Here is a 72,089-nt window from a genome sequence, read left to right on the forward strand (position 1 = left end):
CTACACACATTAGTAGAAACCAAATAATCGACTCGTCGTACAAACTCAGGTTACCATGCATAAGTTACAACACATAAATAAATGTTGCAATAATAAACACAGCAATGACGTCTAAAATGGAAACGGTAACCGGACGGGGTCCCGAGAAAACGTCTCTGGTACTGGGACACACTCTTCTTCTATCGGGGGAAGTGGATTGACCAGTCGATGTATGTGTCTCTCCTGGTCGGGCCTCAGTGGCCTGCCGATGGCGATCTGAGGATTTAAATCCACGAGGCTCTGGAGATAACCCATCACACGTTGGGTTAACTGCTCTTGAGCGATGACGTACTAGACAAGGTTGGCCAGTACTGGGTCTCTCTCAATTCGTCCACCGGGAAAAGATGTTACTTCTACGGGTACTGCACGGCTCGGAAAGTAATAATACCCCCGTTCGTTGGCATAGGGTACCGCGAATCGAAGGCGAGCAAGCGCTTTGTACGCAGCAGCTTCTATGGCCATATGTGGGGTCGGCATAGATTTCCCCACGAACGAGACCTCCGTTGGGTCTTGGTTTGAGTTTACGGGAGGGATGTGCACTGCTGCCCAATATCTCGAGGTGGACTGGGTGATTCTCGATTTGAACAGCTCGTATTGGGGTGGCTGGGTAGAACCCATGGTACTGCAGGTAAAATCCCGCAATATTTTGACAAAACTACCCGGGGTTGCATTTGGGGTTCTCAGATAAATACTAGGGCTCGGCATGGCAAGAAATGGTTGTGAGGATGGTGCACCAGGTGAGGGGTGCTTGGTAAGGTCACGCGGTGGCCTTTTTAAAGCACTGGAGCTGGGTTGCTTTACCATGGTGAAAGGTAATGAATTTGCCAGTTCAGCTCCAAGGGTCGGGGTCAAAGCCACAGATACACACATCTCACTAAAGTGACGTATCACTGTGGGGGTCGTCGGGGTGGTTTTTGGTATCTGTGCCCGGGATAGAAATTTTATACCGCATGCTGACATATCCATGCAAGGCTACTATTTAAAACAAAGGCACGACGATAGGCTGCGTTTATTTACAAGGTCACACGATTACAAAGCGAGGATACACTGGGACTCAACACTACTCGAGCGACTTAGTCTACTTCGTTTATATCCAAGGGGCCGTGCCTTGTGGATGTCGAGGCTTCTCCTTGGGTCTCACTGTCGGGATTAGCTGGAGGGGGTTGAGGGGCTGCAGGCTCGGGGTAGCAATGATGACCATCTCGGGGATTGTTGGCCACAACCCCGTTGGAGTGTGCTCCCAAGAGGCGACGAAGCACTTCTGGGGTCATCAAAGCACCTTGGCCAACGGCTGGGGCAGACCTCAGGGACTCGATCGGGTGTACGAACAGCACGACTGGGTTGTCGGTGTCAGGCTCGTTCTCTTCTCTCGCCGGGGCTCGGCGAACCAGCTCTCCACGAGCTGCGATCAGATCAATGGTGATTTGATCGAATAGTTCCTCTAGTGCACCTACATAGCGCACTAGGTGCAACAATGCAGGATCCGTCTCGTGATCTCCGTTGGCAACTTGGGGTGGTCTACCATACCCTTCACGTCTGGGGTAGTAGTAGAACGAGCGACAGTTAACTCTGGGCGACAACTTCCGGAGTTGAACTATAGCCTCTCGCGCTGCTAGTTGGACGGCTTGTGGCTCAAAGGAAGTTGTCCTTCCGGTGAACCTGTAGGGGCGTTCTGGCGACAGACCCCTACCGTAGATGTGCACAGTGGCCCAGAATTGACGGCTCTCACCACTTATGGGCCCTTGGTACACAACATATTCTGGGGGCTCTTCTAATGCATAGGCACGGCGGGTGAGGTTTGCGAGTATGGTCACAAAGCCTCCGAGGTTGGTTGTTGTGGTCTCATTGTGCACGACGGGGCCAGGCATTATGGCTCGCTTTGGGGTAGCGGTTGTGCTGTGATGGGTTGGGGCTAGCGTGCCCTTTTTATAGGAAAAGGGGACGGAGTCTTCCTTCGCACATTTGCGAATGAGACATCTTGGGTGCTGGTCACTAGTGCGTGATCGACAGGCTAGGTTGATAGGTTGGGCACCGACTGCCCAAAGGTGTCGGGTCACTATGTGGCTATCTTGCACGAGAAGCTTGGCTGGGGTTTGGTTAAGGTATGGTGGGTTGGTTTGCCTATGTTTATTGACCTGGCTAAGATAGGATTAGCCAATGGTCAGCCTGGCTCTGATACCAACTTTGTCACGACCGGTTTTCTGGGTATTAATTTCTAGAAAATGGTCGTTGTGCTCACCAGCCCCAGGATTACTGTTAGCTGATGAGGCACCAACTTGATACAGGAATTCCAAGCAAAATACAAAATATGTAGTACAAGACCATTCTGGCCTGTGAGTACAACAAATGGTTTCTAGTGGTTGATGGCGGAAGCGGTTTGTGGCTCATCGGTGTCTCTGGGACTCCATTTCCCACCGGAACAGCTGACCAGGTTAACTCCTATCTCCGCGAGGCTGCTATCACCGTTGCTTAGTCTCCGGAGCTGTCGTCACAAAGCTCCTCTCCAAGCAAGAAATCTGGCCAAGACAATAGCCAGGGACAAGCCAGTGAGTACTTTGAATGTACTCGCAAACATTTTGAACACGGGTATAATATAAATGATAATCATGCACTGAAATATTCTATGATCACGTCGTCAGTCATAAATAAAAATCTTTTATGCATGCAAGCAGGTTATTTATATGCAACATGGATATGCAATAATGGAGTGGAAATAAAATGCCACAGTCGGGCGTCTCAGCGACACCACATAAAGGGCTTATAAAGTATATAAATGACAAGCAATGCCATAGTCGGGCGTCTCAGCGACACCACATAAAGGGCTTATAAAAATAACAAGCAATGCCACAGTAGGGCGTCTCAGCGACACCACATAAAGGGCTTATAAAGTAAATAAATAACAAGCAATGCCACAGTCGGGCGTCTCAGCGACACCTCATAAAGGGCTTATAAAGTAAATAATCACAATGAATATCCAGGAGGTAGAACCGTCCCAGGGATACTCAATAATTCAAATAATATAATGGGCTAGTCCATAATAAAAATAAACATAATTATCACAAGTCATCAGTCATGATCCACGTTCTGGTTTAGTAGTTTCTCCTCCAAAGACCGACACTAAGACCGACACTTGACCCATCCCAGACTGTAGTCCTTAACCATGGACACGGCTATTAGAATAGATTTAATCTTTGCAGAGGGTGTACTCTTTACCCACGAGTAACGGATTCTTTTAGTCCATCTGGACTAATTCCTTCTACGGTCTTTTAAATGAAAACGCACCTGACTTTCACACACCATCTTAACTTACCGGTGTCTGGAATCACCCATGACACTCATTAAGCAAAACTCTAAGTGGGGAGGCTACAACCTTGATTAGCATGGGATCACAAAATTTATACCGCGCGCAAAACTGGGGAAGCTACCCCCTCGGCTACAACTGAAACACCCATGCCCCTGACCGGATGACTGGCTTTAATCCATGGCCATGGTACCCTCATCCCGGCCCCTCTGTACGGTGTGTGCTAGAAAGGGGTTGACAAATTATTGAACCGTACCCTACCTGTGGCAGGGACAAGTGGTAGCACGAAACATGTGTGGGGGTTACTGGAACAAGACTCAATCTACGGTCGACTCAGGAGGTTTATAATTTCCCAGCATGACATGTATAACAAATATATTTTAACCAACACAATCAACACTCATTATACCTTACTATGCCATACCGGACATAACCGTCCTAACGGAGACCGGCGACAAGCTCACGCCTACCCAAGGCAGAGGCTTTCCCGGATTCCTTTCCGGCATGCATGCAAGGCACATGAGGATGATTACCATCACAAGTATACTCATTTCCAACAGCAAGGAAATCACTAATATGCATTCATGCAAATGATCATATCACCACATAAAATAACGAGTTTTTCTGAAGTAATGTGGTGTTATAACCGCGTCAACTAACACACCAAAAATATTATGCCGGGGTTCAGGATGCTTGCCTTCAAGTTGTGGGGAGGCAGGGTGCACTCCAAAACCTTTGAAGGCTTTCTCTTCTCTCCAAAAATCCTATTTAAAATATTTTGAATCAATCTATAGTTTCAAAAACAGTACCCAAAAGTTGTCTGATTTTTTTTGAAATAAATCTTAAAATAAACTAGACAATATTTGAGAGAGGTAGGAAAAAGAATCAATTCATTTGGAGTTATATTTAAAAAGTTATAGACAGTCAAAGTTTTGGTCAAAATCTGTTATTTAAAAATAAAACAGAAAAAGAAAACGATTTGAATATACGTACACGTCGAAGGCGTATTTCGACTTTACGCCTCCACTTATCCAGCATGGACCGTCCGTGGGTCACTGACAGTGGGCCCGCCTGGCCCACTGGTCAGGTTTGACTAGTCCACCTTCCCTCCTCTTCCTCTGCTCGAGAGGGGGCGGGACTCTGGTGACGCTCGCCAGCGAACGGCGGCACCGTTCGAGAAACAAAGGTCACCCGCGGGCTCAGGGGGTCGAGGCGGTCACTCTGGTGGTCGCTTTGGTCTCTGGGGTGGACGGAGCTGCCGGCGGCGAGCTCCGCAGCTGACGGTGGCCGTCGGGCAGAGTGGGTTTCCGCCCGCAGCGAGTCCTGATCAAAATTGAGTAGGGGGATGGACTCACGAGAGGGAGAGGGGGCTCCTGGTGAAGAGAGTGGAGAGGGGGAGGCTCTGGTGGCGCCGGAATGGCCGGGACAGTGGCGGCGGCTGCGGTTGCCGGAGATGGGAAAGAAGACCTCCCCGGGTCGGTTGGCTGCCACGGGGAAACTAGGGGGGTGATTTGAGGCTGCCTGGGGAACGGGACGTGCTCGGGGGCCTCTTAAATAGGCGGGCAATGGCGGTTCCGGCGACGGCCGTGGATAAGAATGCCGGCGACCGCCATTCTGTAGTTGGGCCGACGTGGCGGCGACGAGCGCTAGGGGATACGCTTGTGGATGAGCTCGCGCTATTCCAGGGGCAGGTGGCGAGCAGGAGAGGCTCGGGCAGTGCCAACCTGAGCAGGGGATGTCGGGCGGCCGTGGCGGCTAGCTCCTGGCTTGTCGGAGACGTGGCGAGGGGCTGCTTGGCGTGTTCTGGTGAGAGGTAGAGTGTGTGGCGCGGCTCTGCAGTGAGGGCAAAACCAGGGGCGCGACATGGCGGCTCGGGCGAGGCACGTGCAAAACGCGTGCTCTGCTCGCGCCCAGAGCACGCACGGGGCATGCTCGACAAAATGCCAGGGCATGCTAGAGGTCTCGGGTGAGGTTGGGGTTTAACAGACCTAGGTTAAGTCATCTAGAGGCTTAGTGGACAGGTTAGTTTTCCCAGAGTTGTAAGGTCACAGTGCAATGACAAAAGTCATGTCAAAGCTGTTCATGCACTCAAGGTGTTTGACAAAATGCCATGGGCACCTAGGCATTTCTTGGAGTGGCCAATTCTTCCAGATTGAGGTCTCTTTGGATGCATAAGAGGGGGTGAGGTTAGTTTGTAAAAAGCACAAACTTGTTAGTGCAAGTTTTGCAAAAACTTCAATTCTGGACAGGAGGTAAATGGCATCATTTCATGAACCAAAAATGATCCAATGGGTGCATGCTCCCGGACTTAGGGGTTTAACAGGGAGGACTACAAGTAGGAAAAGGAATCAAAGGCAAAAGAGCAAGCAACATTATGGTTGATGTACAAACCATCAAGTTGGACTAGAATGAAAGTGAGGTTGATTCACTCAAATTTTTCAAAGAACCTAACTGGGTTTTTGCATAAAGTTGAATAAAATACTCCTATTGACAACTCACAATTTTGGTGGAAGTTTTAAAAAAATATTTAAATAGGTTGTAGTGCAAATTTGCCCACTAGACCAGATTTGAAAATATGGTGTAGAGCTCAAAATTTTCAATGGACAGAAGATATTTTTGCATAAAAGTGGTTTATAAACATCACATGACATCTCCAAATTTTGGTTGGAATATTGAATGAATTTAACAAATGGTTTTAGTTCAAATAGGACCATAAAACCATGGGAAACCATTTTTCAAGAAAATATGAGAAATAAATTATGTAATTAATTCCACTGATAAAAGAAAAGTTTTTCTTGAGAGGGTAAACAAGTCTAATAACATATTTGAAAGGTTTTCACTTTAGGGAAAAACTCCATGATAATAAGGAAGGAAATGTTTCAAAAATCAAAAGGGAGCCCAGAAAATAAAAGTTTTAATTTCCTGGAAAAAATTTAATTAGCAAAACAAGGTTAAAATTTTGGGGTGTCACACACCTCGTCCTTAGCCAATCTTCGCTTAATCCGTAGTCCCTGTTTTGAGTTGCAAATATTAGCAACAGAACCAGTATTAAATACCCAGGTGCTACTGCGAGCATTAGTAAGGTACACATCAATAACATGTATATCACATATACATTTGTTCACTTTGCCATCCTTCTTATCCGCCAAATACTTGGGGCAGTTCCGCTTCTAGTGACCAGTCTGCTTGCAATAGAAGCACTCAGTCTCAGGCTTAGGTCCAGATTTGGGTTTCTTCTCTTGAGCAGCAACTTGTTTGCTGTTCTTCTTGAAGTTCCCCTTCTTCTTCCCTTTACCCTTTTTCTTGAAATTGGTGGTCTTATTGACCATCAACACTTGATGCTCCTTCTTGATTTCTACCTCCGCAGCCTTTAGCATTGTGAAGAGCTCGGGAATAGTCTTGCCCATCCCTTGCATATTATAGTTCATCATGAAGCTCTTGTAGCTTGGTGGCAGTGATTGAAGAATTCTGTCAATGACACTATCATCAGGAAGATTAACTCCCAGTTGAATCAAGTGATTATTATACCCAGACATTTTGAGTATATGTTCACTAACAGAACTATTCTCCTCCATCTTGCAGCTATAGAACTTATTGGAGACTTCATATCTCTCAATCCGAGCATTTGCTTGAAATATTAACTTCAACTCCTGAAACATCTCATATGCTCCATGACGTTCAAAACGTCGTTGAAGTCCCGGTTCTAAGCCGTAAAGCATGGCACACTGAACTATCGAGTAGTCATCAGCTTTGCTCTGCCAAACGTTCTTAACATTGTCAGTTGCATCTGCAGCAGGCCTGGCACCCAGCGGTGCTTCCAGGATGTAATTCTTCTGTGCAGCAATGACGATAATCCTCAAGTTACGGACCCAGTCCGTGTAACTGCTACCATCATATTTTAACTTAGCTTTCTCAAGGAACGCATTAAAATTCAACGGAACAACAGCACAAGCCATCTATCTACAACAAATATAGACAAGCAAAATACTATCAGGTACTAAGTTCATGATAAATTTAAGTTCAATTAATCATATTACTAAAGAACTCCCACTTAGACAGACATCTCTCTAGTCATCCAAGTGATCACGTGATCCAAATCAACTAAACCATGTCCGATCATCACGTGAGATGGAGTAGTTTTCAATGGTGAACATCACTATGTTGATCATATCCACTATATGATTCACGTTCGACCTTTCGGTCTCCGTGTTCCGAGGCCATATCTGTATATGCTAGGCTCGTCAAGTTTAACCTGAGTATTCCACGTGTGCAACTGGTTTGCACCCATTGTATTTGAACGTAGAGCCTATCACACCCGATCATCACGTGGTGTCTCAGCACGAAGAACTTTCGCAATGGTGCATACTCAGGGAGAACACTTCTTGATAATTAGTGAGAGATCGTCTTAAAATGCTACCGTCAATCAAAGCAAGATAAGATGCATAAAGGATAAACATCACATGCAATCAATATAAGTGATATGATATGGCCATCATCATCTTGTGCTTGTGATCTCAATCTCCAAAGCACCGTCATGATCACCATCGTCACCGGCGCGACACCTTGATCTCCATCGTAGCATCGTTATCGTTACGCCATCTATTGCTTCTATGACTATCGCTACCGCTTAGTGATAAAGTAAAGCAATTACAGGGCATTTGCATTTCATACAATAAAGCGACAACCATATGGCTCCTGCCAGTTGCCGATAACTCGGTTAAAAAACATGATCATCTCATACAATAAAATATAGCATCACGTCTTGACCATATCACATCACAACATGCCCTGCAAAAACAAGTTAGACATCCTCTACTTTGTTGTTGCAAATTTTACGTGGCTGCTACGGGCTGAGCAAGAACCGTTCTTACCTACGCATCAAAACCACAACGATAGTTCGTCAAGTTGGTGTTGTTTTAACCTTCACAAGGACCGGGCGTAGCCACACTCAGTTCAACTAAAGTTGGAGAAACTGACACCCGCCAGCCACCTGTGTGCAAAGCACGTCGGTAGAACCAGTCTCGCGTAAGCATACGCGTAATGTCGGTCCGTGCCGCTTCATCCAACAATACCGCCGAACCAAAGTATGACATGCTGGTAAGCAGTATGACTTGTATCACCCGCAATTCACTTGTGTTCTACTCGTGCATATAACATCTACGCATAAAACCTGGCTCGGATGCCACTGTTGGGGAACGTAGTAATTTCAAAAAATTTCCTACACACACACAAGGTCATGGTGATGCATAGCAACGAGAGGGGAGAGTGTCATCCACGTACCCTCATAGACCGAAAGCGGAAGCGTTAGAACAACGCAGTTGATGTAGTTGTATGTCTTCACGGCCCGACCGATCAAGCACCGAAACTACGGCACCTCCGAGTGCTAGCACACGTTCAGCTCGATGACGTCCCTCGAACTCCGATCCAGCCGAGTGTCGAGGGAGAGTTCCGTCAGCACGACGGTGTGGTGACAATCTTGATGTTCTACCGTCGTAGGGCTTCGCCTAAGCACTGCTACAATATTATCGAGGAGGACTATGGTGGAGGGGGGCACCGCACATGGCTAAGAGATCAAGAGATCAATTATTGTGTCTATGGGGTGCCCCCTCCATCGTATATAAAGGAGTGGAGGAGGGGCCGACCAAGGGGGTGGCGCGCCCTAGGGGGGAGTCCAACTCCCACCGGGAGTAGGACTCCCCCCTTTCCTATTAGGAGGGGGAGAGGGAAGGAAGAGGAAGGAGGGAGGAAGAAAAGGGGGGGGGCAGCCCCCCTCCCAATTCGGATTGGGCTTGGGGGCGCGCCCCCTCCCTTGCTCCTTTCCCCTTCTTTCCACTAAGGCCCAATAAGGCCCATATACCTCCCGGGGGGTCGGATAACCTCCCGGAGCTCCGGTATTGTCCCAATCTCACCCAGAACCTTTCCGGTGTCCAAATATAGTCGTCCAATATATCGATCTTTATGTTCGACCATTTCGAGATTCCTCGTCATGTCCATAATCACATCCGGGACTCCGAACAACCTTCAGTACATCAAAACTCATAAACTGATAATAAAACTGTCATCGTAACTTTAAGCGTGCGGACCCTACGGGTTCGAGAACTTTGTAGACATGACCGAGACATGTTTCCGGTCAATAACCAATAGCGGAACCTGGATGCTCATATTGGCTCCTACATATTCTACGAAGATCTTTATCGGTCAAACCGCATAACAACATACGTTATTCCCTTTGTCATCGGTATGTTACTTACCCGAGATTCGATCGTCGGTATCCCAATACCTAGTTCAATCTCGTTATCGGCAAGTCTCTTTACTCATTACGTAATGCATCATTCCGTAACTAACTCATTAGCTACATTGCTTGCAAGGCTTATAGTGATGTGCATTACCGAGAGGGCCCAGAGATACCTCTCTGACAATCGGAGTGACAAAACCTAATCTCGAAATATGCCAACTCAACATGTACCTTTTGAGACACCTGTAGAGCTCCTTTATAATCACCCAGTTATGTTGTGATGTTTGGTAGCACACAAAGTGTTCCTCCGTTAAATGGGAGTTGCATAATCTCATAGTTGTAGGAACATGTATAAGTCATGAAGAAAGCAATAGCAACATACTAAGCGATCAAGTGCTAAGCTAACGGGATGGATCATGTCAATCACATCATTCTCCTAATGATGTGATCCCGTTAATCAAATGACAACTCATGTCTATGGTTAGGAAACATAACCATCTTTGATTAGCGAGCTAGTCAAGTAGAGGCATACTAGTGACACTATGTTCGTCTATGTATTCACACATGTATTATGTTTCCGGTTTAATACTATTCTAGCATGAATAATAAACATTTATCATGATATAAGGAAATAAATAATAACTTTATTATTGCCTCTAGGGCATATTTCCTTCACTCGCAACAACGGATGTGGTTGTCATAGTACGCCTAGTAGTTGAAGAAACATTTGTATCAACAGTTGGAATGTGCACCGTGTGCTTGTTCTCCTTGTGGGCAACATGTCATTTTATTTCCTGTTCAGCTTTACAAGCAAGACGAAACAAATGGTCCATAGGATAACACTCTTCATGAATTAGTATCTCCTGAATATCATGGTTTAATCCTCCCAAAATCTATCCATAAAATCTTCTTCACTTTCTTCTAAAAATGAGTGCAACAAGGTCATCATAATATTTTGTTACAGTGTCACTACCTTGTTTTAAATGTTCTAGTTCTTTAATCATGCCACGAGTATAATAAACATCGACGAATCTATCTCTCATGACATGTTTCAAACCATCCCAAGTCGTTGGTATATAATCATGGTTTAACCGACAATATTCACTCCACCAAACTAAAGCGAAGCTACTGAAAGTAATAACCGCAACTTGGAATTTTCCATGCTCATCAAAAGTGTGGGAAGCAAATATAGCATTTATTTCGTACTCCTATTCAATATATAAATTAGGCCTAAAACGACCAGTAAATGGTGGCATGGAAACATTAACCTCATGTGCATTCTGATGTTGTTGCTCCTCTTGTGACGGTTGTTGTATTTTCTTAGGTGATGGCAAATCTCCCACGATCGATGAAGCCCAAGAACTAACAACTCCGGAACCTGCCATAGTTAGTAGAAAACAAGAAAAAAAATCCGAGAATAATATTCCTATGAACTACTAGGATGTGGTGGTAAAACGCTCACAGTATAGCAAACATCAATATCTTACAAGTTCTTACCATGCAGCAGGTGGTGACAGGCAACCAGCGGTGTCAAATAACTCTGAAGATTGTGTAAAGCGATTGCCAAGGGAACGTGCGTATACATGGTGTAGAAATATGTGGAGCTGGGTTGGCTATATGTGGTAGCAAAAAGTTAGCAATAATCAATTCAAAGATGCAATGTTGAATAAACGCTCAACGATGATACTGTGCTGGTCCTAGGCTAGACCGGACTAGAGACGCGAGCCTAGAACACTAATGAGGTCACGGTGTAGCACAACTAGCATCAATGAAGGATACTAAGTAGCTCCGGACAGCAAGATATAAGTGAAGATCACAACAGCAGTAAAGATAATGATGAAAAACAACTGCCAAGCAGGATATACAACAACTCTCTCTCCAACTTTCCTCTTGAAAAGTTTGAGCCAATTTTCTGATAAATTTTTTCAAAGAATTCTACTAACTCAAGCTTTCCAATGCAAAAAAGAATCACTCAATTCTGAGTTGATATGAGGAGTCAAAAATTCTAAAATTGGCTTGAAAAACTGGAATAAGTTGTGTTCGCGAAAAAGACCTATTTAGAAGGCTATTTTGAGGTGCCAAATATGGAACTAGCTTATGCAACTATTTAGATGCGACTCGTCGCTAGCTTTCATTTCACTACTCGCGGAGCCAAAACGGACTTCGTATGAGAAAGTTATGCCTGTTTTACTAAACAGTGCACAAAACAGATTCCAATCCGAATTCAACTACGAGATTGAGTCTAGATAGATCCGAATTTTGTTTTTTTTCTTCTCTCTTTTTTTTCCTTACACTTTTTTTTCTTACTCTCCTTTTTTTCTTTGACTTTTTTTTACTTTTTTCTCTCTCTTTTCTTCTGTCTTTTTTTGTCCCTCTTTCCAAAACAAACTAGATAAGATGCAGATTGGATAAAGCGAAGATGTGAACGACCTCAACTATGATTATGACCATGAACGATGTGTAGGACGTGATGAAAATTGATGGATGGGTGGTGGACAATGGAAGGGATAACGACGCAGCGGCAGTGTGACTACTGTGAACAGAACTCGAAACTCTAAACGAACTAGACACTAAGACCAGCAACTCGACACGACGATGCAACCGATAATTCAATAATGCATACAATGAAAAGAAAATTGCAAAGGCTCAGACTGGCTTGGACAAAGGATGGATAGATCTAACTTTTTTTGTGGCTTTTTCTTGGACAATAGGTAAGAAAATAAATCTAATCTAGGGATAACTGGAAATTCTCACCGAGCAACCTGAAAACTGATACCACTTGATAGAGGCAGGTGAAGGAAATATGCCCTAGAGGCAATAATAAAGTTATTATTTATTTCCTTATTTCATGATAAATGTTTATTATTCATGCTAGAATTGTATTAACCGGAAACATAATACATGTGTGAATACATAGACAAACATAGTGTCACTAGTATGCCTCTACTTGACTAGCTCGTTTATCAGAGATGGTTATGTTTCCTAGCCATGGACAAAAGAGTTGTCATTTGATTAACGAGATCACATCATTAGGAGAATGATGTGATTGACTTGACCTATTCCGTTAGCTTAGCACTTGATCGTTTAGTATGTTGCTATTGCTTTCTTCATGACTTATACATGTTCCTGTAACTATGAGATTATACAACTCCCGTTTACCGGAGGAACACTTTGGGTACTACCAAACGTCACAACGTAACTGGGTGATTATAAAGGAGTACTACAGGTGTCTCCGAAGGTACATGTTGAGTTGGCGTATTTCGAGATTAGGTTTTATCACTCCGATTGTCGGAGAGGTATCTCTAGGCCCTCTCGGTAATGCACATCATTATAAGCCTTGCAAGCAATGTGACCAATGAGTTGGTTACGGGATGATGCATTACAGAACGAGTAAAGAGACTTGCCGGTGACGAGATTGAACTAGGTATTGGATACCGACGATCGAATCTCGGGCAAGTAACATACCGATGACAAAGGGAACAACGTATGTTGTTATGCAGTTTGACCGATAAAGATCTTCGCAGAATATGTAGGAGCCAATATGGGCATCCAGGTCCCGCTATTGGTTATTGACCGAGAATAGTTCTAGGTCATGTCTACATAGTTCTCGAACCCGTAGGGTCCGCACGCTTAAAGTTTCGATGACAGTTATATTATGAGTTTATGAGTTTTGATGTACCGAAGGAGTTTGGTGTCCCGGATGAGATCGGGGACATGACGAGGAGTCTCAAAATGGTCGAGACGTAAAGATCGATATATTGGACGACTATATTCGGAGTTCGGAAAGGTTCCGAATGATTCGGGTATTTTTCGGAGTACCGGAGAGTTACGGGAATTCGCCGGGGAGAAGTATTGGGCCTTATTGGGCCCTGCGGGAAAGAGAGAGGGGCTGCCTAGGGAAGGCCGCCCGCCCCCCCAAGGCCTAGTCCGAATTGGACTAGGGGGAGGGGCCGCACCCCCTCCTTCCTTCCCTTCTCTCTTCCCCTTCCTTGTCTCCTACTCCTAATACATGGAAGGACTCCTAGTTGGACTAGGAAAGGGGGAATCCTACTCCCGGTGGGAGTAGGACTCCCCATGGCGCGCCCCTCCTAGGGCCGGCCTCCTCCTCCCTCCCTCCTTTATATACGGGGGCAGGGGGCACCCCATGGACACACAAGTTGATCTACGGATCGTTCCTTAGCCGTGTGCGGTGCCCCCTTCCACCATATTCTACCTCGGTCATATCGTCGCGGAGTTTAGGCGAAGCCCTGCGCCGGTAGAACATCATCATCGTCACCACGTCGTCGTGCTGACGGAACTCATCTCCGGAGCTCGGCTGGATCGGAGGCCGGAGATCGTCATCGAGCTGAACGTGTGCTGAACTCGGAGGCTCCGTACGTTCGGTGCTTGGATCGGTCGATCGTGAAGACGTACGACTACATCAACCGCGTTGTGCTAACGCTTCCGCTTACGGTCTACGAGGGTACGTGGACGAACACTCTCCCCTCTCGTTGCTATGCCATCACCATGATCTTGCATGTGCGTAGGAAATTTTTGAAATTACTACGTTCCCCTACAGTGGCATCCGAGCCAGGTTTTATGCGTTGATGTTATATGCACGAGTAGAACACAAATGAGTTGTGGACGATATAAGTCATACTGCCTACCAGCATGTCATACTTTGGTTCGGCGGTATTGTTGGATGAAGCGGCCCGGACCGACATTACGCGTACGCTTACGCGAGACTGGTTCTACCGACGTGCTTTGCACACAGGTGGCTGGCGGGTGTCAGTTTCTCCAACTTTAGTTGAACCGAGTGTGGCTACGCCCGGTCCTTGCGAAGGTTAAAATGGAGTCTATTTGACAAACTATCGTTGTGGTTTTGATGCGTAGGTAAGAACGGTTCTTGCTCAGCCCGTAGCAGCCACGTAAAACTTGCAACAACAAAGTAGAGGACGTCTAACTTGTTTTTGCAGGGCATGTTGTGATGTGATATGGTCAAGACGTGATGAGATATAAGTTGTTGTATGAGATGATCATGTTTTGTTGAAGTTATCGGCAACTGGCAGAAGCTCTATGGTTGTCTCTTTGTTGCATAAGATGCAAGTGCCAAATAATTGCTTTACTTTATCGCTATGCGATAGCAATAGTTGCAAGAGCAATAGTTGGTGAGACGACCATGTGATGACACATTGATATAGATCAAGATGATGAAGATCATGGTGTTGTGCCGGTGACGATAGAGATCATGACAGTACTTTGGAGATGGAGATCAAAGGCGCAAGATGATCATGGCCATATCATGTCACATATTTGATTGCATATGATGTTTATCTGTTATACATCTTATTATGTCTTGTTTGACGGTAGCATTTTAAGATGATCTCTCACTAATTATCAAGAAGTGTTCTCCCTGAGTATGCACCGTTGCCAAAGTTCGTCGTGCCCAGACACCACGTGATGATCGGGTGTGATAAGCTCTACGTCCATCTACAACGGGTGCAAGCCAGTTTTGCACACGCAGAATACTCAGGTTAAACTTGACGAGCCTAGCATATGCAGATATGGCCTCGGAACACGGAGACCGAAAGGTCGAGCGTGAATCATATAGTAGATATGATCAACATAGTGATGTTCACCATTGAAAACTACTCCATCTCACGTGATGATCGGTTATGGTTTAGTTGATTTGGATCACGTGATCACTTAGATGACTAGAGAGATGTCTGTCTAAGTGGGAGTTCTTAAGTAATATGATTAATTGAACTTAAATTTATCATGAACTTAGTCCTGGTAGTATTTTGCAAATTATGTTGTAGATCAATGGCTTGCGTTGTTGCTTTCATATGTTTATTTTGATATGTTCCTAGAGAAAATTGTGTTGAAAATGTTAGTAGCAATGATGCGGATTGGATCCGTCATCTGAGGTTTATCCTCATTGCTGCACAGAAGAATTATGTCCTTAATGCACCGCTAGGTGACAGACCTATTGCAGGAGCAGATGTAGACGTTATGAATGTTTGGCTAGCTCAAAATGATGACTACTTGATAGTTTTGTGCACCATGCTTTATGGCTTAGAATCGGGACTTCAAAGACGTTTTGAACGTCATGGACCATATGAGATGTTCCAGGAGTTGAAGTTAATATTTCCAGCAAATACCCGAGTTGAGAGATATGAAGTCTCCAACAAGTTCTATTGCTAAAAGATGGAGGAGAATCGCTCAACTAGTGAGCATGTGCTCAGATTGTCTGGGTACTTCAATCGCTTGAATCAAGTGGGAGTTAATATTCCAGATAAGATAGTGATTGACAGAATTCTCTAGTCACCATCACTAAGTTACTAGAACTTCGTGATGAACTATAGTATGCAAGGGATGACAAAAAACGATTCCCGAGCTCTTCGTGATGTTGAAATCGACGAAGGTAGAAATCAAGAAAGAGCATCAAGTGTTGATGATTGATAAGACCACTAGTTTCAAGAAAAGGGCAAAGGGAAAGAAAGGGAACTTCAAGTGGAAAGACAAGCAAGTTGTCAGTCCTGCGAAGAAGCCCAAAGCTGGACCATAGCCTGAAACTAAGTGTTTACACTGCAAAGGAAATAGTCACTGGAAGCGGAAATGCCCTGAATATTTGGTGGATAAGAAGGATGGCAAAGTGAACAAGGGTATATTTGATATACAGATTATTGATGTGTGCCTTACTAGTGTTTATAGTAGCCCCTGAGTATTTGATACTTGTTCGGTTGCTAAAGAGTAGTAACTCGAAACGGGAGTTGCAGAATAAACAAAAACTAGTTAAGGGTGAAGTGACGATGTGTGTTGAAAGTAGTTTCAAGATTGATATGATCATCATCGCACACTCCCTATACTTTCGGGATAAGTGTTGAACCTAAATAAATGTTATTTGGTGTTTGCGTTGAGCATGAATATGATTTGATCGTGTTTATTGCAATACGGTTATTCATTTAAGTAAGAGAATAAACTGTTGTTCTGTTTACGTGAATAAAAACTTATATGGTTACACACCCAATGAAAATGGTTCATTGGATCTCGATCGTAGTGATACACATATTCATAATATTGAAACCAAAAGATGCAAAGTTAATAATGATAGTGCAACTTATTTGTGGCACTGCCGTTTAGGTCATATTGGTGTAAAGCGCATGAAGAAACTCCATGCTGATGGGATTTTGGAATCACTTGATTATGAATCACTTGATGCTTGCGAACCATGCCTCATGGGCAAGATGACTAAGACTCCGTTCTCCGGAACAGTGGAGCGAGCAACTGACTTATTGGAAATAATACATACTGATGTATGCAATCCAATGAGTGTTAAGGCTCGCGGCGGGTATCGTTATTTTCTGACCTTCACAGATGATTTGAACAGATGTGGGTATATCTACTTGATGAAACATAAGTCTGAAATAGTTGAAAGGTTCAAAGAATTTCAGAGTGAAGTGGAAAAATCATCGTGACAAGAAAATAAGGTTTCTACGATCTGATCGCGGAGAAAAATATTTGAGTTACGAGTTTGGTCTTCAATTAAAACAATGTGGAATAGTTTCACAAATTCATGCCACCTGGAACACCACAACGTTATGGTGTGTCCGAACGTCATAACCGTACTTTATTGGATATAGTACAATCTATGATGTTTCTTACCGATTTACCAATAATCGTTTTGGGATCATGCATTAGAGACAGCTGCATTCACGTTAAATAGGGCACCATCTAAATCCGTTGAGACGACACTATATGAACTGTGGTTTAGCAAGAAACCAAAGTTGTCGTTTCTTAAAGTTTGGGGCTGCGATGCTTATGTGAAAAAGTTTCATCCTGATAAGCTCAAACCCAAATCGGAGAAGTGCGTCTTCATAGAATACCCAAAGGAAATTGTTGGGTACACCTTCTATCACAGATCCGAAGGCAAAACATTCGTTGATAATAAATGGATCCTTTCTAGAGAAGGAGTTTCTCTCGAAAGAAGTGAGTGGGAGGAAAGTAGAGCTTGATAAGGTAATTTGTACCTTCTCCCTTATTGGAAAGTAGTTCATCACAGAAATCTGTTCCTGTGACTACTACACCAATTAGTGAGGAAGCTAATGATGATGATCATGTAACTTCAGATCAAGTTACTACCGAACCTCGTAGGTAAAACAGAGTGAGATCCGCACCAGAGTGGTACGGTAATCCTGTTCTGGAGGTCATGTTACTTGACCATGACAAACCTATGAACTATGAGGAAGCGATGATGAGCCCAGATTCCGCGAAATGGCTTGAGGCCATAAAATCTGAGATATGATCCATGTATGAGAACAAAGTATGGACTTTGATTGACTTGCTCGATGATCAGCAAGCCATGTTAAATGAATGGATCTTCAAGAGGAAGACGAACACTGATAGTAGTGTTACTATCTACAAAGCTAGACTTGTCGAAAAAGGTTTTTGACAAAGTTCAAGATGTTGAATACAATGAGATTTTCTCACTCGTATCGATGCTTAAGTCTGTCTGAATCATGTTAGCAATTGCCACATTTTATGAAATCTGGCAAATGGATGTCAAAACTGCATTCCTTAATGGATTTATTAAAGAAGAGTTGTATATGATGCAACCAGAAGGTTTTGTCAATCCTAAAGGTGCTAACAAAATGTGCAAGCTCCAGCGATCCATCTATGGACTGGTGCAAGCATCTCGGAGTTGGAATATACGCTTTGATAAGTTGATCAAAGCATATAGTTTTATATGGACTTACGATGAAGCCTGTATTTACAATAAAGTGAATGGGAGCACTACAACCTTTCTGATTAGTATATGTGAGTGACATATTGTTGATCAGAAATGATGTAGAATTTTTCTGCAAAGCATAAAGGAGTGTTTTAAAGGAGTTCTTTAAAAAGCAAAGACCTCAGTAAAAGCTACTTACATATTGAGCATCAAGATCTATTGAGATAGATCAAGACGCTTGATAAGATTTTCAATGAGTACATACCTTGGCAAGATTTTGAAATAGTTCAAAATGGAACAGTCAAAGAAAGAGTTCTTGCCTGTGTTGCAAAGGTATGAAATAGAGTAAGACTCAAATCCCGACCACAGCAGAAAATAGAAAGAGAATGAAAAGTCATTCCCTATGCCTCAGCCATAGGTTCTATAAAGTATGCTATGCTATGTACCAGACCTATTGTATACCTTGCTCTGAATTTGGCAAGGGAGTACAATAGTGATCTAGGAGTAGATCACTGGACATTGGTCAAGAATATCCTTAGTAAGGACTAAGGAGATGTTTCTTGATTATGGAGGTGATAAAAGAGTTTGTTGTAAAAGTTACATCAGTACAAACTTTTACACTGATCCAGATGACTCTAAGTCACAACCTGGATACATATTGAAAGTGGGAGCAATTAGATAGAGTAGCTCCGTGCAGAGCATTGTGGACATAAAATATTTGCAAAATACATACGGATCTGAATGTGACAGACCCGTTGACTAAGCTTCTCTCACGAGCAAAACATGATCACACCTTAGTACTCTTTGGGTGTTAATCACATAGCGATGTGAACTAGATTATTGACTCTAGTAAACCTTTTGGGTGTTGGTCACATGATGATATGAACTATGGGTGTTAATCATATACAGATATGAATATTGGTGTTAAATCACATGACGATGTGAACTAGATTATTGACTCTAGTGCAAGTGGGAGACTAAAGGAAATATGCCCTAGAGGCAATAATAAAGTTATTATTTATTTCCTTATTTCATGATAAATGTTTATTATTCATGCTAGAATTGTATTAACCGGAAACATAATACATGTGTGAATACATAGACAAACATAGTGTCACTAGTATGCCTCTACTTGACTAGCTCGTTTATCAGAGATGGTTATGTTTCCTAGCCATGGACAAAAGAGTTGTCATTTGATTAACGAGATCACATCATTAGGAGAATGATGTGATTGACTTGACCCATTCTGTTAGCTTAGCACTTGATCGTTTAGTATGTTGCTATTGCTTTCTTCATGACTTATACATGTTCCTGTAACTATGAGATTATATAACTCCCGTTTACCGGAGGAACACTTTGGGTACTACCAAACGTCACAACGTAACTGGGTGATTATAAAGGAGTACTACAGGTGTCTCCGAAGGTACATGTTGAGTTGGCGTATTTCGAGATTAGGTTTTGTCACTCCGATTGTCGGAGAGGTATCTCTGGGCCCTCTCGGTAATGCACATCATTATAAGCCTTGCAAGCAATGTGACCAATGAGTTGGTTACGGGATGATGCATTACAGAACGAGTAAAGAGACTTGCCGGTGACGAGATTGAACTAGGTATTGGATACCGACGATCGAATCTCGGGCAAGTAACATACCGATGACAAAGGGAACAACGTATGTTGTTATGCGGTTTGACCGATAAAGATCTTCGCAGAATATGTAGGAGCCAATATGGGCATCCAGGTCCCGCTATTGGTTATTGACCTAGAATAGTTCTAGGTCATGTCTACATAGTTCTCGAACCCGTAGGGTCCGCACGCTTAAAGTTTCGATGACAGTTATATTATGAGTTTATGAGTTTTGATGTACCGAAGGAGTTCGGTGTCCCGGATGAGATCGGGGACATGACGAGGAGTCTCGAAATGGTCGAGACGTAAAGATCGATATATTGGACGACTATATTCGGAGTTCGTAAAGGTTCCGAATGATTCAGGTATTTTTCGGAGTACCGGAGAGTTACGGGAATTCGCCGGGGAGAAGTATTGGGCCTTATTGGGCCCTACGGGAAAGAGAGAGGGACTGCCTAGGGCAGGCCGCGCGCCCCCCAAGGCCTAGTCCGCATTGGACTAGGGGGAGGGGCCGCACCCCCTCCTTCCTTCCCTTCTCTCTTCCCCTTCCTTGTCTCCTACTCCTAATACATGGAAGGACTCCTAGTTGGACTAGGAAAGGGGGAATCCTACTCCCGGTGGGAGTAGGACTCCCCATGGCGCGCCCCTCCTAGGGCCGGCCTCCTCCTCCCTCCCTCCTTTATATACGGGGGCAGGGGGCACCCCATGGACACACAAGTTGATCTACGGATCGTTCCTTAGCCGTGTGCGGTGCCCCCTTCCACCATATTCCACCTCGGTCATATCGTCGCGGAGTTTAGGCGAAGCCCTGCGCCGGTAGAACATGATCATCGTCACCACGCCGTCGTGCTGACGGAACTCATCTCCGAAGCTCGGCTGGATCGGAGGCCGGAGATCGTCATCGAGCTGAACGTGTGCTGAACTCGGAGGCTCCGTACATTCGGTGCTTGGATCGGTCGAATCGTGAAGACGTACGACTACATCAACCGCGTTGTGCTAACGCTTCCGCTTACGGTCTACGAGGGTACGTGGACGAAAACTCTCCCCTCTCGTTGCTATGCCATCACCATGATCTTGCATGTGCGTAGGAAATTTTTGAAATTACTACGTTCTCCTTCAGCGGGGTGTCCCGATCTTTCGATGAGATGATAACTATCGATTTGGTGAAGATGACTTTGACGATCCGACTACAAACATGCAAGACGTTGCGCCTTCGCAATCGCTAAACCAACTCTGAGAGGTTATTGACCACGCCGGAGCACAATCAACCTGACCACGAAGGTCTATTCCTGCAAGCAATCGAAGAACAAGCAAGAATATGATAAAAGCAATCTGAATATTGCGAGTATATATGAAGTATTGATAAATGTGAGGATCCGTAAGCGGTCTTGGTCTGGTCGTTGGACACAAACAAAGTACACGAAGTTGCAATGGCTAACTTTTAACTAAACAAATCCCAAGGCAAAAGATAGTTTTTTTTAGAAAGGAGGATGACCCCCCGCCTCTGCATCTGGGCGATGCATACGGCCACTAAGGGAAAAGATAGTAGATGGATCTAGTTATATAGGAGCAAAAGATAGTAGATGGATCTAGTTATATAGGAGCAAGGGGTGGCGGCCAAGGAGGTGGGAGGACGTCCCAAGGCAGCCTAAAACTAACCCTAGGTCGTACAAGGCCAATGGGCCCAAGTGGAGGTGACGTAACACCTTTGGACTTGTAGTTTGACTCGGATTCTGCTGCGGCATCAGATTGTTTCATCCATAACTCAACGCTCCGGATGAATTTGAAGGTGAATCCAATTGCGTTGGAAAGTGCACGAAATCTAGTTTCCAACAAAAAAAGAATCACCCAATTCGGAGTCAGTATGAAAAAGTTGTTGGCATTTTGAGTCAGGTATGTTTGTGCAGTCCGAATCTGAATCCAGAACGTGAGAGACTTGGACTCTATCTTCTCTTGGCCCAAAAGTGACATGAGAGGACTTTTTGAACAGAACCTAAACTTCTTCTTTTCCCTTATCTTCATATGTGGATTGTACAAATGTCTCATACAACTGCAATTAGACAAAATACAAAAGTGTGTGAAGTATTTTTGTTCTGCATAACATAAATAGATTATTGAATAGTTTGCACTAGAAATCACGTGACAAATATGCATGTATGCAATATTTTTGGTCTTATCCAAGGTAATCATGTCCTCATCACCGATGACCGGGATCGCAGGCCACCAAGTGCAGTGGGAGAGAGCCAATAACAGGGAGGAGATCCACCGGCAACTCACCGCCCACGCGGTCAAGACGTCGTCCATCCACCACCCGCGAGCGCCGTTAGTCGAGGGCACCGTCGCCATGCCTACCGGGACCGCCACCCCAGGTCCAGATACCTTCGCGATGGCCGGAGAGATGAGATCCACCGCCCGCAACCCACGTCGTCGCCCAAGCCTCCATGCTGTCAGAAGACCCACATCCCATGGATCTGGGCGCCCGTGCACCGTTGCAAGCCCGTCATCGTCGGGAATCACCGCGTCGTCGGGAGGGCCGCACCTCGCGGATTTGGGCACCCGCGCCGCCCACGGATCCGGTGGAGGGAGGAGAGGCCCTCTGTCGCCGCTATCGCACGCATGGGCTTTGCCCGACGCCGAACACCGGCAACAGCGGAGGAGGAGGTGAGCGCTAGGAGAGAGCTGCGCGGCGGCTGAGACCTCCCATGTCGCTCGTGAGGGAAGCGAAGCGAGAGGCAGTCGCGAGAGGCAGTCCACAAATGTAGTTCCCATCATGGATCATACAATTTATGTTATGAACCATGTTAACTGATGAGTCCCTTTAGTGGTCCGGTAACGGATAACAGAATGGTTCCCTACCTCTTTTCCAAGATGTGACACTGAGTTATCGAATCCACGAGAGGACGTGTACTTGTGACAACGGTTTCTCACCTTAACTTTACAAGATCTCATAAAACTGGCCATCTCTTCCCGCAGGTTTACGAGAAGGTCATCTTCCATAAAATTTTGGCGGGCTAATAACCACCTGAAACTTTCCCCACCAGAACACCACCACATGCCACCGCCCGCCCTACCGGAGCGCCGCCGCCCTGCCGACATGCAGTGGCGCCGCCCGTCACATCGCCAGGCCGCCGTTGCCACACCAGGGCACCGCCGCCACACCGCGCCACCACCACCGTCCCGCTTCACCACATCGCCTCTCGCTCGCGGCCTCCGCATTGCCTCGCACTGCCCCTCGCCAAAGGCCATCACGTGTGTCACTGACTGGTGGGCACTAGGCCATTATCTAGTTTTGTTTAATACTAAAAAAATAAAAGAAATTTAGACAAACAAGTTTACTCACAAATGACAAAAATTGCTTCGAGACAACTTTCCCTTTAGGGCGGGGGAACTGCTCGAGTTGCTCTGCGGATGCTCTCAGCCAAATCTTGACTTCTTCCCAGCCTTCAGATCTCCGAGGAGCCAAACGGACGGCCCAGGTTTCATGTAAACACTCCTGTCCACGCCCACCCGATGGAAGCCGATCCCCAAAGCTGAAACAGAGAAACCGATCGGAGCAATAATGGATGCCCTCACCCGCTTCCACCGGTCGGTCGCCGGCGGCGACGACGAGGAGTGGCAGGAGGACGACATCCTCGGTGATACCGAAGGCCTCTGCTCTCTGTCCCCTCTCCAGGTAAAACAGACCCCTCCGAGAACCCTCGACCGCAGCAGCTGTTTCTACTTTCTTGGTCCTTGTCGATCTGATGTGTTCTGCTTGTTTTGCCTGGTTCAGCGGCTCTACGCCTTCGCGGCTTGCTTGGTTGCTGGACTCGCCCTCATGATGCTGGTACGTCGCTGTAATTTCCGCCTATGATCTGTCGCACGCACAGCTTTTGCTGTAGTTGACTGCAGGTGAATAATTAGCCATGTTGGCTGCCCGTGCTGACGCTATTTTCAGCAATTGGGTCCTATACATTGAGGGATTAAGAACTAGAGTTAAGAGTTGTGCTTACTGTGTTATTTCCAGCAATGCCTGATGCTATTCCTTCCAAATATTAAATATGTCATTCAGACATTTAGGCTTAACAAAGCTATAAGTCAGAAAGAAATGTATCACATGCGTAAAAATGCCTATTTCAGCATCAAGAACTTTAGTTAACCCAACACTGATTTCTTTGCTGGATTTTCCCTTCCTGGTAAGCTCATGTCACATTTAACCTGTCGGTGCCTGTGAGCCCTTCCCGGTAAGCTCATGTCACATTTAACCTGTCGCCTGTCGGTGCTAGTGAACTACTGAACTGATGCTTTGCCTTCTCTTAGTTGGAGTTTAAGGTTTCAAATGCAATGCTTATGCGAAATTTGTTCTGATTTGGTCTTGGATGACCAAGACAATTGTTAATTCACCTAATTCCATTAGTGTGTAGACATTGGATCATTAGGCTTTAAACTTATAGTACAGTTTACTGGCAACTCAAAACTCTTCAGCAGAAGTTAGTTGCAGCAAGTAAAACTTGTCTAAATGTAAATTCTTCATATGATTTAGTACTTACCTTTTATTTTATTTTGCAGTCACTTATTGTTTTCGCCAGACCTATCAAATTTGCTCTCTTGTTTACATTTGGAAACATAATGGCAGTTGGCAGGTGATTACACAGATTTTAACTCATGGGCTTTCTGTTTACATTTGTAATCCTCCTTATATCGGTGTCTCTTTTTATATAACTGCAGTAAATTTTTCAAGTGAATCATATGATCCTGTCAAATGCCAGTTTGATACATATGTTCAGCTCATGCATTAGCTCTACTTAACTTTCTTCTTGAATATTCACCTGTTGCAATATGTTGATTTCAACCTTTGTTTGGCAGCACAGTCTTTATAATGGGGGTAAATAAACAATTGAGGATGATGCTTGACCCAGTTCGTGTTTATGCAACGGCTATTTATGTTGGATGTGCTGTTTTTGCTCTGATTTTCGCTCTTTTGGTTAGTAATCTCTAAACCCTTAGTTCATGTAATGGCTTTATTCCTGTAAGGAAATAACCTAGTTGAATGAACAGCTATCAAAACCCAACAGATAACCGCGTGTTCTGATGGTGGTCTATGTGCAGATTCATGACAAGCTGCTAACATTGATTGCAATCATATGTGAGATATGTGCGCTCTTCTGGTAAGTTGCCTTTGCTACAAATAGCAGACTTACTGACTTGTTAATCCTTAACTATCACATTGTAATGTCACTTGAAAAGTTGCAAATATGTCTGAATTGAGGCATGATGTACCTCAATTAGACCAAGGGAAGATACAAGACTACGAAAATACTTGCTTGTTTTGCTTGTAGAAAAAGTACATGACACTTGTATTTTGATACTTATTACTGTGCTAAGTGAGGCAACGTCTAGAATGTCGTTCTGCTGCATGCACTAGGATAATCTGAACACTTACCTGTCAATACTTTTCAAGCATATAGCATGGATACAGTTAATTATGTGCAGTCATTTGATCCTTGAGTGCTATCATGCACCGAATGTGTGTTTAGAGGACCATTAGCAAAACTGAGATTAGCTTTATACTTCAAGATGACAGAAAACAGTTATGTCCTCTTGCATTTTTCAGGAATTGGTTTCAGGCTGCCCTCATTTTTGTCGTTTGGTCTTTTGTATCTCTTCACCCAAGTTATTTAAGTCATTGTATATCTGTAGCATGGTCAGTTCCAGCCATGTCAAATTGTCGAAAAAGCAATACCTGGAATTCGAAATAGAGCTACACCTCAAACTTGCTTATTATTTTAGACTGGAGTGGTGGAGCACAAATACACCAGTGGATGATATGCAGTTGGCCCAATCCTTCAATGCACTCTGTTATACATAGGCCTCGACTATGTCTTTTGATAACATACTTTCTTGTACAGTTGGACCTACATAGCTATACAAGTATTAAAGAGCACATACCTAAAAATGCTACGAGTACCAAATAACGATGCTATATTGGAACCCCTAACCATGAGTGGTCATAGCATCATCTCTGTATAAACGGCCGTGGCATGTGCAAACCTGGAGTAAGCATTGACTGGCTATTAGTTGCTCAGGGCTGTCGAAAGTGCTGTGCGCAATGGTCCAGGCAGCAGACAAGAGTGAGTAGTCAGTAGTCAAACCTTTTGTCAGAGAGTAAAAATTAACAAGTAATGCTGCAAGGATCTGAAAGCAAAAAATGTAACTGCTGTTACCAGCTAAACTGGCCTGTATGATAGTGTGGCCGTCGTGTTTTCCTTGCTGAATCATGGCATGCAGTTCTCGTGTGTCCTTGTGCATGTTTCTTCTTATAATAGGATATGGTCCAGCAGCAGTGTGCAGTAGGATATGGTATCTCAGTTTGAATAAGTGGAAAACATGACATAATGCTATATATGAACACAGAGCTTCATTGGACCATTCAATGATGCAGACTTGGATATCACTTAAACATGTGTATATGGCATGCGGTAAACGTTGATGCAGGGTATTTGGACACTGTAAATTCTCCAACCCAGGAAACAATGCGCTGATTGTGTCTCTATTTCCTGTTCTTTCCCCTTTGAAACAACTGCCAGAATTACCTACCTAGTTTCAGAAGAAGGAGGCAGAATTACCTGACCATGCTTCCCTTACTCCACCGCAGGTATAGCTTGAGCTACATCCCTTTCGCTCGACGGATTGTCTCCGACCTGATGGTGAAGCTCTGCGACACTGAGCTATGATCTTCTTACTTGGGCGCCTGATGGATATTGTCAACATGCTCGGGCGCCTAAAATTGGAGACCTGTTCATCTCCACCGGCTCCAGCAGTGCATGTATTCCACTCATTTCCCTTTTTGTTGATGAATGATGAACGGATCAAGCTCCATATATTGTGTATAAATGCTACACGAAACACTGTTTGTGCAGCTCACAACCCCCTTCTGTAACCCTTGATTCCATTTGTTCCTTCAAACCAGATTCTATGTAAATTTGTTGCTGCAAAAACTCAGCCGAATCAGATTCCATTTGTTTACTTGTCCATTTTGACAATATCTTTGCTCTGTGCTTGCATTCTATGGCTGCTAGACACTGCCACTTAATCCTGCATTTTTCATCCCCCTCTTGCAGAAGAAACCAGGCACCCTTCGTTCGTGTCCACTGGCTTGCGGGGCCCACCAGAATGGATGTCGCGGCGGGCCCACCTGAATGGATGTCGCGGCGGGCCCACACGCCAGTGAACCGGTGGGACGGCACGCGTGGACTCTCCAGCTATATGCTTCAGTTCTCCCAACCATTTTCAATTTTCGAAACCCGTGTCGCTCGCCTCCACCTATATATGCGATCGTCGCTGCTAGCTCCTCCTCCCCCCACACGCAGCAGCGCACGGCACCTCGCCTCCGCCTCCCAGTCCCGGGCGCTGCATGGGCAAGGCCTTCTCCCTCCTGCGCCCGCAGCCACAGCCGCAGAGAGAGCCGGGGGAGGGGATGGGGATGGAGCTGAGGAAGCGCCCGCGGCCGCGGCGCCTCGACCCCGACTTCGTCTCGTCGCCGCCGCCCACGCCGCCCAGGAAGCGGCCGCGGAAGCAGGACGCGGAGAGGAAGCGGCCACGGCGGCCGGCGGCGGTGAAGACGCAGCCGCCGGCGCCGAGCAAGAGGGCCAGGTGCGCGCAGCAGGGCATCGGGAGCCCCGTCGCCAGCCTCCAGCCTTCCAGGTGCTGCAGGATCGTGGCGCCGCTGTCGCGCGTCTCCTTCATCCCCCGCTCTCGCGTCCCCTTCAACTGGTAAGCTGTTCCCCGCCCCCTCTCCCTCTCTCTCTCTCTGCTCTCCCGCTGCTCTCTCTGGTGTATGCGTGAGTGCGGGTCTGTCGATTTGAATTTTCCCGTGGTGGCGGGTTTAATTGGGCTGCGCTTCGAATCGATTCGAGTTCCTAGTTTGAATCCTCTGGTCATGACGTGTGTGTGTGTGGTTCTGGAACTTGGTGCTTCGAATCAGAGGGAGGGAATTGAGCTTGAGCATTTGTGTGATGAATCCGTGCAAATTACCTACTGAATTGCGTATTGTAGTGGTTTGAATTCTGCTGCCGTGAATCGAGCTTGGTACTGAAGCGATCGCAACTTAACCCAGTTTGCAGTGTGTGTTGCTGTTTGAATCCTCTGGATTTTGTAGCCTGGAGCTTGGAGATGATTCGAATTTCTGTTGCGTTGGATGTGTTTGGTGTAAGAACTGGTGCGCTGCGCCCTCGAAATTCTGGGCTTAGTGTTTCCAATTAGGAATGCAGAGTCGCTGGGCATAGTTTCCTGTGTTTGAATTGATTCGGGTACTGTTCTGTTGGTGATTTTGAAGCAGCAGGTCTTCGATTCGGTCCAGTGCGCCCTCTGCATTGCCGTCTGCAGTCCCAGTTTAGGTGTACTGCTGTGTCATTTTGTTTTTTTTTGGGTTCGAATTCAAATTCGCTGGAGCGAAGTGTTTGTCGACCAATGTATAATGCCTGACGCATGAACCGATTACTTGTGATTCCGATGCTTCAGGGATTGGAGTACTGGTTTCCTGCTTTGTGCTGTGATTCAGGAATTCGTTATCCATCTGTTCTGTGATTTGTGCTGCAGGTTCGAAATCTGAATGCTCTCGTCGGTTGTTTGGTGCAGGTATGAGCCGGACATCTGGACGGAGGTGGCCAAGCACCTGCACGGCGCCGACCTGCTGAGGCTCTCCGCCACCTGCCTCTGGTTCTTCCGCCTCCTCTACGAGGACTCCATCTGGCGCTACGCCTTCCTCCGCGACCTCTCGCTCCGCACCAACGAGCCCAAGATGCTCAGGCTCCTCCAGGTTCCCCGCCCGTTCCACCGCTCCTGGCGCCTCCTCTATGCCACCGCCTTCGGTACGCACCAAGGCCTCCGTTGAGCTTATTCCTCCCTCCCACTGCCGCCACTCGACACGTACTGACGTGCGTGCTCCTCTGTCCTCTGTTTCCTTCAGACGATACCCATGCGTACTGCTTCCGTCAGCCCGAGAAGCACATTGGTGAGCACAGCGCAGCGACGTCATTTCCCGGCCTGTTCGTTGCTGTTTGCTGTCGTGTGTTTACCTGACGCTTGGTGTGGTGCAGAGTGGTTTCGCATTGGTGGATTCCTGATGGACACCACGAAGCTGCTGCTGACGGCGAAGCTGGCATTGCCACCATGGAGGCCGATCCTGGATGATGGCCCGGAGATCTCCATCGGATTCATGGGAGCCTGCTTGCTCACCAACGTCCGCCCCGGCATCTGGATCGCTGGTACGTGCATACATCATGTGCCCTTCTTCTCGGCCATTCCTGGCTCACTTGCTGGTCTTGTTAAAATGTCTGACATTCTTCATGATGCAGACATGAACATGGTGCGGTGCCCCGTGTGCAACCTCAACAAGTGCGAAGGTGAGGAGCTAGGCTGGACGTTGTTCTTCGTCCTGCCATTGCGGTGCTTGTTTCTGAATTTGGTTTGGATTGGAACAACCTGTGGTACAGGGACGATGCAGGTTCTGGATGCGCGGCACTGCGAGCTGTACCTGGAGAACAAGTTCAGGGATGGGACCTGGGAGTATGAGGACCTCGGCAGTTACTTTAGCAATGGGAAGCTGGATACTGCCGCCGCCGCCATCTTCAACCACGACCACATCGATAGCCCATGTGTCAAAAGTTTGTTCCTGAACTATTCATCCATTCCAGCACTTCATTACTCATACATGATTGCCTGGATATGAGGATGACACTCACGCTGACTGTGGCATCGTTTGTGCAGATATTCTCAATTCCAAGTCTTGGATCCGGGATCGCACCAACCTGCTGCCCAAGGGATGCTTCACCCCGGTCGCTGTCGCCCTCAGCAGCAACCTCAAGCCCAACGAAGGTATGTCTAGTTCTGGCAAGATAATGACCTGAAGTAACGCATTTATCTGGCTGGAGCCTAGTTCTGACATGAGTCTTTGCTATGGCGCGTGCGTGTGTCTCCCATGACAGGGTTGCTGTCGAGGTTCCAGGCGATGCGGGACATGTCGAGGGGCGGGCAGATTGTGTCTGTCAGGATCACGCAGCAGCTCCTGTGATTCGTTCGTGCTTGGTTCATCTCTGGCTGGGTTGCTTGATGCTGCGTTGTCGAAATGTGTTAATGCCTAGTATTTAGTTTGCTCTGATGCTAGCGCTGACAGGGGGATAGTCACAAAGGAAGGGGTACAGTGGGGTAGATAAATTCCATCTAAAAAAGAGAGAGAGAGAGTAGAGTAATTAAATCGGCGTTTAGAAAAGGAAAATAGGAAATTGCACAAATGGAGCGAGCTCTCTGTTGTTGTTTTATCAATCAATGTTTAATGCGGTATGTTTGTACTTCGTCGAAGAGTTGCACAATTTTTTGAGCATATATATAAATATATATAGCACCATGTGGATTATTCGAGCTTACCTTGGTGTTGGTATGTACTGTATTTACTCTGTTTGCTTGGTTGGCTTGCTGCTTCTGTATCTACCGTGTGGATAATGGATAACACGGCATTAGAGTTCTTCAGACATGGGTAACATGGCACTGGTGAACTCTAGATGCTAGTTATTTCTAGCAGTGTTTTTTTTCCCATGCACTATTAGATCATGATTGACACAACTCGAACAATATCTGAAAGAAAAAGAAAAAAAGGAAAACTCTTTTGCTTATGTATTTTGTCCACTCATTGTTGTTTTCGTTCAAATTTCTTGTGTGCCAGATGGGCATAATACTACTAGCTGTGAAACAGATGGGCATTAGTGGTCTGTTTATGGCCAATCGATCTTGTGGGCTTCTTCGTACCCTGAGATCCTTCCCTGTTGGCGAAATGCATTTCCCACAAGACCTAGATTTCTCCTTGGTAGCCTCCTTGCAAGGTGTGTAAATCTAACCAGTAGAATGGAGTTGGTTTGGTATACGGCTACGCAAACGCAATGCAGAACAGATAGCTAGCAACCTGAAAGCAGAAGCAGCGCAGACGTGGTGCAGCAAGGATCACTGGTAATTTTTCTTCCTTGGGAAGGCGCACACTAGAATCAATCTCCTGCCATTCATGCGCAGTGGAGCTTTAAGCTGGTTGTTGTGTTGAGAGCTTCAAGTTCTGAAGTCTGAACTCGCAGCTGCAGACAATTCCGAAAGGCGCTGAAGTCTGAACTGGGTTCTGAACTCTCAACTCTCCATCTGTGCTCTGAACTAGGCTTGGCAATTCCGGAAGATGCAAACTTATCACACCAAATCGGCTCGTTCCCCCGGCCCTCTTCGTCAGCGCCAGGTGCTGCTAATCTGGAGCCCAAAATGCTGCACACATTCCGGTTACCACTCACGTGGTTAGGCAAATCAGCAACAGCACCCACCTCTGTCTGCATGCACCTGGAGCTTAGAGGCCAGGCTCAGCAGAGTAGCTGTAATCTACTTGTTCCGCGACCCAGCCAGCCTATTCCTCTCCAGGGTCTGCTCCAATGGGCTAGTTGGAATCCCGCACATGATGCAATGGACGGCCTACTCCGGTCCAAGCTCAAGTACAAGATAATTATCCTGGTCACGATAAACTGTATTTTTAGTCGCCTTTCCACCCCACGGTGTCTCCTTCCCCCCCGCTTTCCCGTAGAAACGTAGTCATCCACGAACCCTATGCGCATGTCACCGCCCACAGAACTCCATGCGACACCCGCTTTGATGAAGTGCTATCAGCCTATCACACATGTTCCTCTCTTTTGTGAGTAAATAACAAGTGATATGGTAGTACAAATGTTGGCCAAGTTGTGTTACGGTACGCAGCATGTGCCGACTTTTGCTTTGATGTGATTAGTTTTGGTTTGTGCATGCAGTGGTATTAATCTGTGTCTACTTGCCGTGGACAAGTGCTAACTGTTGAAGGCCATTTTGACCCTTAAGCTGTAGCAGCAAATACTGTCCATTGGGCAGTGCAACCTACTCCTCGCGTACTATATTTTAGTTAAGTTTCCTTCCGACCCTTGTCCTCGCGCGGCTGTGCCCGTTCGTTTGAGCATCTCCAACAGCCGCGCTAAACTAGCGCCGCGCCGCAAAATAGGCATTTTTAGCGCGCGCGTCAGGGCGCTCCAGCGGGCGCGCAAAAACGGCGCGCGCGCTAAAACGGGTTGGGCGCGCGGGCAAAAACGCTTACCGCGCGGCGTATTTCGGGCGCCCACTACAGCGCGCGGCACACTCGAGCGCTCGCGCCCGCTCTTCCTCTCGCGCTTCCACCCCCGACCGGCCGCGCCGCCGCCGCCGCCCGCGCACCCCCGGCGACCGTCTCAGGCTTCCCCGGCCTATCCCCGCGCGCCCGCGCTTCCGCCCATCCCCTCCTAGTACCGCCGACGCCCGCGCGCCTCCGTCGTCCGAGGAACAGCGCCCGAGCGCTCGCCGCCGCGCCGCGCCCGCAAGGTGTTTGACAAAACGCCTACAAGGTATGTATTGCTCAAACTTCATGAATTTGGTGCATGTTTTGAATTGTAGTTTTTATAGTATAATATTGAACATTGTAGATGAGTTCGTCGTATGATTCTTCCGAAGAAGAATTTGATATGGAAGAGTAGGAGGATCTTGCAATGATCGTAGCTATGCATATCAATAAAAAACCGAAGCACGGTGTTTCGGTTATGGGTCGGGAGAAAATTTGGAGAGATAGGATTGATGCCCATAACAGATTGATGAAGAACTATTTCGTGGAGAATCCCACGTACCCGGAGTCGTATTTTCGTCGCCGGTTTAGGATGAGCACCGAGTTGTTCAGGCGCATTGCAGAGAAACTAGCGAGCCATGACCGGTTTTTCCAGCAAAGGAGGAATGCCGCCGGAGAGCTCGGGCATAGCACTTTTCTGAAGGTGACAGCCGCTTTGCGTATGTTGGCATACGGTATCCCGGCTGATCTAGTTGATGATCATTTGGCTATGGGTGAGAGCCAAGCCATCATGTGTGTCAAGCGCTTTGCAGTGGGAATTGTGCAAGTGTTTGGCGAGGAGTATTTGAGAGCTCCCACTGCTGAAGACGCCGCAAGGCTATTGGCGATGAACAAAGCGCGCGGCTTTCCTGGCATGCTTGGCTCAATAGATTGCATGCATTGGAGTTGGAAGAATTGTCCAAAGGCATGGCATGGGCAATTCCACGGCCAAAAAAAGGGTTCCACTATAATCCTTGAAGCGGTGGCCGATCAGGAGACTTGGATTTGGCATGCATTCTTTGGAATGCCTGGATCTTTGAATGATATCAATGTTCTCAACCGGTCACCACTGATGAATAAAATTGCAAACGGTGAGTTGCCACCTGTGCAGTTTGTAGCAAATGGCCATACGTACAACTATGGCTATTATCTAGCGGATGGCATCTATCCAAAGTGGCAAACCTTCGTGAAGTCGTTGAAAAAACCGGAAGGTAAGAAAAATCTTGATTTCCACAATGCTCAGGCGGCGGCTAGAAAAGATGTGGAGAGAGCATTTGGGATTTTGCAAGCCCAATTTGCTATTGTGAGAGAACGGCAAGATTTTGGGATCAACAAATGCTTTGGTACATCATGCACAACATGATCATCGAGAATGAGCGTGACCAAGATTTAGACTACTCACAGTATGAGCTCTTGGGACATCCCGTGCGAGTGCGGCGGAGGGCTGAAAGGGTAGCCCGTTTTGTTGCCTCCTATCATGCCATTCGGCGTCCCGCAACGCACAATAAACTTCAGAAAGATCTAATTAAAGAGTGGTGGGCATGGCATGGACGGCAAAGAGCATGAACTTCATGAACTATTTGTTGTGTTGTAACAATTTATTTGAACTATTTGTTGTTGTACTGAACGATAAACTATTTGTTTGTGTTGTAATGATTTATTTTAAACTATTTGTTATTGATTTTTATTTTGTTTGTTTGATCATTTTTGCTCATCTTCTTGCAAATGTATATATGGTTTGTGCGGCGCGCGCTGTATTTTTGCGCCCTGCTGGAGCGGCGCGCGCTGCATTATAGCGCCGCTGCTGGAGCCAGCGCAGGCGGGCGCGCAAAACCAGCCGCAGCGCGCGCTAACGGGTTTTTTACGTGCGGCGCTATAGCGCGACTGTTGGAGATCCTCTTATATAGACGCCATGGCTGTCACCACCAGGCCGCCATCGGCACTGCTCATCTATTCTAGCCCTCTCTCCATCTCTCTCTTTCCCCAGCTCTGCTCACGCACAGCCACAAGTTCACAAGCCAGCACACGGCAAGCAGCACAGAGACGAGAGAAAATGGGCAACGCTCTGCCGTGCTTGGTCGACCACGGCGTGAAGGCTCTGCCGGCGGCGGTGAGGCCCAGGCGGAGGATGTACTCGCTCAAGCTTCTCATGAAGGTCCTCCACAGGATGAAGAGGACGCCGCGCGGCAACAAGATTGGCGGCAAGTCCTCGCCGGAATCCGAAGTAGGTGGGGCGGGTGTGAAGAGCATCAAGGCTTCCCCGAGACGAGCGGCAGCGGCGGCGGGTCGTGGTGGCGGTGGCCAGAGGAAGGGCGTCGTGAGGGTGAAGGTGCTCCTCAGCAAGGAGGAGGCGGCGCGGCTGCTGTCGCTGACCGTGGGAGGCCAGAAGACGGCGGCGCAGATCGTGGCCGAGATCAAGAGGATGGAGGCCCGCCGCGCCGCCGCCAATGCCGCGGCGGCGGCCGGGTGGCGGCCCGCGCTGGCGAGTATCCCCGAGGAGTCGTCGTAGGTGCGCCGTGCACGTACGTGTGTTATCATGTAGTAGCGTCGTGTCCGAGAGATGGAGAGAGCGAGAAGAACAGCGATAACGGAGGGAGATTTGGGCTGAGAGGCGAGCAGGCGACGCCGGAAGCTCCCCCTCCCATGCATCATCCGTATGCTGATGCTGATGCTGGTGTGTGTGTGTGTGTATAGCAGCTTCCCTATTTTGAAGCTTCTCTTCTGCTCCCCCCTGCTGTTCATCCCGATCGCTTGTACTCCTCCACCGATCACCAACCCAAAGAAATGGAATGAAATTTCGTTTTCTTCGTAAATCATTCGTGCTAATCCATGTGTGTTTTCTGGAGTCGGTTTCTTTCTTGCAAGATAATGACGAACATTATTTCAGATAACCAGGTAGCAAATTAACTATCTGGCCTTTCTTTCTCTGTCAGCACGCACTGACAGAATTGGCTACGTACTGGGAACCATTTTTCTAAATGGATGATCGACGCAGACGGTGTCCTGCTCCACGCATCACAACACATACACATTTTGTTCACATCTGCACCCCCGAACTCCCATCGCTCGCTCTACGTGATATTTTTCAGAAAAACAATGTAGAGGAAGCTGGCGATATCGATGGAGGTTGGTTGCTGCTCCGAAGGTGGATCATTTGTTGGTTACGATATGGAAAACTTAATAATGCAGCGGCCGGATGGGTTTTTGTCCTGGAACGTAACTCGTGCGACGGATTGGTTGGAGAGCTTGATTGGCGGGCGCCCCCATGTGCAGTGGTTGTCGTCCTCTCTCTCTCTCTACTAGGCCTAGCTAGCTAGGCGGTACGTAGTGGGTTTGGATGACTGAATCGGTTGCATATAAAACCCAACAAATCATTTTTTTAGAGAGAAATATGAAATAAATAACCACTCCTTTCTTCTTCTTCTTCTTCCTCCAAATTGCAATAAACAATGGCAGGGCGCTCGCGCTAGTGTTGTGGTTGAGTTGTGCTGGACGGCGGTCGCCCCGCGAAAATGTTGTTTATTCAGAGATATTTTCCAAGTTCTGTATTTTTAGCTGATTTTTTTTTGTGCAAAACGAATGTGCATCGCACATTTCGGTGCAAGATCTCATGGTTTATTCAGATCGCGATGAAGTTTCGTCAAGCCATTTTAATGTTGCAAATTGCTTATTACAGAGAAGGAGGGGGCATAGTTGCTGCCGAATCAACACATTTCGTCACTACATACTCTCTATCTTCCTCCAAGTTCAAACTAGACTCACAATAGCTATATGTAAGTCTCCAGACTTTGGAATTTGGATCAGTCGATTTTTGAGCGAAGGAAGGAGCTCGCAGGAGAAAACCCCGGTATCTATCTTAGGGTGGCAGGCTGCCCATCACCCATTATCTATCTTAGGGTGGTAGGCTATCTCATTATCTATCTTAAGGGTGTGGGGGTGGTGCAAGTTTACCCCAACAAATTGGTCATCGCCGGGGTTAGAAGGATAGCCGGGGTGGCAGCAGCACGAAGATGCTTGAGGGAGTGCCGCGGGCCGCATAAGCAGGCAGTTCGGCCGACGGTTGTGGGCGGTTCAGATCGAGATTTCGAACAAGAAAGACGATGAACAATGTTTGTCAGAGATATAAGAAGATTCGACAGTTGCTTTTTCATCCAACGGTTGGGAACAAATCGACTGACCAACTTGTAAATTCATTCGATTGTAGTTGTATCCGAATTTTCGTCACGTAAAATGGAGGATTTTCCTTTTTTTTGGCGGAAAACGTATAATGGGGGATGATGACCTGCTAATCCCAATCGATCGCCAAGTAGTGGTACTAGTATCCTTCTGTTCCTTCTCAACGACAACGGAAACCTTGATCGCTGTCGCAAAAAGAAAAACCTTGATCGAGCAATCATTGTTTGTTTTCGTTCACAACCGTAACCTTGGCCCTTGGGTATTTCAAGTTGACCCCCTGATTGATCGAGTAGTAAACTGTGAACGACGCCGATGGTTCATGCATGAATCACGAACGCGCGCTGATCGTGCACAAGAGGACAACCGGCGCCGGGGAACCCGACGGTGGTTGAGTGCCGCTGCACTATGCTACTCCTACTACTGGCTAGGTATATATTCCGGCCGGGTTCGCGTACTCGGACTAGATTAAGCCGGAAGGATTCGGCGGCCCATGTGCCGGCCGGGGTTCCGCCGCTGGTCGCGTCCCTGTCTCACACGTACGCATGTCCGATCTCGCGTGATCTCGGGGACGGACTCGTGTTCTCCGGAGACGACGACCCCTGCTTCGCAAGTTTCGCATGGAGCAGAATCATGATGCGGGATCGACCGAGGGTATCGAATTTGTTCGTGTGTTGGGTTTGGATGCGGTGCGCGGGGTGGATCCGCGTCGCTGCGTCGTACGTGGCGGCGGTGGTTGCGGTGGCGATCGAGATCTGCACGTCGGCGGTGGGCGGCGGTGGCCCGGGCGGAGGCTGGAGTTTTGTTTTCAGCGTTTGGTCGGATCTCGGGCTCCTAACCCCGGATCGGCCGTCGGGAGAAGGATTTTCTGATGGGTTTTGATTCTCTGCGTTGGCACATGCATGGTGGTGGCGGGAAGGGTGGTTACCGCCCACACGTGTCTTGTTCGCGTGTTTCGGTTGCGCAGCCACGCGAGATACTTGGATGGGCAGGAGTTTCCGTGATCTTTCTCTTTTTAACTAGCACATGAAAAGCAGAATGCATGCAACGTACTCCGTACTACTATATGTTCCCTTTGTCCCATAATATAAGAATGTTTTTGGCACTACACTTGTGTCAAAAACGTTCTTATATTATGAGACGGAGGGAGTATATACAAGAACTTGCATACAACACAGTGAACAAACTTTGCAGCCTATATAAATTTGACCTCTCCAACTGACGTCCATAATCATTGCAACATATTTCTCACATGTACAGAACAAACATCATATACACTTCCGTCGCAAGAAAATTCACCGTATATGCTTCCATCGCAGGAAAAAACATCGTATACGTTTGCAGCGTGTCCGAAACATCTCAACAATGTTCAAAAAATTTCGCCCCCATCAATATGGGCTCATCAACGCAAATTCGTATTGCCCGAGCCTCATCGGAGCCCAATCGGGCAACCTCGGACCCATCCATCCCTCACCAACATCTCCTCAAGCCAACAATTGTCAAAGGACGCCCATTTTGTGCTCAAACTCAAGCTTAGCCGTGAGTCATTCATGGAGGTGAGGCACGCAACCTTCAACTTGGGGGGGAGGTGGGGGGGAGGGGGGATTAGCAATCTTGGAAAATGGGGGTGCAGGTGGAGGAGTTGTTGCATTATGAAGAGAGTGAAGAGGGAGCAGGAGTAGAATAGATGGAAGAGAAAGAGAAGAAGATCAAGCTTGCATGCCATGTAAATCAGAATATGGGGCTAGCCGACCTAATCGATTGAACATTGACTACGTAAATTATTAGCTCTTCCTCCAGCGGGCATCTACTCGGGCGGGAGGGGAGGATCCTAGATCCCAGTCTCCCGGATCGGATGATGACGGAGGCTTTACTGTCATTTTCCTCGTAAGGGCGTTGTTTTGGAGCAGATACTGACTGGAGGCGCCAACAGGTGGAGCGGTGTTACATCTACCGCATCGAAGACGGCGGGTCTCGGCGGCGTGATGCAGTGGAGTCTCAACGTTGGACGCGAGTTGATAGACGTGCATAGGCTGGTGGCGTTATTTGGCGTTGTGGTGATGTCGACGACAGTTGGGCCTGGCAAGGTCAATGCAATGATCCCTCCTAAAGATGAGACGATGAAAAATGACAACAACAGATCCTAAAGCGTGCACATGCGGTGTGCACCGTGGGTCGTCTAGACTAGTTGGTGCTCTCGGCTCACCAAGGGGCGGCTTTTTGAGACCACTGATGGGGAATGAAGCATGAAAGTAAAAAAAAATTGTATGAAACACCCAAGATCCAATATTGGAGATGCATAGCTACAAGAGGGGTGGTGTTTCCAGTGGCGAACGGGTGAGTAACGCGTAAGAACCTGCCCTTGGGAGGGGAACAACAACTGGAAACGGTTGCTAATACCCCGTAGGCTGAGGAGCAAAAGGAGAAATCCGCCCAAGGAGGGGCTCGCGTCTGATTAGCTAGTTGGTGAGGTAATAGCTTACCAAGGCGATGATGAGTAGCTGGTCCGAGAGGATGATCAGCCACACTGGGACTGAGACACGGCCCAGACTCCTACGGGTGTCTACATACGCTTGTAGACCAAAAGCGTTAGCGTCGTAACGCGGTTGAGGTAGTCATACTCTTCACGATCCAATCCGATCTAGTGCCGAACGGACGACACCTCTGAGATTAGCACACGTTCAGCTCGATGGCGTCCTCTCCTTCTTGATCTAGCAAACGAGGGAGATGAGATAGATGAGATCGGAACCAGCATGACGGTATGGTGGTGGTGGCAGCAACGGAATTCCGATAGGGCTTTGCCAAGTGCGTACAGGAGGGACGTGGGAGGAATTGAGAGCGGGAATGCTACTTCTTGAGCTTGCGTTGGTGTTTCCCTTGAATAGGTGTAGCGACTAGACCCCAAACAGTCTGATCTCTGTGCATCAGTGTCATCCCTGGGTCAGTAATGCTGACACGCACAGTACTTGAAGGATTTATAACAGAGTAGCAATCACACACTTATTACATCGAATGTCTCCAAAGAGAACTTATTACAATAAGTATGGCTTAAGGCCATCTAATAACGATAACATCGGAAGGCTTGGAAGATATCTGAGTCCATCAACTCCAACGACATCATTGAGTATAGAACCACGATCCTAAGGCATCATACTCATCGTCTAAAAAGTCTGCAACATGAACGTTGCAGCCCGAAAACGGGTCAGCACATGGAATATGCTGGCAAAGTAACACACAGAGAGTAATGAAATAATAATGCTATACTACATGCATATATGGCTGGTGGAAAGCTCCATGGTTACAGTTTTTGCATAAAGCCAATTTTTCCCTACTGCAAAGGAATAAATTTGATTTAACTACCATGGTGGTTGTTAAACATTGAGAATGGTTGACATCATTCTCAATCCCAATTAAGTAACATCATCATTAAACAAACCCAACAATAGTAATTAAAAGTAACATGATGAGATTCACATGATAATCCAAATACTAGATACTCAAAACGCCCATAATCGGGGACACGGCTAACCATGATTAGTTTATACACTCTGCAGAGGTTTGCGCACTTTTCCCCACAAGACTCGATCTCCTCCGTTGGGATTCTCGCACTACATGGTGTTTGAGAAACGGATGACCGAGACATAGTCTTTCAGAAGCGCTAGCACCTTACGATCGGGTAGACAGTACCAACCTACATCCCCTACATCTGCTAGTCTACCACTGTAAGAGTTCGCACAACTTAGTCAACTATGCTAGAGCCCATAGTAGCTTGTGGCTGCACACGGAAGTTTCTAGCATGAATAATCTCATGATCCCTTTGGGCCTGGGTGGCGGTCCATAAAGAAAACAACATGCAATCCTGGAATACCCAGGTACCTCAATCCACCCAGATGTGTATTAAAGTTGCCACCTTAAATAAACCATTAATTAACAAACTCACATCTGTCGTGCACTCACCCAATCCACGTCTACTAGCATAGCAACGCATAATAAGCAAACGTAGAAGTAACTCCCAAAGGTTTGATATTAAAACAGGTAATAGGTACTACCTCATCTACTTCCCAAAACCCACATATTAATTGGATCCTAATCATGCAATGTTTGAGGTTGATCTAATGCAATAAAACTGGGTAGTAAAGAGATATGATCAAAGTGTTACTTGCCTTGCTGATGATCCGCGAAACTAAGGGATTCGAAGTAGCAAGCGGCGCAATCCGGGTACTCTATCGTAAACAAACAAACAAGCATACAATAAGTACTCATCTAATGCACAGGTAAAACTCAGATAAGAGATCTAACCAGAAAGTTCAACTTAAGAACTCCGGTTTGCAAAAAGAATCAAATCGAACGAAGCAACAAAACTCAAACTGCGAAAGAAACAAGCTTCCTTTACTAATCTGGACCTAAGTCAAATTTTACTGTAGCAAAAACTTGTTTGAGTAGATTATTCGGAAAGAGGGTTTCGAGACGAAACTCTAGGCGCTTGAATCGCCTGATTCCGATAAACGAGCGAAAAGTTATACTAAAACAAAAATCGGATCAGAAATCGCGATCAGAAAAATCGCGGAATAAATCCGAGAAAAAGAAAAACGACGAACAGATTAACGAACGAACGTTCGTTATCTAGATCTAAACGAAAAACGCGTTCATTAAAACGAACGAACGAGCGAACGCTCGCTAATTAACCTAACCGAAAAAAACCGATCTAATAAAAAACGAAAACTAAAAAAAACAATGAAAAACCGATGGAAAAACCGAATGGTTTTTCTAAAAAAAACGGCGGCGGTGGCGAGGTCAACCTCGGGGTGCAGGTCGTCGTCGGCGGCGGCTCTGGGGAGGGCGGCGGCGACGGTGGCGGGGTCCGGCGGGGCGATGGCGGTCGGCGGCGATGGCGGGTGGCGGCGGCGGCGGGCTAGGGTTAGGGTTTGGGGCGGCGTGCAGCTCGGGTGTGCTGGGGCTGGCGGCGGCCCGGCTCGGGTGGGCTGGGGCTGGTGGTGGCCCGGGGCGCTTTATAAAGGCCCCGGCCAGGAGAGTCCTGGCCGATCCCGGCCCGTAGTCGGTTCGGATTTTTTTTAAAATAATTTTCGCGCAGAAAATCAAACGAAAGAAATACTAAACGGACTCCAAAAATCCCGAAATAAATTTTCCCCGACTTCTAAAATCAAGCCGATTTAGATGAAACATTTATTTGGGGCCTAAATGCAATTTTGAAAAATGCGCATTTTTCCTAAATTCAAATAAAATAGCCATAAAATCCAAAATAAAATCTTATTTTTTTATTAAATCCTCAATATTTGTTTATTTTGGGAAAGTCATTTTATTCCCTCTCATATTTTTATAATTGAAATAATTGAAGAAAAAAATAAATAAAATCAAATGATCCTATTTCCAAAATTTGAGAAAACTCAAATATGAAATTTGTGAAATCCCCAACTCTCTCCGTGGGTCCTTCAGTTGCGTAGAATTTCTAGGATCGAGGCAAAATGCAATAAATATGATATGCAATAATGATCTATTTGTATAACATTCCAAATTGAAAATTTGGGATGTTACAAACCTACCCCCTTAAGATGAATCTCGCCCTCGAGATTCGGGTTGGCTAGAAAATAGGTGATGGTGGTCCTTCAGCAGATCCTCCTCTCTATCCCAGGTGGCTTCATCCTCGGTGTGGTGGCTCCACTGAACTTTGCAAAACTTGATAACCTTGCTGCGGGTGACTCGGCTGGCATACTCAAGAGTCTTAACTGGTTTCTTCTCATAGGTCAAATCACTGTCCAACTGAATCGCCTCTAGCGGCACGGTATCTCTCAGTGGTACATCAGCCATCTCTGCGTGGCACTTCTTCAACTGAGAAACGTGGAACACATCGTGAAGTCCTGACAATCCCTCAGGCAATTCCAACTTGTAGGCAACTTCTCCCATACGCTCCAAAACTTTGTACGGTCCCACAAAACATGGTGCTAACTTTCCTTTAACTCCAAAACGCTTAACTCCTCGAAGTGGAGATACACGAAGATAGACTCTATCTCCGACTTCGTAAACTGTCTCCTTGCGTTTTGAATCTGCATAGCTTTTCTGCCTGGACTGGGCTACCTTGAGCCTGTCGCGAATCAACTTCACTTTCCGTTCAGACTCCTTAATCAAATATGGTCCAAACAACTGGCGGTCTCTAACTTCATCCCAAGACAACGGGGTCGTGCACCTCCTTCCATATAGGGCTTCGAAAGGGGCCATCTTCAAGATGGATTGGTAACTGTTGTTGTAAGAGAACTCTGCACATGGCAAATTGTCGTCCCAACTAGATCCGTTATCTAGCGCACAAGTCCTCAGCATATCCTCCAAAATCTGATTGACTCTCTCGGTCTGTCCATCTGTCTGCGGATGAAAAGCTGTACTGAACTCTAGCCTGGTACCCAAGTTTCATGCAACTGATTCCAGAACTTTGAGGTAAACTGGGTTCCTCTATCTGATACAATACTCCTCGGAACTCCATGCAGACATACGATCCTGGTCATATATATCTTGGCCAACTTAGCACTGGTGTAAGTGGTCTTCACTGGAATGAAATGAGCTACCTTCGTCAAACGATCGACTACAACCCAAATCGAGTCATAGCCTGAACGAGTCCTGGGCAGTCCTGTGATAAAATCCATGCCTAGCTTATCCCACTTCCATTCGGGTATCGGAAATGGATGTAACAATCCTGCTGGCTTCTGATGCTCTGCCTTTACTCTCTGACATACATCACAAACTGCTACATACTCCGCAATATCCTTCTTCATTCTGGTCCACCAGAAAGTCTCCTTCAAATTCAAATACATCTTGGTATTTCCTGGGTGAATCGAATACGGCGAATCATGGGCCTCTTGCAAAATCAACTTCCTGATCTCCGGGTTATTAGGCACATAAAAACGGTCTTCAAACCATAAGGTATCGTGCTCATCCTCACGAAATCCCTTAGCTTTACCTTTGCTCATCTTCTCCTTTATCTCGGCAATTTCCATGTCGGTCTTCTGGGCTTCTCTGATCTTATCCATCAAAGTCGACTGAATTTCCAATGTTGCTACATAGCCTCTCAGAACTATCTCCAAGCATAGTTCGCAAAGGTCCTCGGCTAACTCCTTTGGCAACCCTCCGGTCATTAGTGTATGACATGGCTCTTACGGCTCAACGCGTCGGCTACTACGTTAGCCTTTCCGGGGTGGTACTGCAATCTCATATCATAATCTTTGATGAGCTCCAACCATCTCCTTTGCCTGAGATTCAACTCCTTCTACGTGAAAATGTACTTCAAACTCTTGTGATCTATGTACACCTCACAATGGTTTCCGATAAGGAAATGTCTCCACGTCTTCAGTGCATGCACTACAGCTGCTAACTCCAAATCATGCGTGGCATAAATTAACTCATGAGGTTTAAGCTATCGTGAAGCATACGAAACAACTCTCCCCTCCTGCATAAGCACTGCTCCAAGTCCTCGACGTGAAGCATCACAATACACCTCGTAATCCTTGCTCTGATCTGGCAGAATCAACACTGGCGAGGTAACTAGACGTTCCTTCAACTCCTGGAAACTAGCCTCACATTCCTCAGTCCAAATGAACTTGGTATCCTTTTTCAACAATTCCGTCATGGGCTTTGCAATCTTTGAAAAATTCTCAATGAATCTCCGGTAGTATCCTGCCAGTCCAAGAAAACTTCTGATCTCTCCAACTGTCGTTGGTGCTACCCAATTTGTCACGGTGACAAGCTTTGTGGGGTCTACTGCTATTCCTTCTCCGGATATAACATGTCCGAGGAATCCAACTTCCTTCAACCAAAATTCACATTTGCTAAACTTGGCATATAATTGGTGTTCTCTTAGCTTCTCCAATACCAACCGCAAATGCTCCTTATGCTCTTCTTCGTTCTTCGAGTAGACCAAAATATCATCAATGAACACCACGACGAACTTATCCAGAAACTCCATAAACACCTTGTTCATCATGTTCATGAAATAGGCAGGTGCGTTAGTCAGACCAAATGACATAACGGTATACTCGTACAGCCCATACCTGGTGGTAAAAGCCATCTTAGGTATAACCTGCTCTCAAATCTTCAACTGATGGTATCCTGATCGCAAATCGATCTTGGAAAATACCTTGGCTCCTTGCAGTCGGTCAAACAGATCATTGATCATCGGCAGTGGGTACTTGTTCTTGATTGTTACTGCATTCAATCCTCGATAATCAACAACCATCCTCAATGATCCGTCCTTCTTCTCCACTAGAAGTACTGGCGATCCCCAAGGCGAAGAACTTGGGCGAATGTAGCCTTTATCCAGTAACTCCTTAATCTGACTCTTAATCTCCTCCAAATCTTTTGCTGGCATCCTGTATGGTCTCTTGGATATCGGCCCTGTGCCTGGCAAAAGCTCAATCAAAAACTCGATGTCTCTATCCGGTGGCATGCCTGGCAACTCTTCTGGAAATACATCAGGAAAATCCTTCACTACTGGTACTTCCTCCTGCACAACTCCTGATAAGGAATTTACGTGCATCCTCTTTGGCTCATGTCTGGATACATACTTGATCCTCTTCCTTCTGGCGTTGTAAGCAAAATTGTCTTATTGGCGCATTCAATGTTCCCTCCATACTTCGATAACCAATCATGCCTAATATCACGTCCAATCCTTGTGATTCCAATACTATTAGGTCCGAGGGAAACACGTAGTTACCAATCCTTAATGGTAATCGATCACACCATAGTCTAGCCATATACTCTGCTCCAGGCGAGGTTACTAACATGGGTGACCTAAGGGCTTGGGTTGGCAGTTTGTACATATCCACAAATCCCCTTGATATGTATGAATGCGATGCACCAGTATCGAAAAGAACGAGTGCAGTAAATGACTTAACCAAAATTTACCTATTACTGCATCGGGCTGGGCTTCAACCTCCTCCACGCTAACGTGGTTCACCTGTCCTCTGTTGAAAGGGTTTGGCTTCTTCCCAGAGCTTCCATTGCCATTTCCATTCTCGCCTTCAGGACATTCATTGGCGTAATGTCCAGTCTTCTGGCACTTAAAGCAAGTGACTTGACTCAGATCTCTCTTGGTAGGTGTTGAGGGGTTGGTACGGTTCTGGCCATTGCTTCCTCCATTCCCGTTACCATTCTTGGAACCATTATGGTTGTGTGAGCTACCACCTCCATGAGTATGCTGGAACTGTCCTCCCGCCTTCGGGGTAAAACGTGGCTTCTGCTGAGCTCCAGAATTGTACTTCCCCTGTCCATACTTCCTCTTGCGGTTCTCAATCTGCTGTTGCTTCCCTTCAATCATGAGAGCTCTATCTACCAACTCCTGGTAGTTATTGAAACTTGCTACCATCAATTGCATACTCAGCTCATCATTCAGTCCTTCCAGAAACTTCTCTTGCTTAGCTGCATCCGTAGCAACGTCATCTGGGGCATAACGTGCTAGCTTACTAAAGTCATCCACATACTGGCCAACTGTACGTCCTCCCTGGCATAAATTGCGAAACTCACGCTTCTTCATGGCCATAGCTCCTGCTGAAACATGGGCAGTACGGAAAGCATGCTGAAACTGATCCCATGTGACAGTGTCGATAGGATAAGTGGCTGTGAAATTCTCCCACCATGATGTTGCGGGTCCCTCAAGCTGATGTGCGGCAAATGCACCTTCTCCGCATCTGTGCATCCTGTAGTGGTCAACTCCCTGGCTGTCTTGCGAAGCCAATCATCTGCAACAATCGGCTCAGTGCTACTGGAGAACACCGGCGGATTTAGCCTAAGAAAACGGGTTAAGTGATCAACAGGTGGTGGTGGTGGTGGGTTGTTGTTGTTGTTGTTCCCCTGATTCTGATTCTGGACTAGTATCTGCATCAATGCATTCTGCTGCTGGATCAACTGAGTGAGCTCCGGTGGGAAAGCAAATCCATTGTCACGTCTCGGAGGCATCTGAGGGTTTAGAAAAGATGAGAATACAGAATAGAATGAGGTCTAGAGGGAAAACACTACCCATATGCACATGAGACAAATTGCAATCAAAACACTTCATTCAAACAAGCAAGGGCATACAACGGTCTATCTATCGTTACAAAAGTGCTCGGACTATACTAGATACATGGGGGAAATACTACTACTGTTATGGTGGTCTACTAGAAAAACTGCTCCGATGAAGACTCCATGATATCTGCTCCAGCTTCATCAACATAGTCATCATCACTATCGTCCGGGTCCGAGTCGGTGTCGTCGATGATGATGTAGTTCTCTGGACAAGTGCAATCTTCGTCTTCTCCAGTTGCGGGAAATCCCATAAACACTCTTAGCTTCTTCTTCAGATCATCATTCTTCTCGACTAGCGTTGCTATTTCCTCCTCATATCCATCGCGTGTAGACTTGAGTTCTTCCTCCAGTTCCGTGATCTTGGTCATGGCCTTCTTCAGATCCATCATGCCTGCGCACATCTGGTTCTCCTGGCGTCGAATGTGCTGGTTTAACTCCTGGATGAAAGCTGCAATTGATCTGTCCTTCCTGGTGCTGACCATCTCCCATTGCTCATCTCGGCGCCCACAAATCTGGTAGATAGTATCCTTAAGCTCCTTGTGGTAAACTTCTCCAATACGTCCCATGGTGATGTGGGCTGCCATGCTCTTTCCTAGACTCCAGGTTGGTGCATCAAAGGAAAACTCTATGGGCTCAGTGACGGGCATGAACGTCCTTCCTGGAACTTGAACTTGAATCATCCAGCGCTCCTCTTCAGGTAAAGTGGCGTTGTAGGTCCCGGTGAAGCTTGGTACTCCGATGTTCAGGTATCTAGTGACTTCCTTCAGGTGTCGTCCAAAGGGTGTTCTTCATCCGGTTGCGTGAACTTGTTCCTTGCATCCGCCATCCTAAAAGAGATAGAAAAGATGAGGAGTCAGAAATGAGAAGAGAGAGTAGTGATCTAGGGCTTTAGCTTAGTGGTCGTGTCCTACAGTCAGCGTGTGCTCTGATACCATCTTGTAGCGACCAGACCTCAAACAGTCTGATCTCTGTGCATCAGTGTCATCCCTGGATCAGTAATGCTGACACGCACAGTACTTGAAGGATTTATAACAGAGTAGCAATCACACACTTATTACATCGAATGTCTCCAAAGAGAACTTATTACAATAAATATGGCTTAAGGCCATCTAATAACGATAACAGCGGAAGGCTTGGAAGATAAGTGAGTCCATCAACTCCAACGGCATCACTGAGTATAGAACCACGATCCTAAGGCATCTTACTCGTCGTCTGAAAAGTCTGCAACATGAACGTTGCAGCCCGAAAACGGGTCAGCACATGGAATATGCTGGCAATGTAACACATAGAGAGTAATGAAAGAATAATGCTATACTACATGCATATATGGCTGGTGGAAAGCTCTATGGTTACAGTTTTTGCATAAAGCCAATTTTCCCTACTGCAAAGGAATAAATTTATTTAACTATCATGGTGGTTGTTAAACATTGAGAATGGTTGACAGCATTCTCAATCCCAATTAAGTAACATCATCATTAAACAAACCCAACAATATTAATTAAAGTAACATGATGAGATTCACATGATAATCCAAGTACTAGATACTCAAGATGTCCATAACCGGGGACACGGCTAACCATGATTAGTTTATACACTCTGTAGAGGTTTGCGCACTTTTCCCCACAAGACTCGATCTCCTCCATTGGGATTCTCGCACTACATGGTGTTTGAGAAACAGATGACCGAGACATAGTCTTTCAGAAGCGCTAGCACCTTACGATCGGGTAGACAGTACCAACCTACATCCCCTACATCTGCTAGTCTACCACTGTAAGAGTTCGCACGACTTAATCAACTATGCTAGAGCCCATAGTAGCTTGTGGCTGCACACGGAAGTTTCTAGCATGAATAATCTCATGATCCCTTTGGGCCTGGGTGGCGGTCCATAAAGAAAAGAACAGGCAATCCTGGAATACCTAGGTACCTCAATCCACCCAAATGTGTATTAAAGTTGCCACCTTAAATAAACCATTAATTAACAAACTCACATCTGTCATGGATACACTCACCCAATCCACGTCTACTAGCATAGCATGGCATAATAAGCAAACGTAGAGTAACTCCCAAAGGTTTGATAATAAAACAGGTAATAGGTACTACCTCATCTACTTCCCAAAACCCACATATTAATCAGATCCTAATCATGCAATTGTTTGAGGATTGATCTAATGCAATAAAACTGGGTAGTAAAGAGGTATGATCAAAGTGTTACTTGCCTTGCTGATGATCCGCGAAACTAAGGGATTCGAAGTAGCAAGCAGCGCAATCCGGGTACTCTATCGCAAACAAACAAACAAGCATACAATAAGTACTCATCTAATGCACAGGTAAAACTAAGATAAGAGATCTAACCAGAAAGTTCAACTTAAGAACTCTGGTTTGCAAAAAGAATCAAATTGAACGAAGCAACAAAACTCAAACTACGAAAGAGACAAGCTTCGTTTACTAATCTGGACCTAAGTCAAATTTTACAGTAGCAAAAACTTGTTTGAGTAGATTATTCGGAAAGAAGGTTTCGAGATGAAACTCTAGGCGCTTGAATCGCCTGATTCCGATAAACGAGCGAAAAGTTATACTAAAACGAAAATCGGATCAGAAATTGCGGAATCCAAGAAAAAGAAAAACGACGAACAGATTAACGAACGAACGTTCGTTATCGGGATCTAAATGAAAAACGCGTTCGTTAAAACGAACGAACGAGCGAACGCTCGCTAATGAACCTAAAAACCGATCTAGTAAAAAACGGAAAGTAAAAAAAACCGACGAAAAAACCGAATGGTTTTTCTAAAAAAATGGCGGCGGCGGTGAGGTCAACCTTGGGGTGCGGGTCGGCAGCGACAGCGGATCCGGCGAGGGTGACGGTGGTCGGCGGCGACGGCGACGGGGTCCGGCGGGGCGACGGGGGTAGGCGGCGACGGCGGGTGGCGGCGGCGCGCAACGCGGGCGGCGGTGGCGGGCTAGGGTTAGCGTTTGGGGCGGCGGCGCGGCTCGGGTGGGCTAGGGCTGGCGGCGGCCCGGGGCGCTTTATAAAGGCCCCGACCAGGAGAGTCCTAGCTGATCTTGGCCCGTAGTCGGTTCGGATTTTTTTTAAATAATTTTAGCGCAGAAAATCAAACGAAAGAAATACTATACAGACTCCAAAAATCCCGAAATAAAATTTCCCCGACTTATAAAATTAAGCCGGTTTAGATGAACATTTATTTGGGGCCTAAATGCAATTTTGAAAAACACGCATTTTTCCTAAATTCAAATAAAATAGCCATAAAATCCAAAATAAAATCTTATTTGATTTTTTATTAAATCCTCAATGTTTCTTTATTTTGGGAAAGTCATTTTATTCCCTCTCTCATATTTTTATAATTGAAAAAATTGAAAAAAATAAATAAAATCAAATGATCCTATTTCCAAAATTTGAGAAAACTCAAATATGAAATTTGTGAAATCCCCAACTCTCTCCGTGGGTCCTTGAGTTGCGTAGAATTTCTAGATCGAGGCAAAATACAATAAATATGATATGCAATAATGATCTATTTGTATAACATTCCAAATTGAAAATTTGGGATGTTACAATAGGAAAAGGCAATGCAGCAAAGTAGAGATAAGTATTTCCTTCAGTTAGAGAATCAAGGTATCAATCTAGTAGGAGACAACGCACAAATCACCAAGACCTGCACAAACAATCAAACAACTTGCACCCAACGCGATAAAGGGGTTGTCAATCCCTTCACGGTTACTTGCAAAAGTGAGATCTGATAGGGATAGGATAAACTAAACAAAAGATAAAGTAAACATTTTTGGTATTTCTGGTTTATAGATCGGAAAGTAAAAGATTGCAAAATAGTAGATCAGAAACTTATATGATGAAAAATATACCCGGGGGCCATAGGTTTCACCAGTGGCTTCTCTCGAGATAGAAAATAATACGGTGGGTGAACAAATTATTGTCGAGCAATTGATAGAAAAGCGCAAAGTTATGACGATATCTAAGACAATGATTATGAAATATAGGCATCACGTCCGTGTCAAGTTGACCGAAATGATTCTGCATCTACTACTATTACTCCACACATCGACCGACTCCTGCCTGCATCTAGAGTATTAAGTTCATGAAGAACATAGTAACGCATTAACTAAGATGACATGATGTAGAGGAATAAACTCAAGCAATATGGTGTAAACCCCATATTTTTATCCTCGATGACAACAATACAATACATGCCTTGCTGCCCCTACTTTCATTGGGAAACAACACCGCAAGATTGAACCCAAAGCTAAGCACTTCTCCCATTGCAAGAAACATCAATCTAGTTGGCCAAACTAAACCGATAGTTCGAAGAGAATTACAAAGATACCAAATCATGCATATAAGAATTCAGATAAGATTCAAATAATATTCATAGATAAGCTGGTCATAAATCCACAATTCATCGAATCTCGACAAACACACCACAAAAGAAAATTACACCGGATAGATCTCCAAGAACATCGATGAGAACATGGTATTGGGAATCAAAGAGAGAGAAGAAGCCATCTAGCTACTAGCTATGGACCCGTAGGTCTGAGGTAAACTACTCACGCTTCATCTAAAGGGCAATAGAGTTGATGTAGAAGCCCTCCATGATCGAATCCCCCTCTGGTAGGATGCCGGAAAAGGCCCCTAGATGGGATCTCATGGGTACAGAAGGTTTCGGCGGTGGAAAAGTGTTTTCATGGATGCCTCTGGTGGTTTGGGGATATATGTGAATATATAGGGCCAAGGGTTAGGTCAGAGGAGTCTAGAGGAGGCGGCAACGCAGGGGGCATGCCCTACCCCCTAGCACGCCCTCCCCCCTTGCCGCCGCCTCACGGCTCTTCTGATTTCATCTCCAAGTCTCCGGGGTATCTTCTGGTCCAAGAAAAATCATCGCGAAGATTTTATTCCATTTGGTATTCCTTTTCCGCAAAGCTCAAAAACAAGAAAAAAACAGAAACTGACACTGGGCTCTAGGTTAATAGGTTAGTCCCACAATAATATAAAATAGCATATTAATGCATATAAAACATCCAAAACAGATAATATAATAGCATGGAACAATAAAAAATTATAGATACGTTGGAGACGTATCAAGCATCCCCAAGCTTAATTCCTGCTCGTCCTCGAGTAGGTAAATGATAAAAACTTTTTTTTTATTTGGAAAGCTACCTAACATATTTATCCATGTAATTTTTCTTTATTGTAGCATGAATGTTCAGATCCATAAGATTCAAAACAAAAGTTTAATATTGACATAAAAACAATAATACTTCAAGCATACTAACAAGGAAATCATGTCTTCTCAAATAACATGGCCAAAGAAAGTTATCCCTACAAAATCATATAGTCTGGCTATGCTCCATCTTCGTCACACAAAATATTCAAATCATGACAACCCCGATGACAAGCCAAGAAAGTGTTTCATACTTTTGGTGTTCCCAAACCTTTTCAACTTTCACGCAATACATGAGCGTGAGCCATGGACAAAATGAGGGAGATGGTCTCACATCAACTAGGCGTATCGATGGATATGGAGATGCCCATCCATAGATATCAACGTGAGTGAGTAGGGATTGCCATGCAACGAATGCACTAGAGCAATAAGTTTATGAAAGCTCAAAAAGAAAACTAAGTGGGTGTGCATCCAACTTGCTTGCTCATGAAGACCTAGGGCGATTTGAGGAAGCCCATCGTTGAAATATACAAGCCAAGTTCTATAATGAAAAATTCTCACTAGTATATGAAAATGACAAAATAGGAGACTCTCTATCATGAAGATCATGGTGATACTTTGAAGCACAAGTGTGGAAAAGGGATAGTAACATAGCCCCTTCTCTCTTTTTCTCTCATTTTTTCATTTTTTGTTTGGCTTCTTTGGCCACTTTTTTAATTTCCTCACATGGGACAATGCTCTAATAATGATGATCATCACACTTATATTTACTTACAACTCGAGAATTACAACTCGATACTTAAAAAATATGACTCTATATGAATGCCTCTGAAGGTGTACTAGGATGTGCAATGACTCAAGAGTGACATGTATGAAAGAATTATGAAAGGTGGCTTTTCCACAAATACGATGTCAACAACAAGATCATGCAAAGCAATATTACAATGATGAAGCATGTCATAATAAACGGAATGGTGGAAAGTTGCATGGCAATATATCTCGGAATGGCTATGGAAATGCCATAATAGGTAGGTATGGTGGCTGTTTTGAGGAAGGTATATGGTGGGTGTATGGTACCGGCGAAAGTTGCGCGGTACTAAAGAGGCTAGCAATGGTGGAAGGGTGAGAATGCGTATAATCCATGGACTCAACATTAGTCATAACGAACTCACATACTTATTGCAAAATCTATTAGTTATCGAAAGAAGTACTACACGCATGCTCCTAGGGGGATATATTGGTAGGAAAAATCCATCATTCTTCCCCGACCGCCACTCATAAGGAAGACAATCAATAAATAAATCATGCTCCAACTTCATCACATGACGGTTCACCATACGTGCATGCTATGGGAATCACAAACTTTAACACAAGTATTTCTACAATCCACAGTTACTCACTAGCATGACTCTAATATCACCATATTTATATCTCAAAACAATCATAAGGAATCAAACTTCTCATAGTATTCAATGCACTTTATATGAAAGTGTTTATTATATCCCTCTTGGATGCCTATCATATTAGGACTAATTTTATAACCAAATAAAGTTACCATGCTGTTTAATAAGACTCACAAAATAATATAAGTGAAGCATAAGTGTTCAGCAGTTTCTATAAAATAGAACAACCGCCGTGCTCTAAAAAGATATAGGTGAAGCACTAGCGCAATATTGCATAGCTCAAAAGATATAAGTGAAGCACATAGAGTATTCTAATAAATCACGATTCATGTGTATCCCTCTAAAAAGGTGTGTACAACAAGGATGATTGTGGCAAACTAAAAAGCAAAGACTCAAATCATACAAGACGCTCCAAGCAAAACATATATCATGTGGTGAATAAAAATATAGCCTCTAGTAAAGTTACCGATAGACGAAGATGAAAGAGGGGATGCCTTCCGGGGCATCCCCAAGCTTAGGCTCTTGGTTGTCCTTGAATATTACCTTGGGGTGCCTTGGGAATCCCCAAGCTTAGGCTCTTGCCACTCCTTATTCCATAGTCCATCAAATCCTTACCCAAAACTTGAAAACTTCACAACACAAAACTCAATAGAAAATCTCATAAGCTCCGTTAGTATAAGAAAATAAATCACCACTTTTGGTACTGTTGTGAACTCATTCTTTATTTATATCGGTGTAATATCTACTGTATTCCAACTTTTTCATAGTTCATACCCCCTGATACTACCTATAGATTCATCAAAATAAGCAAACAACACATAGAAAACAGAATCTGTCAGAAACAGAACAGTCTGTAGCAATCTGGAAACTTTGAATAATTACGTAACACCAAAAATTCTGAAAAAATTAGGAAGACCTGACAAATTTGTGTACCAATCTTTTGCAAAAATAATCAGATCAAAAGCACGCTTCTGTGAATTATGAAAGTTATTTTCCTGGGCGCAAAAGTTTATGTTTTTCAGCAAGATCAAAACTACTATAACATAAGCCATCCCAAAGGTCTTACTTGGCACAAACACTAATTAAAACACAAAACCACATGTAACCAAAGCCTATATGAATTATTCGAAGTAAAACAGCAAGGAAAAATATTGGGTTGTCTCCCAACAAGCGCTTTTCTTTAAAGCCTTTTAGCTAGGCATTGATAATTTCAATGATGCTCACATAAAAGAGAGCATCATAGAACACGTGACAAATACATCTAAGTCTAACATACTTCCTATGCATAGGCATTTTATAAGTAAAAATTATCAAGGCAAGCATAAACTAGCTCATGCAAGGAAGAAGAAAGAGACGATAGCAATCTCAACATGAAGAGAGGTAATTTAGCAACATGAAAATTTCTACAACCATATTTTCCTCTCTCATAATAATTACATGTAGGATCATAAGCAAATTCAAAAATATAGCTATCACAAAACAGATTCTCAACATGATCCACATGCATGCGAAGTTGACACTCTTCCAAAATAGTGGGATTAACCATAACAAAAGTCATGACATCTCCAAACCCACTTTTATAAAAAAAATCACAAGATTGAACATTCTCCAAATATGTGGGATCTAAAGTTGACACTTGCTACTTCTTGAGCTTGCATCGGGTTTTCCCATGAAGAGCAAAGGGTGATGCAGCAAAGTAGAGTAAGTATTTCCCTTAGTTTGAGAACCAAGGTATCAATCTAGTAGGAGACAACACACAAGTCACCGAATACCCGCACAAACAATCAACAAACTTGCACCCAACGCGATAAAGGGTTGTCAATCCCTTCAAAGTTACATGCAAAAGTGAGATCTGATAGAGATAGATAAACGGTAAAGTAAATATTTTTGGTATTTTTGGTTTATAGATCGGAAAGTAAAAGATTGCAAAATAGTAGATCGGAAACTAGTATGATGGAAAATAGAACTTATATGATGGAAAAGAGACCCGGGGGCCATAGGTTTCACTAGTGGCTTCTCTCAAGATAGCAAATAATACGGTGGGCAAACAAATTATTGCTGAGCAATTGAGAGAAGAGCACATAATTATGACGATATATAAGGCAATGATCATGAACATAGGCATCACGTCTGTGTCAAGTAGACCAAAACGATTCTGCATCTACTACTATTACTCCACACATCGACCGACTCCTACCTGCATCTAGAGTATTAAGTTCATAAAGAACAGAGTAACACATTAAGTAAGATGACATGATGTATAGGAATTAACTCAAGCCATATGATGAAAACCCCATCTTTTTATCCTCGATGGCAACAATACAATGCGTGCCTTGATGCCCTACTATCACTGGGAAAGGACACCGCAATATTGAACCCAAAGCTAAGCACTTCTCCCATTGCAATAAAAACCAATCTAGTAGGCCAAACTAAACCGATAATTCGAAGAGACTTGCAAAGATATCAAATCATGCATATAAGATTCAGAGAAGATTCAAATAATATTCATAGATAATCTAATCATAAATCCATAATTCATCAGATCTCGGCAAACACACCGCAAAAGAGTATTACATCGAATAGATCTCCACAACATCGAGGAGAACATGGTATTGACAATCAAAGAGAGATAAGAAGCCATATAGCTACTACTCCCTCGGTCCGAGTTTATTAGGCCTCTTAGCATCACAAGCATGCCCCTTTTTATAAGGCCTCGCTTTGGATAGGTGCATGCATGCAACCATTTCATTGGTTGCATTGAAAGCCATTGTTGTTGGTGCCATGACTAGGAAATTAGTACACTTCATGCATGCTTTTTTATTGGCTGCATGCATGTGAGAGTGTGCATTGGGGGTGAAATGAAAGAATTAATGTGAGCAAATTACTATGTGCCTTGGTCTAAGAGAAGTTGTCTTTAGGCCTAATAAACTCGGACGGAGGGAGTAGCTATGGACCCGTAGGTCTGTGGTAAACTACTCACGCTTCATCGGAAGGGCAATGGTGTTGATGTAGAAGCCCTCCATGATCGAATCCCCCTCCGGCAGGACACCGGAAAAGGCCCCTAGATGGGATCTCACGGGTACAGAAGCTTGCGGCGGTGGAAAAGTGTTTTCGTGGCTCCCCCTAATGGTTTTGGGGTATAAGAGTATATATGGGTGAAAGAATTAGGTCAGGAGACCTCCAAGGGGCCCACGAGGTAGGGGGTCGCGCCCTTCACCCTCGTGGCTGCCTTTTTGATTTTCCGACTTCATCTCCAAGTCTCCTTTTCTTCTGGTCCAAGAAAGATCATCGCGAAAGTTTTATTCCGTTTGGACACCGTTTGGTATTCCTTTTCTGCGAAACTCTAAAACAAGCAAAAAATAGAAACTGGCACTAGGCTCTAGGTTAATAGGTTAGTCCCAAAAATAATATAAAATAGCATATAAGTGCATATAAAACATCCAAAACAGATAATATAATAGCATGGAACAATAAAAAATTATAGATACGTTGGAGACGTATCAAGCACCCCCAAGCTTAATTCCTGCGCGTCCTCGAGTAGGTAAATAATAAAAACATAATTTTTGATGTGGAATGCTACCTAACATATTTATCGATGTAATTATCTTTATTGTGGCATGAATGTTCAGATCCATAAGATTCAAAACAAAAGTTTAATATTGACATAAAAACAATAATACTTCAAGCATACCACTGGTATGCGTCGGTGCTATACAAATGGTTTTAAACCCCTTTCCGCGACGTCATTTGGAACCGTCGCCAAGTGAGTGTGGGCGATAGGGGGGGTCCTTCCCACACGACCCAGAAATCGTCGGGGATAGGCCCTCGTGGAACACCACATGAGTTCGTGTGTGATCAGGTGACCCATGGAAACCCAATCATTTCTGTAGGTATGTACATCCCACACGGTGAATCCCAGAAAACATTTCCGTAGGTATGTAGATCCCACATGGTGAATCCCAGAAAAACATTTCCGTAGGTATGTATATTATACACAGTCAATCCAAGGAATATGTTTCCGTTCTTATGTACATCCCACACAGTCAATTCAGGGAAAACGTTTCGTTTCGTATGTACATCCCACACAGGTTTATGTATAGGCTCATGTGTGATATATGTAACTATCACACACGCTCTTCCTTGGTTAACCGTTTGCTTTTATCAACTACATCACACACGATTTGATGAAGAAAACTATGTGGCATTGGGCTATCCATCACAAGCGCTTTTACTTCTAGAACCGTTTGCAAAGTTCCATGACCCATTTCGCAGATTTATTAGTTAACAATTAATTATTCCAGTATTATGGAAATTCACATTTCATATCGAACAGTTGTTTGCCAATTTTATATCAGGCACATAGATATATTTTAACATCACAGTACGATAGCTACCGGAAAATAGCACAGTACAACATATAGATAGTTCAGCTTCATAAGAACAATATTATAACAATATATTCATTTCCCTAATCGAGATCATCCAGGCTCTGCTTATCCATCTCTGCTTTCAGTTCAATAAGAACCTGTTTTGCACTGGCCAACTGGGAAAGTGCCTCCTCCTTCGCCAACACCATCTTAGCAAAGTCTTAATTTAAAAAATCTGAGCTCATTCTCCACCTTCCTCTTTTTATCGTGCATCTTCAAATATTCTTCAGCGTTGACAACACTATCTCTAAGCCTACCTCTGTTCTCTTCCTAATACATGCTCCAGAGCTTTGCTAGGCACATCTTCAAAGACTGTGGTCACTCTTGATCAACCTACTCCAAGTAAGAACACTTCCGTTCATCCTATAATATTTAAAACTAGATCAGTAACAATTGTCGGGAAAATGGGTTTATATCAACATAGAAAATCACCAGTACTTATTTTGAAAAACTGAAGAAACGGGTTAATTATGACATATCTTCTCAAAAGGATCAATGTGCAAATGAATTAATTGCTACTGACACAACAACCAAATTCTGAAACATCAGAAGCTATAATTAACTACAACAATGCTGCAAGTTCTTACTCACATACTACGAGTTCGTCAGTTTCTATAAAATAAAGCCACCACCGTGCTCTAAAAAGATTTAAGTGAAGGACTAGAGCAATATTGCCTAGCTCAAGAGATATAAGTGAAGCACATAGAGTATTCTAATAAATCACGATTCATGTGTGTCTCTCCCAAAGGTGTGTACAGCAAGGATGATTGTGGTAACTAAAAGCCAAATACTCAAATCATACAATATGCTCCAAGCAAAACACATATTATGTGGTGAATAAAAATATAGCCTCAAGTAAAGTTACCGATAGACGAAGACGGAAGAGGGGATGCCTTCCGGGGAATCACCAAGCTTAGGATTTTGGTTGTCCTTAAATATTACCTTGGGGGTGCCTTGGGCATCCCCAATCTGAGGCTCTTGCCACTCCTTATTCCATAGTCCATCAAATCCTTACCCAAAACTTGTAAACTTCACAACACATAACTCAACAGAAAACCTCATAAGCTCCGTTAGTATAAGAAAATAAATCACCCTTTAAGGTTGATAACCCACAAGTATAGGGGATCGCAACAGTTTTTTAGGGTAGAGTATTCAACCCAAATTTATTGATTCGACACAAGGGGAGCCAAAGAATATTATCAAGTATTAGCTGTTGAGTTGTCAATTCAACCACACCTGGATAACTTAATATCTGCAGCAAAGTATTTAGTAGCAAAGTAGTATAGAACTAACGATAACAGTGGCAAAAGTAATAGTAGCAGTTGTGTAGTAATTGTAACAGTGGCAACGGTAAAGTAACTAAGCAAAGAGCAATATGTGAAAAGCTTGTAGGCATTGGATCAGTGATGGATAATTATGTCTGATGCGATTCCTCATGCAATAATTATAACATAGGGTGACACAGAACTAGCTCCAGCTCATCAATGTAATGTAGGCATGTATTCCGAATATAGTCATACGTGCTTATGGAAAAGAACTTGCATGACATCTTTTGTCCTACCCTCCTGTGGCAGCGGGGTCCTATTGGAAACTAAGGGATATTAAGGCCTCCTTTTAATAGAGTACCGGGCCAAAGCATTAACACTTAGTGAATACATGAACTCCTCAAACTACGGTCATCACTGGGAGTGGTCCCGATTATTGTCACTTCGGGGTTGCCGGATCATAACACATAGTAGGTGACTATAGACTCGCAAGATAGGATCAAGAACTCACATATATTCATGAAAACATAATAGGTTCAGATATGAAATCATGGCACTCGGGCCCTAGTGACAAGCATTAAGTATAGCAAAGTCATAGAAACATCAATCTCAGAACATAATGGATACTAGGGATCAAACCCTAACAAAACTAACTCGATTACATGGTAAATGTCATCCAACCCATCACCGTCCAACAAGCCTCCGATGGAATTACTCACGCACGGCAGTGAGCATCATGAAATTGGTGATGGAGGATGGTTGATGATGACGATGACGATGGATTCCCCTCTCCAGAGCCCCGAACGGACTCCAGATCAGCCCTCCCAAGAGAGATTAGGGCTTCGCGGTGGCTCCCTATCATAAAACATGATGAATCCTTCTCCCTAATTTTTTCTCCCTGAACATGAATATATGGAGTTGGAGTTGAGGTCGGTGGAGCTCCAGGGGGCCCACGAGGCATGTGGGCATGCCCCTGGGGGTGGGCGCGCCCCCACCCTTGTGGACAGGGTGTGGGCCCCCTGGTGTTGATTCTTTCGCCAATATTTTTATTAATTGCAAGATTTTCAGGTCATTCCGAGAACTTTTATTTCTGCACTAAAATAACCCCATGGCAGTTCCGCTGAAAACATCGTGAGTCCGGTTAGTTCCATTCAAATCATGCAAGTTAGAGTCCAAAACAAGGGCAAAAGTGTTTGGAAAAGTAGATACGATGGAGACATATCAACTCCCCCAAGCTTAAACCTTTGCTTGTCCTCAAGCAATTCAGTCGACAAACTGAAAGTGATAAAGAAAAACTTTTACAAACTCTGTTTGCTCTTGTTGTTGCAAATATGTAAAGCCAGCATTCAACTTTTCAGCAAAGATTATGAACTAACCATATTCACAATAACACTTAGGTCTCATGTTTACTCATATCAATGGCATAATATAATCAACTAGCGAGCAATAATAATAAATCTCGGATGACAACACTTTCTCAAAATAATCATAATATGATATAACAAGATGGTATCTCGCTAGCCCTTTCTGAGACCGCAAAACATAAATGCAGAGCACCCCTGAAGATCAAGGACTGAGTATACATTGTAATTCTTGGTAAAAGAGATCCAGTCATAGTCATACTCAATATAAATTAATAGTAATGCATGCAAATGACAGCGGTGCTCTCCAACTGGTGCTTTTTAATAAGAGGATGATGACTCAACATAAAATTAAATAGATAGGCCCTTCGCAGAGGGAAGCAGGGATTTGTAGAGGTGCCAGAGCTCGATTTTGAAATAGAGATAAATAATCTTTTGAGAGGCATACTTTCATTGTTAACATAATAACCAAGAGATCTCGATATCTTCCATGCTACACACATTATAGGCGGTTCCCAAACGGAGTGGTAAAGTTTATACTCCCCCACCACCAACAAGCATCAATCCATGGCTTGCCCGAAACAACGGGTGCCTCCAACTAATAACAATCCTGGGGGAGTTTTGTTTGCAATTATTTTGATTTGATTTGACCTGGGACTGGGCATCCCGGTGACCAGCCATTTTCTCGTGAGTGAGGAGCTGAGTCCACTCCTCGTGAGAATAACCCACCTAGCATGGAAGATATAGACAACCCTAGTTGATACATGAGCTGTTCGAGCATACAAAACAGAATTCATTTGAAGGTTTCGAGTTTGGCACATACAAATTTACTTGGAACGGCAGGTAGATACCGCATATAGGAAGGTATGGTGGAGTCATATGGAATAACTTTGGGGTTTATGGATTTTGGATGCACAAGCAGTATTCCCGCTTAGTACAAGTGACGGCTAGAAAGAGACTGGGAAGCGACCAACTAGAGAGCGACAACAGTCATGAACATGCATTAAAATTAATCAACACTTAGTGCAAGCATGAGTAGGATATAATCCACCATGAACATAAATATCGTGGAGGCTATGTTGATTTTGTTTCAACTACATGTGTGAACATGTGGCCAAGTCAAGCCACTCGAATCATTCAAAGGAGGATACCACCCTATCATACCACATCACAACCATTCTAATAGCATGTTGGCACGCAAGGTAAACTATTATAAACTCCTAGCTAATTAAGCATGGCATGAGCAACTATAATCTCTAATTGTCATTGCAAACATGTTTATTCATAATAGGCTGAATCAGGAACAATGAACTAATCATATTTACAAAAACAAGATAGGTCGAGTTCATACGAGCTTCTCTCATCTCAATCATTTCATTATATATCGTCATTATTGCCTTTCACTCGCACGGCCGAACGGTGTGGATAATAATAATAGTGCACATGCATTGGACTAAGCTGGAATCTGCAAGCATTCAATTCAAGGGAGAAGACAAGGTAATGTGGGCTCTTGATTAAATCAACAATAATGCATAAAAGAGCCACTTAACATTTTCATCATGGTCTTCTCCTCTCGACCCCCAAAGAAAAGAAAAGAAATAAAACTATTTACACGGGAAAGCTCCCAACAAGCAAAAGAAGAACGAGAAATCTTTTTGAGTTTTCTTTTAATTACTACTACTACAGGCATGGAAAGTAAACTAACTAAAAGCTATAACTAATTTTTTAGTTTTTCTTAAGGTTATTCAAACACACAAGAAGAAAGCTTAGAAAAGAAAATAAACTAGCATTATGGATCTTACAATGAAAAGGTATGAGCACCGACAACTAGAATGAGTGTGTGAACATGAATGTAATGTCGATGAGAAATATGTACTCCCCCAAGCTTAGGCTTTTGGCCTAAGTTGGTCTATGCCCATGGATCAAAGTTGTAGTTGGGGTCGTACTGAAATGCAGAAACTACTGCCTCACGAGCTGCAGCTTGGAGGCGAGCTGCCTCCGTACTCCTCTCGTATTCGTTTGCCTCCTCCCTGGTTATAATATATCTCCTTTTTGCCTGAAAGTCAAAGAAAGTGGGAGCAGGGAGAGCAACATGGACAGTACACCGTCTGTCAAAGATTAGTCGGTACTGGAGGAACTGTTCATTCCTCTCTAGAAACTGATGGTTAACCATGGCATTATAATCTACATAAGCAGGAGGCAACTCCATATCATTTTCTTGTATGGGTATCTCAAGAAAATTAGCCACACAAGTTGCATAAATTCCCCCAAACAAGTCTCCAATTAAATTATTATGATGCAACCTACATGCAACAATGGCCCCAAGTTATATTGTTTATCTCCTAGCACAACACTCTTGAGAACACTAAGATCTGGAACACACATGTGACATGCCTCATCCTTGCCATTTATGCATCTACCTATAAAGAGAGCAAAATAATGGATAGAAGGAAAATGAATGCTCCCTATGGTAGCTTGTGTTATTTCTCTAGATTCCCCCACAGTGATACTAGCAAGAAAATCTTTAAATTCAGATTTGCGAGGTTCACTAGCACTACCCCATTGCAGGAGTTTACAAGCAGTATTAAAATCTTTTAACTCCATGGTATAAGATTTATTATAAAGATCAAATAGGACAAGGCAGCAAGATGAGTTAGAACCTGTGCTTGAGCTAGTTGGTGATTTTTTTTGGGAGGAAGAAGGAGTGTGTGGGTGAAGGAATGAGTTGAGGGGGCCACCAGGGGCCCACGAGGAAGGGTGGCCCGGGGGTGGGCGCGCCCTGGATCCTCGTGCCCAGGTACTTGCCCCCTCTGGTGTATTCCCAGTGCCAGATATTCTCAAATATTCTAGAAAAAATCATATTTCATTTTCAGGGCATTTGGAGAACTTTTATTTTCGAGGTATTTTATTATTGCAAGGATAATCAGAAAACAGACAGAAAAATACTAATTTTGCTTTATTTAATCTAAATAACAGAAAGTAAAAGGAGGGTACAGAGAGTTGTGCTTTCTAGCTTCATCCATCTCATGCTCATCAAAAAGAATCCACTAACAAGGTTGATCAAGTCTTGTTAACAAACTCATTCCGAATCGCATGGAACCGGAGAAATTTCGAATAACACTAGGTTACCTCAACGGGGATATGTACATCCCCTATTATAAGAATATCATATTTCTTCTTGACAATAGGAAGAGGAAATTCAAAACCTCCAATCATAATTGATGGAATTTTTCCAATAGAATTGATACTGTGAACTTGAGGTTGTTTCCTCGGAAAGTGTACCGTATGCTCATTACCATTAACATGAAAAGTGGCATTGCCTTTGTTGCAATCAATAACAGTCCCTGCAATATTCAAAAAGGGTCTACCAAGGATAATCGACATACTATCATCCTCGGGAATATCAAGAATGAGAAAGTATGTTAAAATAGTAACATTTGCAACCACAACAGGCACATCCTCACAAATACCGACAGGTATAACAGTTGATTTATCGGCCATTTGCAAATATATTTCAATAGATGTCAACTTATTCAATTCATGTCTATGATATAAAGAGAGAGGCATAACACTAATACTGGCTCCAAGATCACATAAAGCAGTTTTAACATAGTTTCTTTTAATGGAGCAAGGTATAGTTGGTACTCCTGGATCTCCAAGTTTCTTTGGTATTCCATCCTTAAAATTATAATTAGCAAGCATGGTGGAAATTTCAGCTTCCGGTATCTTTCTTTTATTTGTAACAATATCTTTCGTGTACTTAGCATAAGGATTCATTTTAAGCATAGCAGTCAAACGCATACGCAAAAAGATAGGTCTAATCATTTCAGCAAAGAGCTCAAAATGCTCATCATCCTTTTTCTTGGATGGTTTAGGAGGAAAAGTCATGGGTTTCTGAACCCATGGTTCTCTTTCTTTACCGTGCTTCCTAGCAACGAAGTCTCTCTTATCATAACGTTGATTCTTTGATTGTGGATTATCAAGATCAACAGCAGGTTCAATCTCTACATCATTGTTATTGCTAGGTTGAGCATCAACATGAACATCATCATTAATATTATCAGTAGGTTCATGTTCATCACCAGATTGTGTTTCATCATCAGAAATAGAAATATCATTGGGATTCTCAGGTGTGTCTACAGCAGGTTCACTAGAAGAATGCAAAGTCCTATCATTTTTCTTTTTCTTTTTAGAAGGACTAGGTGCATCAACATTATTTCTCTGAGAATCTTGCTCAATTCTCTTAGGGTGGCCCCCAGGATACAAAGGTTCCCGAGTCATTTTACCACCTCTAGTCATAACTCTAACAGCATTATCATTTCTTTTATTATCTAATTCATTGAGCAAATCATTTTGAGCTTTAAGCACTTGTTCTACTTGAGTGTTAACCATAGAAGCATGTTTACTAATGAGTTTAAGTTCACCTTTAACTCTAGACATATAATCACTCAAGTGTTCAATCATATAAGCATTATGTTTCAATTGTCTACCAACATAAGCATTGAAGTTTTCTTGCTTAGCATAAAGTCATCAAACTCATCCAAGTATTGGCTAGCAAACTTAGTAGACGGGATTTCAACTTTATCATATCCATAGAGAGAATTTACCTTTACTACCTGTGTCGAGTTATCAAAACCATGTATTTCTTCAATGGGTGGTATATTAAGGCCATGTATTTCTTCAACAGGAGGTAAATTCTTAACATCTTCAGCTTTAATACCCTTTTATTTCATAGATTTCTTTGCCTCTTGCATATCTTCAGTACTGAGAAATAGAACACCCCCTTTCTTTGGAGTTGGCTTAGGAGTTGGTTCAGGAAGTGTCCAATTGTTTTCATTAGTCAACATATTATTCAATAGCAATTCAGCTTGATCGACTGTTCTTTCCCTGAAAACACAACCAGCACAACTATTCATGTGGTCTTTGGAAGCATCGGTTAGTCCATTATAAAAGATATCAAGTATTTCATTTTTCTTGAGAGGATGATCAGGCAAAGCATTAAGTAATTGGAGAAGCCTCCCCCAAGCTTGTGGGAGACTCTCTTCTTCAATTTGCACAAAATTATATATTTCCCTTAAGGCAGCTCGTTTCTTATGAGCAGGGAAATATTTAGCAGAGAAGTAATAAATCATATCCTGGGGACTATGCACACAACCAGGATCAAGTGAATTAAATCATGTTTTAGCATCACCCTTTAATGAGAACGGAAATAATTTAAGGATATAGTAGTAACGATTTTTCTCATCATTAGTGAATAGGGTGGCTATGTCATTTAACTTAGTAAGATGTGCCACAACAGTTTCAGATTCATAGCCATAAAAAGGATCAGATTCAACCAAAGTAATTATCTCAGGATCGACAGAGAAATCATAATCCCTATCAGTAACACAGATAGATGAAGTAGCAAAAGCAGGGTCATATTTCATTCTAGCATTCAGAGACTTTTCTTTCAGCTTAGCTAATAATTTCGTAAGATCAGATCTACCATTGCAAGCAAGAAAATCTCTAGCAGTTTCTTCATCCATAACATAACTCTCATGCACAACAGGCAATTCATATCTAGGGGGAGAATCTTCATCATCACTTTCATCAATATTATCAGTTTCAATAATTTCATCTCTCTATCCCTAGCAAGTTGTTCATCAAGAAATTCACCTAATGGCATAGTATTATCAACCATAGAAGTAGTTTCATCATAAGCATCATGCATAGCAAAAGTGGCATCATCAATAACATGCGACATATTAGAATTGATAGCAGAAGCAGGTTTAGGTTTCGCAAGTTTACTCAAAATAGAAGGAGAATCAAGTGCAGAGCTAGATGGCAGTTCCTTACCTCCGCTCGTAGTTGAGGGAAAAATCTTAGTTCTTTTGTCTTTCAAGTTCCTCATAGTGATCAGCAGATATAAATCACAAGTGACTCAAAGAATAGAGCTATGCTCCCCAGCAATGGCGCCAAAAAATAGTCTTGATAACCCACAAGTATAGGGGATCGCAACAGTTTTTGAGGGTAGAGTATTCAACCCAAATTTAATGATTCGACACAAGGGGAGCCAAAGAATATTCTCAAGTATTAGCAGTTGAGTTGTCAATTCAACCACACCTGGATAACTTAATATTTGAAGCAAAGTATTTAGTAGCAAAGTAGTATGGAAGTAACGATAACAGTGGCAAAAGTAATAGTAGCAGTTGTGTAGTAATTGTAACAGTAGCAAAGATAAAGTAACTAAGCAAAGAAGAATATGTGAAAAGCTCGTAGGCATTGGATCAGTGATGGATAGTTATGTCGGATGAGATTTCTCATGCAATAGTTATAACATAGGGTGACACAGAACTAGCTCCAGTTCATCAATGTAATGTAGGCATGTATTCCAAATATAGTCATACGAGCTTATGGAAAAGAACTTGCATGACATCTTTTGTCCTACCCTCCCGTGGCAGCGGGGTCCTATTGGAAACTAAGGGATATTAATGCCTCCTTTTAATAGAGTACCGGACCAAAGCATTAACACTTAGTGAATACATGAACTCCTCAAACTACGGTCATCACCGGGAGTGGTCCCGATTATTCTCACTTCGGGGTTGCCGGATCATAACACATAGTAGGTGACTATAGACTCGCAAGATAGGATCAAGAACTCACATATATTCATGAAAACATAATAGGTTCAGATCTTAAATCATGGCACTCGGGCCCTAGTGACAAGCATTAAGCATAGTAAAGTCATAGCAACATCAATCTCAGAACATAATGGATACTAGGGATCAAACCCTAACAAAACTAACTCGATTACATGGTAAATCTCATCCAACCCATCACCGTCCAGCAAGCCTATGATGGAATTACTCACGCACGACGGTGAGCATCATGAAATTGGTGATGGAGGATGGTTGATGATGACGACGGCGATGGATTCCCCTCTCCGGAGCCCCGAACGAACTCTAGATCAGCCCTCCCGAGAGAGATTAGGGCTTGGCGGCGGCTCTGCATCGTAAAACGTGATGAATCCTTCTCCCTGATTTCTTTCTCCCCGAACATGAATATATGGAGTTGGAGTTGAGGTCGGTGGAGCTCCAGGGGGGCACGAGGCAGGGGCGCGCCCGAGGGGGGTGGGCGCGCCCCCACCCTCGTGGACAGGGTGTGGGCCCCCTGGTGTTGATTCGTTCGCCAGTATTTTTTTATTAATTCCAAAAATATTCTCCTTGGATTTTTAGGTCATTCCAAGAACTTTTATTTCTGCACAAAAATAACACCATGGCACTTCTCCTTGGGTTAGTTCCATTCAAATCATACAAGTTAGAGTCCGAAACAAGGGCAAAAGTGTTTAGAAAAGTAGATACGATGGAGACGTATCAAAGGTACTGCTGCAAACTCATTCTTTATTTATATTGGTGTAATATCTACTGTATTCCAAATTTTCCATGGTTCATACCCCCCGATACTACCCATAGATTCATCAAAATAAGCAAACAACACATAGAAAACAGAATTTGGCAAAAACTAAACAGTCTGTAGCAATCTTTAACTCTCGAATACTTCTGTAACTCCAAAAATTCTGAAAAATTAGGACAACCTAAGGAATTTGTGCACCAATTGAGAGCAAAAATAATCAGATCAAAAGCATGTTTCAATAAAATCTTGGAAATTATTTACTAGGTGCAAAATTTTCTGTTTTTCAGTAGGATCAACACAACTATCACCGTAAGCTATCCTAAAGGTTTAACTTGGCACAAACACTAACTAAAACTCAAAACTGTTGGAAATATGCCCTAGAGGCAATAATAAAAGTATTATTATATTTCAATGTTCATGATAAATGTCTTTTATTCATGCTATAACTGTATTATCCGGAAATCGTAATGCACGTGTGAATACTTAGACCACAATATGTCCCTGGTGAGCCTCTAGTTGACTAGCTCGTTGTGATCAACAGATAGTCATGGTTTCCTGACTATGGACATTGGATGTCGTTGATAACGGGATCACATCATTAGGAGAATGATGTGATGGACAAGACCCAATCCTAAGCATAGCATAAAAGATCGTGTAGTTCGTTTTGCTAGAGCTTTGCCAATGTCAAGTATCTCTTCCTTAGACCATGAGATCGTGTAACTCCCGGATACCGTAGGAGTGCCTTGGGTGTATCAAACGTCACAACGTAACTGGGTGACTATAAAGGTGCATTACAGGTATCTCCGAAAGTAGCTGTTGGGTTGACACGGATCGAGACTGGGATTTGTCACTCCGTATGACGGAGAGGTATCTCTGGGCCCACTCGGTAATGCATCATCATAATGAGCTCAATGTGACCAAGGTGTTGGACACGGGATCATGCATTACGGTACGAGTAAAGTGACTTGCCGGTAACGAGACTGAACAAGGTATTGGGATACCGACGATCGAGTCTCGGGCAAGTAACGTACCGATTGACAAAGGGAATTGCATACAAGGTTTGATAGAATCCTCGACATCGTGGTTCATCCGATGACAACATCGAGGAGCATGTGGGAGCCATCATGGGTATCCAGATCCCGCTGTTGGTTATTGACTGAGAGCGTCTCGGTCATGTCTGCATGTCTCCCGAACCCGTAGGGTCTACACACTTAAGGTTCGGTGACGCTAGGGTTATTAGGAAGACTAGTATGTGACTACCGAATGTTGTTCGGAGTCCCGGATGGGATCCTGGACATCACGAGGAGCTCCGGAAGGATCCGGAGGTAAATATTTATATATGGGAAGTTGTCAAACGGACACCGGGAAGTTTCGGGGTCATATCGGTATTGTACCGGGGCCACCGGAAGGGTTCCGGGGGTCCACTGGGAGGGGCCACCCCTCCCGGGGGGCCACATGGGCTGCATGGGGCAAGGAGCCAGCCCCTGGTGGGCTGGCCGCACCCCCTCCCTTGGGCCCATGCGCCTAGGGTTGAGGGGGAACCCTAGAGGGGGCGCCCCTCTTGGCTTGGGGGGCAAGCCACCCTCTCCCCCTCTCCCCTTGGCCGCCGCACCCCCCCTAGATGGGTTCTAGGGGGCCGGCCCCCTTCTCCCTTCCCCCTATAAATAGAGGGGCGAGGGGAGGGCAGCCGGACCACCCTCCAAGGCACAGCCCTCCCCTCCCCAACACCTCTCCTCCTCCGTTGTGTGCTTGGCGAAGCCCTGTCGGAGTACTGCCTCTCCATCATCACCACACCGTCGTGCTGCCGGTGGAGATGTCTTCCTCAACCTCTCCTTCCCCCTTGCTGGATCAAGAAGGAGGAGACGTCTCCCGTCCCGTACGTGTGTTGAGCGCGGAGGTGCTGTCCGTTCAGCACTTCGTCATCGGTGATTCGAATCACGTCGAGTACGACTACATCATCACCTTGCAAGCTTCCGCACGCGATCTACAAGTGGTATGTAGATGCAAACTCTCTCCCTTGACTCGTTGCTTAGATGAACTCATAGATGGATCTTGGTGAAACCGTAGGAAAATTTTTAATTTTCTGCAACGTTCCCCAACAGTGGCATCATGAGCTAGGTCTATGCGTAGTTCTCTTTGCACGAGTAGAACACAATTTTGTTGTGGGCGTGGATTTTGTCATCTTACTTGCCTCTACTAGTCTTTTCTTTCTCAACGGTATTGTGGGATGAAGCGGCCCGGACCAACCTTACACGTACGCTTACGTGAGACCGGTTCCACCGACTGACATGCACTAGTTGCATAAGGTGGCTGGCGGGTGTCTGTCTCTCCCACTTTAGTTGGAGCGGAATCGATGAACAGGGCCCTTATGAAGGGTAAATAGAAGTTGACAAAATCACGTTGTGGTGATTCGTAGGTAAGAAAACGTTCTTGCTAGAACCCAATTGCAGCCACGTAAAAGATGCAACAACAATTAGAGGACGTCTAACTTGTTTTTGCAGCGATTGATCATGTGATGTGATATGGCCAGAAGTTGTGATGAATGATGAATTGTGATGTATGAGATCATGTTCTTTGTAATAGGATTCACGACTTGCATGTCGATGAGTATGACAACCGGCAGGAGCCATAGGAGTTGTCTTTATTTTTTGTATGACCTGCGTGTCATTGAATAACGCCATGTAAACTACTTTACTTTATTGCTAAACGTTAGTCATAGAAGTAGAAGTAGTCGTTGACGTGACAACTTCATGAAGACACGATGATGGAGATCATGATGATGGAGATCATGGTGTCAAGCCGGTGACAAGATGATCATGGAGCCCGAAGATGAAGATCAATGGAGCTATATGATATTGGCCATATCATGTCACAACTATATAATTGCATGTGATGTTTATTATGTATTATGCATCTTGTTTACTTAGGACGATGGTAGTAAATAAGATGATCCCTTATAAAATTTCAAGAAGTGTTCTCCCCTAACTGTGCACCATTGCTACAGTTCGTCGCTTCTAAGCACCACGTGATGATCGGGTGTGATGGATTCTTACGTTCACATACAACGGGTGTAAGACAATTTTACACAGCGAAAACACTTAGGGTTAACTTGACGAGCCTAGCATGTGCAGACATGGCCTCGGAACACGGAGACCGAAAGGTCGAACACGAATCGTATGGAAGATACGATCAACATGAGAATGTTCACCGACGATGACTAGTCCATCTCACGTGATGATCGGACACGGGCTAGTCAACTCGGATCGTGTAACACTTAGATGACTAGAGGGATGTCTAATCTAAGTGGGAGTTCATAATTTGATTAGAACTTTATTATCATGAACTTAGTCTAAAAAAACCTTTGCAAATATGTCTTGTAGATCAATGGCCAACGCTAATGTCAACATGAACTTCAACGCGTTCCTAGAGAAAACCAAGCTGAAAGATGATGGCAGCAACTATACGGACTGGGTCCGGAACCTGAGGATCATCCTCATAGCTGCCAGGAAACAATATGTCCTAGAAGGACCGCTAGGTGACGCTCCCGTCCCAGAGAACCAAGACATTATCAATGCTTGGCAGTCTCGTGCTGATGATTACTCCCTCGTTCAGTGCGGCATGCTTTACAGCTTAGAACCGGGGCTCCAAAAGCGTTTTGAGCACCACGGAGCATATGAGATGTTCGAAGAGCTGAAACTAGTTTTTCAAGCTCATGCCCGGGTCGAGAGATATGATGTCTCCGACAAGTTCTACAGTTGTAAGATGGAGGAAAACAGTTCTGTCAGTGAGCACATCCTGAAGATGTCTGGGTTGCACAACCGTATGACCCAGCTGAACATTAACCTCCCAGATGAGGCGGTCATTGACAGAATCCTCCAGTCGCTCCCACCAAGCTACAAGAGCTTTGTGATGAACTACAACATGCAGGGGATGGAAAAGACCATTCCTGAAGTGTTCTCGATGCTGAAGTCAGCAGAGGCTGAAATCAAGAAAGAACATCAAGTGTTGATGGTCAATAAGACCACTAAGTTCAAGAAGGGCAAGGGTAAGAAGAACTTCAAGAAGGACGGCAAAGATGTTGCCGCGCCTGGTAAGCCAGTTACCGGGAAGAAGTCAAAGAATGGACCCAAGCCTGAGACTGAGTGCTTTTATTGCAAGGGGAAGGGTCACTGGAAGCGGAACTGCCCCAAATACTTAGCGGATAAGAAGGCCGGCAACACCAAAGGTATATTTGATATACATGTGATTGATGTGTACCTTACCAGTACTCGTAGTAACTCCTGGGTATTTGATACCAGTGCCGTTGCTCATATTTGTAACTCACAGCAGGAGCTGCGGAATAAACGGAGACTAGCGAAGGACGAGGTGACGATGCGCGTCGAGAATGGTTCCAGAGTCGATGTGATCGCCGTCGGCACGCTGCCTCTACATTTACCTACGGGATTAGTTTTGAACCTTAATAATTGTTATTTAGTGCCAAGTTTGAGCATGAACATTGTATCTGGATCTCGTTTAATACGAGATGGCTACTCATTTAAGTCAGAGAATAATGGTTGTTCGATTTATATGAGAGATATGTTTTATGGTCATGCTCCGATGGTCAATGGTTTATTCTTAATGAATCTCGAGCGTAATATTACACATGTTCATAGTGTAGATGCCAAAAGATTTAAAGTTGATAACGATAGTCCCACATACTTGTGGCACTGCCGCCTTGGTCACATTGGTGTCAAGCGCATGAAGAAGCTCCAT

The 72,089-nt window shown here is 44.4% G+C and overlaps 3 protein-coding genes across 3 annotated transcripts; all 3 read left to right on the top strand.

The window, feature by feature from the left end:
• The first annotated feature begins 23,383 nt into the window (after positions 1 to 23,383).
• LOC123069268 (vesicle transport protein SFT2B) lies at positions 23,384 to 26,918 on the top strand. The gene is made up of 6 exons (XM_044492080.1): positions 23,384 to 23,578; positions 23,678 to 23,731; positions 24,454 to 24,527; positions 24,751 to 24,868; positions 24,994 to 25,052; positions 26,540 to 26,918. The coding sequence occupies exons 1-6, from the start codon at positions 23,465 to 23,467 to the stop codon at positions 26,616 to 26,618; spliced, it is 498 nt and encodes a 165-aa protein (XP_044348015.1). The 5' UTR covers positions 23,384 to 23,464; the 3' UTR covers positions 26,619 to 26,918.
• Positions 26,919 to 27,023: 105 nt separating this feature from the next.
• Positions 27,024 to 30,306, top strand: LOC123069267 (probable F-box protein At3g61730). The gene is made up of 8 exons (XM_044492079.1): positions 27,024 to 27,657; positions 28,522 to 28,754; positions 28,853 to 28,897; positions 28,983 to 29,150; positions 29,241 to 29,288; positions 29,379 to 29,549; positions 29,653 to 29,760; positions 29,871 to 30,306. The coding sequence occupies exons 1-8, from the start codon at positions 27,299 to 27,301 to the stop codon at positions 29,954 to 29,956; spliced, it is 1,218 nt and encodes a 405-aa protein (XP_044348014.1). The 5' UTR covers positions 27,024 to 27,298; the 3' UTR covers positions 29,957 to 30,306.
• Positions 30,307 to 33,983: 3,677 nt separating this feature from the next.
• LOC123065173 (uncharacterized) lies at positions 33,984 to 34,806 on the top strand. The gene has a single exon (XM_044488524.1). It carries the CDS (start codon positions 34,119 to 34,121, stop codon positions 34,572 to 34,574), a length of 456 nt encoding a protein of 151 aa, XP_044344459.1. The 5' UTR covers positions 33,984 to 34,118; the 3' UTR covers positions 34,575 to 34,806.
• Positions 34,807 to 72,089: the final 37,283 nt, after the last annotated feature.

The sequence above is a fragment of the Triticum aestivum genome, chromosome 3B (assembly GCF_018294505.1).
Source record: "Triticum aestivum cultivar Chinese Spring chromosome 3B, IWGSC CS RefSeq v2.1, whole genome shotgun sequence".
Classification (NCBI taxonomy): Eukaryota; Viridiplantae; Streptophyta; class Magnoliopsida; order Poales; family Poaceae; genus Triticum; species Triticum aestivum.

Bases quoted from the DNA above. Each gene is read 5' to 3' on its own strand.
- LOC123065173 (XM_044488524.1), top strand. From the start codon at position 34,119: ATGGGCAACGCTCTGCCGTGCTTGGTCGACCACGGCGTGAAGGCTCTG.
- LOC123069267 (XM_044492079.1), top strand. From the start codon at position 27,299: ATGGGCAAGGCCTTCTCCCTCCTGCGCCCGCAGCCACAGCCGCAGAGA. The intron at 29,151-29,240 runs GTACGTGCATAC...TTCATGATGCAG, and splicing joins CCCCGGCATCTGGATCGCTG to ACATGAACATGGTGCGGTGC. The intron at 29,761-29,870 runs GTATGTCTAGTT...CTCCCATGACAG, and splicing joins CAACCTCAAGCCCAACGAAG to GGTTGCTGTCGAGGTTCCAG.
- LOC123069268 (XM_044492080.1), top strand. From the start codon at position 23,465: ATGGATGCCCTCACCCGCTTCCACCGGTCGGTCGCCGGCGGCGACGAC. The intron at 24,869-24,993 runs GTTAGTAATCTC...GTCTATGTGCAG, and splicing joins CTCTGATTTTCGCTCTTTTG to ATTCATGACAAGCTGCTAAC. The intron at 25,053-26,539 runs GTAAGTTGCCTT...ACTCCACCGCAG, and splicing joins GAGATATGTGCGCTCTTCTG to GTATAGCTTGAGCTACATCC.